The 54,803-nt window shown below is 39.4% G+C and overlaps 2 protein-coding genes across 5 annotated transcripts; one reads left to right on the top strand and one right to left on the bottom strand.

Moving 5' to 3' along the window:
* The first annotated feature begins 9,692 nt into the window (after positions 1 to 9,692).
* DDX6 (DEAD-box helicase 6) lies at positions 9,693 to 54,571 on the top strand. 4 transcript variants are annotated; one of them, XM_043991388.1, is made up of 14 exons: positions 9,693 to 9,912; positions 13,864 to 14,332; positions 19,006 to 19,069; positions 19,875 to 19,979; positions 29,723 to 29,852; positions 31,328 to 31,474; positions 32,288 to 32,382; positions 33,335 to 33,457; positions 35,598 to 35,726; positions 36,264 to 36,380; positions 38,004 to 38,067; positions 48,016 to 48,117; positions 48,882 to 49,064; positions 50,209 to 54,571. In XM_043991388.1, the coding sequence occupies exons 2-13, from the start codon at positions 14,133 to 14,135 to the stop codon at positions 49,055 to 49,057; spliced, it is 1,452 nt and encodes a 483-aa protein (XP_043847323.1). In that variant the 5' UTR covers positions 9,693 to 9,912; positions 13,864 to 14,132; the 3' UTR covers positions 49,058 to 49,064; positions 50,209 to 54,571. The 4 variants fall into 4 exon arrangements, with proteins under 4 accessions (XP_043847323.1, XP_043847321.1, XP_043847320.1 ...); XM_043991386.1 differs by lacking the exon at positions 9,693 to 9,912 and adding an exon at positions 10,096 to 10,275; XM_043991385.1 differs by lacking the exon at positions 9,693 to 9,912 and adding an exon at positions 10,739 to 10,817.
* Positions 10,419 to 11,648, bottom strand: LOC122747614 (basic salivary proline-rich protein 2-like). Its single transcript, XM_043993550.1, has one exon. The coding sequence runs from the start codon at positions 11,646 to 11,648 to the stop codon at positions 10,419 to 10,421; it is 1,230 nt and encodes a 409-aa protein (XP_043849485.1).
* Positions 54,572 to 54,803: the final 232 nt, after the last annotated feature.

Genomic DNA, 54,803 nt, shown 5'->3' on the forward strand with positions numbered 1-54,803 from the left:
CTGGCCAGCACCTTGTCAGGCCCATGGCCAAGCTGGACATAGGAGGCAAGCCTAGGAATGGTTTTGGGGCGACCTCTGTCTTACTCTCTGGTTCAGGTCCTAGCATGCAATCAAGTCACAAAATGGGAATGGGATAAAAGGACCCTAAATGTAGACAGACACCGCCTATCACAGAATTAGACTTGAACTCCCTCTGGTAGAGCAGGCCACACCCTGTCCTGCAAAAAGGTCCCACTTGACTCCTGATCTGATAAAGTCCCTTTTCGGTTTTTTTTGCTCTCAGTTTTAAATTTTTTGTTTAAGTCTGTTCCATCTAGGCTCAAGGATTCATGGCAGATACCCATTGTGCCATTGTGTCGACTCTGGATTCTCTGGGCCCCTCACAGCTCCGAGCACTCCAGGCCTTCTCCACTTCCCTCCCCTCCCCATCCCTTGCGATTTCTTCGACCCTGATCAGCATGAAGCAGTTTCAGAAGAATCTTTGTCCCCTTTCCTTATATATAGAGAAGTGGGGAATGTCATGGGGTGCAGAGCACCCCAGAATTTCTCTGGGGCACACCAAGGAATCTTCTCCTTGAGAAACTAAACCAGAGGACAGATAACGCCTAGAGAGATAAGCTGAACCAAATCGGACTGAGCTAGCTTCAGAATCCTACCCTTCATTCTGGTCTTGCTTACCCTGGGGAGATAAATTTGGGTGTGGCTGCGACCTTTATGTTCTGAAGAGGGATCCGTAACTACCCCTCACCCAATTCCTCTAGTCACTACCAGTGGGGGATGGTCCTCTCTCACTAAAGGAACTTTTCACGGGCAGATGGTCCACCCCCATCAGTCCTCTATAAAAGTACCTTCCAGTCTCCTGTTCGAGGAGATTTGGTACCTCTGAGCCATGTGCTTTATGCCAAATCTCCCCATGAAAAGTCCAAGGATTTCTTTCATGGTTTCCCTCTCCCCACCCTTCCTTTCCCTTGCTCCTAAATAAACTACCACCTTATTCTAACTATGTTTTGTGTGCAAGAGGGTGTAATTCTTTAAAGAGGAATTCCTAAGAACCCCAACTCCCAACAAACCTCATATCCCATTTCCCACCATAACATTTATATATTGTTTTAAAGTTTACAAAATGTTTTCCTTACAACCCTGTCAGGTGGATGGGATAGTAAAAGCATTCTCTCACAGTCCCTTTTAAGAGCTGAGAAACAAAAGGCTCAAAAGAAATCAAGAGATTTGCCAGTGGTCACAGGGCTAGTTTCAGAGTCAGGATTATCTCTCAAGGAGCGCTATGATTTCTTGTCTCTGAATTGTTTGAAATATGCTTCTTCAAAGTCAGTATCACATATCTGTCCAACAGTGTTTCCTGCCTTATAAATTCTAAGATGAGAGCAGCACTCTTTCCCTGGGTTTTCTTCTCTTCTGCTTTTCTATTTGGTTCCTCATTGGACAGATTTAAATCTAAAATAACAAGTTGCCTTCATTGTTTCCTATACCTTCTGAGAGATTAAATTACTAGCAAAACAAATAACTATGACATATATTGAGTTTTTGTAGGGAGAGGGGTCTGGAGTTGTGATTTCATTGGTGCAAGGTCCTTCTGGTAAGGAAACTCTTCACTAATAAAGATCTGCAGTTCTGGGATTCACAGTCTTAGAGAGATGATAGGGACAGTAAGAGATCAGGCCAATAAAATGTATTAAGCACTTACTATGTGTCAGACACAGTGAAGTGGCTGAGGATTCAGAGAATGTCCCCAAGGAGCTCACAATCTATGGGGGAAGACAACATGCAAATACCTATGTACAAAGGAACTATATAAAGGATAAATTGAAAATAACCAAGAGAGGAAAAGGCTCAAGTATTAAAGAGGATAAGGGAAGGCTTACCGTAGAAGACAGGATTTTAGCTGGGACATGAAGGAAAGCAGGTAAGCCAGGAGGCAGAGATGGAGAGAGAGCACTCCATGCATGGGGAATAACCAGTGATAATGAGCAGATATAAGACAGAGTCAGGTGGCTTGTTTGTGGTTCCACAGCTTAGTATGTGTTAGCACTTGAACCTAAGTCTTTCTGATCAGATGGCTGGTCCTCTATCTACTATCCCACATACTGCTTCTTGTTAAACATTTTAGAAAATGAATTTAAGCTTACTGAGCTGGAATCACTAAGGGAATGGCTATCTAATAGCTGGTGTTAAATTAAGAATGGTTGAGGGGCAGCTAGGTGGATAAAGCACCAACCCTGGATTCAGGAGGACCTGAGTTCAAATCTGGCCTCAGACACTTGACACTTACTAGCTGTGTGACCCTGGGAAAATCATTTAATCCTCATTGCCCCACAAAAAGAAAGAAAGAAAGAAAGAAAGAAAGAATGGTTGAGAAAATTGGGAATGTTTCCCCTTGAGAAGAGCCTTGTTTTAAGAACAAAGAAATTGATGACCTTCACCTAGAATTTGCTCTCTTGGGCAACATATTGAAGTCCAGTTAAATTTCTAGTGACCACCAAGGTATCTAGGCTTGCCCCTGGCAGGAAACTAGGACTGGGCACCTTTTCACAATATGCTAATTTATATTATATATATATATATATATATATATATATATATATATATATATATTATATATATTCCTACCTAGGAGAAAGAAACCTTTCAGGAATATGACTATCAGAAGTCTAGGGCCTGTGCTGCAACTGTGCCCAAAAAAGAGAATCTCTCTGTGAGGATGCATTCCCACAAGTACCAAGAAGCTCAGAACATGGGCACTAACATTACAGGTGTATTCTGTATTCCCCTTGTGTCTATGAATGCCCTGGATCTCTGCACTGAATACTCCTGTGGCCTTGGATAGTTATAATCAGTGATAATCACAGCTGTTACCCTCCTTGGGGAATATAGATAAACTCAGGCCCCCTGGGTGTCTCATGGAGCTGACCAAACTCTCCAGGGAGGCACAAAAAGTACTCCATGAGATTGGGGAAACTTAGACTTCCCAAGACATTGTGGTGGCTTCTATAAGCAGAAAAAGAGAAAAGTGAAAAAAGGATTCCACTCATTTGAGTTCTTCTTACTCCACTCTTTCCAATATACTAATCTTATTACTTAGTGGTAGGTATCTATTGTCTGGTTCTCTGTTATATGCTCTATATTCTGGTCTCTAAGGCCTCTTTTGCCTCTGCCTCTATAAACCCTATGCTGGGAGGCTACAAACAATTATTATTCTATGGGCTGCTGATCCCAAGTGGAAGAATACATGCAAGACAAATTTGTAGCAACAGATTCATCAGTTTAAAAAAAAAGTCAGATACCCAGAATCATTGATCTGTATTTCTGTCTCTTAAGTTATCACCAATGGCCTCTGAACTAAATTTGAGAGTAGCTAGCTTAAATGTGCTAGTTGTCACAGTGGACAGAGTACTGGACCTACAGTTGGGTAGATCTAAGACACCTACTAGCTATGTGACCCTGGGCAAGTTACTTAACCTCCATTTGCATCGGTTCCTCATCTGTAAAGTACAGACACACTGGAGAAGAAAATGGAAAACCACTCTAGTATTTTTGCCAAGAAAAACCCATGGACAAAGTCCATGGGATCACGTAGAGTCAGACATAATTGAATAAAAACAACAGCTTCAAGGAACAAGTTATCTCACATGAGAAAAGCACCAACTGCCCAGCAGAGGGCTGTTTCTTAGACTATAGCCATACTTCCAGGGCTCAAAAATTTAAAGTGGCTAAAGTATGAAGACCACACTCAGACTTTAAAAGTCTTGTTTAAATAGTGAAAAAAATGCAGTGTTTGGAGTCTGAATGACCTGGATTCCAATTCCAGCAAAGCTACTTCCTATTACTGGTGTGACTCAGGGCAAGGCATTTCACTTCTCATTCAGGGACTCAGTTTCCTCATCTACAAAATGAAAGTGGTGGTAAGATGATTTCTAAAGCCCTTTCCAGCTCTAAATAAATGATCTTGTTGACTGGGAGACCCTCTGAGGTCTTTTCAGCCCTAAACTGACATTTCTGGTTTAATTTCATGCTAGTAGAGATCCTGTGGGGCAGCTAGGTGACAGAGGGGATAGAGTGCAGGGCCTGGAGTCAGGAAGACTCATCTTCTGGAGTTCAAATCTGACCTCAGACACTTACTAGCTGAGCGACCCTGGACAAGTCACTTAACCCTGTTTGCCTCAGTTTCTTCATCTGTCAAATGAGCTGGAGAAGGAAATGGCAAACCACTCCAGTATCTTTGCCAAGAAAACCCTAAACAGGGTCATGAAGAGTCAGACGTGACTGAAAGAGATCCTGCTCCAGCCAAATTGGACTACTTTATGCTACTTTAGAAAAAGCTGGCTCTGAAACCACAACCCCCATATCTGGCCTCAGTTGCTTAACATCCTTGGGTCTGTTTCTCATCTGTAAAATGAGGGTGTGTGTGTGTATTAAGTGATTACTGAAGTCCATTCCAGTTCAAGATCAAAGATAACTATGATCATCATTCCCCAAACACTTATTTCATCTTCTTACTTCCATGCATTTGCTAATTCCTTGGGTTTGGAAATGCTCTTCCCTATATCTTAGCTATCATTTATGAATGGCCTCAAACATCTTTGCATTTTCCGTCAGAATCTAGATCTTGTACGTATCATGTGTACTGTGGTTCTTGTTGTTTCAGTAGTGTCCAACTCTCCATGACTCCATTTATTTTCTTGGCAAAGGTATTGAAGTGATTTGCCAGTTCCCTCTTCAGTTCATTTTTTTTTTTACAGATAAGGAAACTGAGGCAAACAAGGCTAAGTGACTTGCCCAGGGTCACACAGCTAGCAAGTATCTGAGACTAGATTTGAACTCAGGAAGATGAGTCTTCCTGTTTCCAAGCTCAGCGCTCTATCCACTGTGCCACCTAGCTGCCCTTATCATATGACTAATAAAGGTTTTAAGTTTTTGAGTTCTGGACCCTAGCTTCTGGGTTGCAACAAAACATTAGCAAAATACATGAAGAGGTTAAAAGAATTGGTACAGAGTAACCTAAGGAAGTAGAGGGGGAAGAATTAATATGTAGCAGGCTTCCAGTGATGATCAGAGCAGATGTAATGCTGAATCCTGATGAGGATTAAAGACAACTAACTGGGGAGCTGAGTAGGTATTACTTTGCCCTACAGACAGAGAAGCTGTTGTTGAAGGGAACAGAACCATTGCAAACTAGGTCCCAACAATTGGGAGGAATATTATGACATTCTTCCTTTGTCACTTTATTTTCCTACTTTTCATCATGAGTTGGCTGTGGAGAATAGCACATTTAACTGCAATATAAAATGTGCCTGGCAAAATCTCTCAGTTCTGAAAGAAGCCTGTTTACCTATTGACTTAATTGGAACATTTTCCTTTGAGTTTTTCCCCTCCACTCTTTTAAAAGCAGTTTCAAATAGCCTTACTCATGTCCTCCTACCTTTGCCTTTTTGATTTATTCTTGGTGTAACAAGGGTCCTCTAGAAACTGTGGAAGTGGGCCATACATAATGAACATTCATGCAAGTCAGGACATTTTCTTACAAATCATTGCATACAAGCATTACTAAAAAAGGGACACTATCCCAATACTTTGAAAATATATAGCAATGGAAAGACTGCTGGTTGTGGAGCTGAGGTCCTGTTTCCAACCCAAGGCTCTGCCACTTCATACCTATTTTGGGAAAACCATTTAACCTGTCTAGGCCTCACTTTCTTCAAGTATAACATGAGAGGGTTGGAGTAGATGACCTTATCGAATAGCCATACCTCTTTTTTTTTTTTTTAAGTGAGGCAATTGGGGCCAAGTGACCCACCCAGGGTCACACAGCAAGTAAGTGTTATGTGTCTGAGGCCAGATCTGAACTCAGGTACTCCTGACTCCAGAGCCGGTGCTCTATCCACTGCGCCACCTAGCTGCCCCCTGAACTATTTTTAAAAACATTCTTTTCTTTCTTTTTTTGTGTGTGGGGTAAAACTTTTTTTTTTTTTGGTGAGGCAATTGGGGTTAAGTGACTTGCCCAGGGTCACACAGCTACTAAGTGTTATGTGTCTGAGGTCGAATTTGAACTCAGGTCCTCCTGAATCCAGGGCTGGTACTCCATCCACTGCACTACCTAGCCATCCCGGAGTAAAGCATTCTTAATTAAGGAATTACTTTCCTTGAGGAAAAAAACTTACTTTTCTTAAGGAAAATTTCCATAGGTAAAGGAGAAGGGAAGGGATATTTGGAAATGAATGTGATGTAAAAAACAAAAGGAATCAATAAACAAACAAAAAAGACATAACCAAATTCATACACTCCATTATTTTTCTACTAGTTAGAAGCATATAGTCCATAAAAAACATTGAAAATATTTTGATTTCTTAAAAATCAAAACATTGTTTTAATGTATATTTAATACAGAGATGTAGGAAAGACTTGGGCTTGGACAGTTCAGGACAGAATCAAAATGTTCATTTTAATAGATATTAAAAGATTTTAAATATTTTTAAAGTGCCTTGTTTTATTTCCTTGTAGTTATTTTAGGCAAATAAATGAAGACAGGATATGAGTTTGGCAAACAGTACTTGTTGAGAAGATGTGATTCTGAATGAATTTCCAGGCAGCATATTTTAGTCATGCCTCATTCTTGTAGAAAAGGACTCTGCTGTGTTCTTAACAAAGATGATGAATACCTCACTTCTATTTGTGGATTTTTTTTTCCTTCTTTAAAAATCTCCCTCCTATAGACAGATTTATTCAGCAGCGAGTCAACAATTAGAGCCCCAAATGTTACCTAGTAACTTCATAGTTCAAAATCCAAAAAGGAATAAGATTTTGAAATATAGAATGAAAAAGGCCGATATTTCTAAGAGTTCCTTAGTTCAGTTTAACAAATATGTTAAGAGCCTATTATATTCAAGATATTGTGCTAACTCACTAGGAATATAAAGTGACCTACTCCCTAACCTAAAGTAGTTTATAATCTAATCTTGCTTCCTATCAATAAAAGGAAGACAAAATATCCTCCTACTAGATTGTAAACTCCAGGAGTACAGGGTCTATCTTGTCTCACCTTTATGTCTCCACATAGCTTCTACCACATTGATCTACACAAGAGTAGACATAAATACTTGTTAAGGTCACTAGCATTTATTAAGCACCAACTACTGCCAGGTACTGTGCTAAGAACTAGTTAAGTAGGGGCACAGCTAGGTGGCGCAGTGGATAGAGCATTGGCCCTGGATTCAGGAGGACCTGAGTTCAAATCCAGCCGCAGACACTTGACACTTATTAGCTGTGTGACCCTGAGCAAGTCACTTAACCCCAATGGCCTCATCCCCCCAAATTAAATTAATTAATCAATAAATTAATAATTATAATAAATAAATTAAGTAAAAAGAATTAAATAAATTAAATAAAAAAGAACTAGTTAAGTAAAATGAACACATTAATTTCAACTGTATGTGCTGTGTTATAACTCCATAGTCCCCCACTTCTGCAAAGAATGGGAGGTGAAGTCCTTCAAGGCTAAGCAGTGATCCAGGGTCAGTTTTGAATTTTTTTGTTCTTTCCATTTATATGTTTACAATTATAGTGAATATCATTTTCCTGGTTTTCTTTATTTTGTATTCATTTACATAAGTCTTCATATGCTTCCATATGTTCTTTATTTTCATGTTTCATCGTACAATTATATTCCATTTCATTATTTTTGCTCAACAAATTTTTTTTCTCCCCTTTCCTCTTTTATTTGTTGTTATGTGATGGTTCTCTGAAGGAAGGTAGAGGGATACATTAGGAAATGAAAGTAATATAAAATAAAAAAATTAGACCCTTAAACCCAGATACACTATCTTTGTAGGTAAACTTTTTTAGACCTGGAAGAAGACCACCTGAGAACCTAGAAAGGCCCACAGGCAGCTAACTTTTCACCCAGGAACAGATAAGAACCAAATGAGGCTTACAAATGGTTCACAGCTGAATTCTAATTTGGCTGGGCTGTCTAGATAAGAGGTTAGAGAACTCGGCTGCCTCTGAGATATTGAGGTACTATTAAAATCTGCCCTGGATTGATTGGTGAATGGCTAAACAAACTGTCGGATAAATGCAATAGAATTATCACTCTTTTGTAAGAGATAAGGAATAGGATGAATACAGAGAAGCACAGAAAGATTTACATGAACTGATACAAAGTGAAATAAGTAGAGCCAAGAAGACACATGATTACAATATAAATAAAAAGAATAACAACCACAAAAGAATTGAAAATGAATGCTGAAAACTTGTAAAGCAAGTTTGGCCCAAAGAAGAAAGATGAGAAAACATCTCATAAGTTTGCATAATAGAGGCCCCATGTTTTTGGAAGATTACATGTCAGATATTTTTCCCATTTATTGATCAATTTTGCTGAAATTTTTCTCTTTTAAAAAATCTTTGTTATAAGGGATTTCTATTTGGGAGGGAGAAGGGTAAGACAGGAAGGAAATCTGGATGAGGTAAAAACAAAATATATTAACAAATATATTAAAAATAAAATAATAAATCTGAATGGAAGAATTTAAGAATAAAAATCCTATAAAGACATTGTCAAAATACATTTTCAAACTTCCTAACCTACCCTCTCCTTTTTTTTAACTGAATTTTATTTTTTTTAGTGAGGCAATTGGGGTTAAGTGACTTGCCCAGGGTCACACAGCTAGCAAGGGTTAAGTGTCTGAGGCTGGATTTGAACTCAGGTACTCCTGACTCCAGGGCCAGTGTTCTATCCAATGCACCACCTAGCTGCCCCGCTACCCTCTCCTTCTGCTGAAACCTAACTTAAAACTTTGTTTTCTTGACTTTCTAGACCTTAATTTTCATCTTTGAAAACTGGAACAAAAATCTGTTCTCAATTTTTCCATGAAAATTAGGGTCACTGAGATTAATAAAAGGTAAGACTGAATTGAGATGTATATAAATCCCTTCCTTTGAGGTGTGACCATAATAGTCAATAAACATTTATTAAGTGCTTACTATGCAACAGACCCCGTGGTAAGCCCTGGGGATACAAAGAAAGGCAAAAGACTGTTCGTGCTCTCAAGGAGTTTACAATCCAAAGGAGAAACTTACAATCTAATTTAGTTAGAGAGCTGATGAAATACCATGTAGAATGAAAACATTATTGGACATGGCCAATATATGAATTTGTTTTGCTTGATTATATTTGTTAAAAAGATTTTTGTTTTTCTTTTTTTCCTACAACCCCCCACTCCCCAGTGCGGGTGGGGGGGGGGAGGTGGTTAGGGGGGAAATAGATTTTTGTTAATTGAGAATAATGAATTTTTTAAAGGAAAAAATAATAAAAAAAAACCGGACAGTTTCTAAATTCCCACCCAGGTGTAAAACTATGAACTTATGGATCATCCCATGAAGGTGGAGAGGGGAGAGGTGGTTGGGGGGAAAATAGATTTTTGTTAATTGCAAAAAACCAAATATATATATATTAAAGAACTGGACCTCTAAATTTCATCATATGAGTCATGGGAGGGGGTTCTCCTGCTAAAAACTTACCTCTTTATTTTCGGGTAGAGGTAACAGACTCCCCCCTCTCTCCATCCTTTCAGCACTTAGCAATGGCCAGAGGCGGGGTTACCTGCTCCTAGATTCAGTCCAGCCAAGAAGCATTGTTTTATTAAGTATCTATTACGGTGTGTGCGGGGCCTGGCCGAGAATCAGGAAGACCCTAGGTCGGATTCTGGGCACTGAGCAGGTTTGACCCGGGGGAAGTTCTTTTTCTGCCCGTCAGACGCACCCCCCCCCCTCCCCGCCGGTAAAATGAGGACGCTAAGTGCCAGCCTCAGTTTCCCCGTCTGTGAGATAAGGGGCCCTCTCTGACTCTCGGGGAGCTGTGAGGGTCAAAGGCCGAGGATTGTGTAAGGTGCTGGGCCAGTCTAGGTGAGCGTTTCTGGTTTGCTCTTCTTGAAGCAGGCGCTCTCTAGAAGGCAGCTTTTATTCCTGCCATCACTGTGGCAGCAGGCATTTAATGGGGGGGGGGGAGGGGTGCGAGCCCCGACGCCCCCCCCCTCGGTCGCAGTACGCTCGCCAGCCCCGCCGCCGCGGCTCCCCGTCCTGGCCGCAGGACGCGCCCCCTCGCCGGCTCGCCTCACAGGCCGCTCAGCCGCCCCGGGGTGCGCGGGTGGGGGATGGGGAGCGGGCACCATCGGGCTGGAAGCAAGGAGGGCAGCAGCTCGGCCGCCCAGGAGCGGGGGTGCCTCCCTCCGGCCACAAGCAGGCGGCCCCGCCACCGGGAAGCATCAGGTCGGTGGTCGCCCCGATTCTCAGCCCCGCGCCCCCAGCCCGCGCCCCCGCTTGGGGAGGGGGATCGAGCGGGCCCTCGCGCCCCCGCCCTGCCTGCCTATGCGCCCCTTTTGGGGGGCGCGTCCCGTCCCCCCTCACGCCCCTCAGCGAGGGGTCCCAAGCCCGCCGTGCCCGCCCGGCAGCCTCCCCGTCTCGGTCCCGGAGCCCCGGCTTTTGCAGTCGCTGCCGCCGGCCCGGCCCCCGGCCCCGCCGAGGTGGGGGGCGCCTGTCCCCCGGTTTCTCCTCAGCGAGGACTCGGGTCCCGGTCGATGGGGCGGCGGCGGGGGCGGCGGCGGCGGCGCAGGGGGCGGCCCCGGCCCCGGGCCGGGCCCGAGCTCTCGCCATCTTGAGGGGAGGAGGAGCCGCGGCTGCCGCCATGCGGGGAGGCAGGGAAAGAGGGAGGGCGGCAGCGAGCGAGCGAGCGAGGGAGGGGGCGCGGCGGCGGAGTTGGCTCGGCCCGGTCGGCGGCTTCGGCGGCGCCATGAGAGCGGGGAGCGGCGGAGGTAGGCCGGGCGCAGCCGGGGCGCCGGGCGGGCTGGCTGGCGGGTGCGCCGGGGCGGAGCGCGGCGCGGCGGCCCTAGGGGACGCCGCTCAGGGGGCCCTGGCGGCCCCGGGGCTGGACTGGGCCGGGCCGGGCCGGGCCGGGCCGGGGAGGGCAGGGCCGGGGGGCGGGCGGGCGGAGGGTTTCGGGGAGGAAGGAGCGGCCGCCATCTTGGGAGCTTCGAGTCAACAATAAAGGAGCCGGGGAGCCGGGTGGCGGCAGCCTCGGCGCCGTGACACAGGCCCCAGCCGCGGCCAGTGGGGTGAGGCGCCGGGCTCGGCCGCTGGCGAGGCGCCGGGACTGCGGGAAGCGAGCCGGGCCCGTCTGGGGGAGGGGGCGCTCTGGGGCGGAGGCCTGAGGCCTGACCCGGGCCTTGGGGGCTGCCTAGGAAGCGATGGGGGCTGTGAGGGACAGAATCCGGAGGCCGGGGCGGAAAGGGTCCTGGGACTGGGAGCCGAAGGAGGGCGAGGAGCGGGCCCGCTCCGGTGACAGCTTTAGAGGGACGGGGAGACGTGGGGGCCGCAGGGCTGGGGGACGTGGCGCCCCCCTTAGAGCGGCTGCCGGAAAGGGGGGGCAGACTGCGGCTCACCGTGGACAGTGCCCCCTCCAGCCTCCTCGTGCGTGGACAGCCGGGGGTGCTGGAGTGCCCCCCGTAGGTTGAGGGGGGAAGGGGCTTGCTCGGGCTGTGGGGGTGACTTTTTGGGGCCCCGAGGGGGAGGGGGAATCCCCATTGTTTCCCGCTGGCTGAGCTGGCGGGGCCGCTGCTGCTCCGCCAGTGTTGCGCAGATCCCATTGCAGGGCCCCAGCCTCTTTTGTTTTTAAGGCCAAAGGAAGCGGCTTTGGGATGGAAAATAACCGAGAAATTACCGACACACGGATTGGGGGGGGGTCCCCAAGGCGTTGTTCACTTTTCCTTTCGACTTGTCCCCCACTTATTTCAGTTGTCCATCCTTCCAGAGTTCCCCCCTCAGAATTAAAGCCCCCACCCCAACTCTTCTGAGGTTTAGGGAAACTGCGCTGCACTTGCAAACAAAAGCTCGTGGTGGTGAGGAGTTTTGGGGTGTGAAGCTGTCATTTGCAAGCTCTAATCTAGGAAACGCTGTAATTAACTCAGCCAGGGAAGCCTCCTTACTTGTCTGAGTTTCAATCTTATTTTTGAAAATGCAGGCATAAAACTTTGAGACGGAAATTGGGTTGCTGAGGAAAAGGGTGGGAGGAATATTATTTTCTCCTGTGAAACTGCCATGTAGGTTCTTTCTCTATTAAAAGTGGGGTAGTTCCAAGGTCCCAAATGAGTGGCACAGTTTGGCTATAGGAAGAAATGAGGTGCAAGCGTGAACTCAAGTGTCACATTATTGAAAGCAACAATAATACTATTTAACCGTATAGGTTGCCCTTTTCATCCTCTCACCACTTTTTAACATTAATTAATCCTCACAATCTCCTTGTGTGAAGGAGAGGTGGTAATGTCGATCATCATAGTAGAAAACTGTCAAAACAGGAAGCTGTTTATTGCAAAAATGGTATCAAAATTGAGTGACTTTCAACCACGGTCTGCTTAGGTGACCAGAGCCAGAAAGGGGGTTTAAAGTTTTCTTTCAGTTTATTTTAGCAAAATTCTGACTTTTTTATGAGCAAACCAGTGTTCATTAGAAACTACACAGCATTCCTTTTAGAAAGATGAATTTTAGAGTCAGGGAACATTTTTCTAATAAATTTCATTGTACCATATGAATTTCAGAAACTATCCTGAACATAGAAATCATCTTTGTTTTTTTATTACACATTCCTTTATTTGCAAGAAATGTAGTAGCAGAGTAAAGCAATGTGCCTTTGTATTTCTTGGTGGACCAAGTGTCATTTACTGTATTTTTTTAAAGTACAAATGATTTAGTCTTTTTGATAGTTAATTTTAGTCTTAGGAAGGTAGCATAGTATGGATTAACAATTTGATTTTTTTCTGACAAATTTTTAACATTTACATGCTCAGTATTTTGACAATTTGGTTGTTTTTGTAAAAGGGAAGTGTTTCTTGTGTGCTTTTTGTTTACTGTAATATATTCCTTGTAAGCTTGGATATGGCATTTCTAAGATGTAAAGCTTTCTTTGAATTAAAATTTAAATTATTTACATATCTTTAAGTTTTTTGGTCAGTTTCCAAGCAAAAGTCTACATTTTAAATTCTTGGAGACACTACAGATATTTCAGTTGACATTTGGCTTCCTCTAGTACTATTTAAAAGGCCAACACCCCCCACCTCCCTAAAAAAGAAATTCCTTTTCATAAAATAGGAATCTTAAGTGGCAGATAAAGTTCATATGGACATGAAAATGTTTTTTGCCAGATATTGTCAAATTGAAACCTGAAGCTTATTTAGCTTTTCAAGACCCAGTTTAGCTTGTTACCTGAAATAGAACACAAAACAAATGAATTGTCCAGCCATTTTGGTAGATGAGCTTCAGTCTTGTAAATCGTCAGAATGTATTTTGGAGTTGTAAAACAGTTTTTAGATAAAAGTAATGCTGATTCAATCACTGGTTTCATAATAATTACTAATAATAGCCAGCACTTACTTAGTGCTTCAGGGTTTGTAAGGTACTTCACTGATATTCTCACTTTAGCTTTTATTCTCTATTCCCATTTTACTGAAGAGGAAATTGAGACAGGTTAAGCGACATGCCCAAGGTCACACAGTAAGATTTGAATGCAGATCTTTCCGACTTCAGGTCTATTTCTCAATCCCAGTGAGTTTAATTTGTACTTGAGGCTTGAATTGGACATCTGTTTTGCCTGGATGTTACTTTGTTTTGGGGATAGTATGTTGTCTTCACAGCTGTTTTCTTTGCCCTGGACAAAGGTTAGATCTAAATATGTTTATACTGGCTTTAAAAATGGTAAAGACTGTGGAAATCTTGGTTTAGGGGGTCCCTTAAGAGTATTTGATTTCAAAGAGAAAGAATACTATTATTTGATTCCAAATACTGATTATTTTTTTCCTTTCATTTCAGATTGAAGTGATTAAATTCAAATATAATTAAACTTTGTTAGAGGGCTTTTTTAAAAAAAGTTGTTTCAGTGCATCAGAGCAAGTTACTACTGCTTTACCGTTCAGAGACTTACAGGTGCTTGCCTGCATTGCAATAAAGGACTCATATATTGAGCAAGACTTATATTTATCTCTTCATTTTGGAGAGTCTAATAAACTGTTATTACAGTTTCTCTACTGACTTTCAAAAGTTTTGAAGTCTAAAAGAGACACCTTTACAAATAACAAAGCATGAGCACGGCCAGAACAGAAAACCCTGTTATAATGGGTCTATCCAGTCAAAATGGGCAGCTGAGGGGCCCTGTGAAGCCCAGTGGTGGCCCTGGAGGAGGGGGCACACAAACACAGCAACAGATGAACCAGCTGAAAAATACCAATGCAATCAATAATGGCACTCAACAGCAAGCACAGAGCATGACCACCACTATTAAGTAAGTATTAATAGTAAAGTTGTAAAGGTCATAGATGCTCTTTTCTGTTGTTATTTTAATGTTGACTTGTTTTGTATATGTTGGGTTTTCTTTTTTATAATTAAATACGTCTAACTACAAATGGAAGACAAAGGAAAATTATGTTCACTCACAAATACTCTCCTCCCCTTCCCCCCAACACACAATTAACATGTACATTTTTACTCTGGTTAATCTAGGCTTAGTAAGTAATAAAACACAGTCACAGATACCAGAATTGTTTCATATATCAATATGTTTAAAACAACCAAAACATACAACTTCTGGCTTTTATAAATAGAACAAATTGGAACAGAAGGTTAGAAATAGGACAATGAGTTCCTTTACTAAATATCATTGAAACTACTGTGTTCTAGTCTTGGTTTTTCCAGTGTAACTTTTTGTTTAGCCCTGTAACTCTTCTTTATTTCAGTTTATGCATCAAAACTAATAATTGTTTTTGATTTTGAAGTCACAAATGCTTATTATAGTTGTCTTTAACTTCTAGACATCATCACCCATAGGAATATAAAGTTTTGTTACATAATTTCAATTCATGGAACTTCTTGCTTTTCAACATTTTTAAAGAACAATTTTTATTAATAGACTGTTTTTACATTGTCTAAATTTCCCCCTCAGCTATCCCTTATAACAAAGGTCCCTTTTTTTTTAAGCAAAAAGGAAAATAAATCGGTACCAACGATCTGACAAAATAAGTAGTGTTCTACAACCAAGGATTCCCCTTTATCTCACCCTTACTCTTCCCTTCCCCCCCCTTCTCCCCAAAAGAACGTAAAGGAGGTGTTTTCTCATATATTTTCTTTGGGGTAAAGCTCATTCTTTATAATTTTTCAACATTAATTTTTGATTGTTTTGTGACAATTGTTCTTTCCATTATAATAGTCATTGTGTGTATTTTCTTTGCTTCATTTTTGCATCAATTCATGTACACTTTTGCCCGTTTCTCTTCAACATCCCTTCTTGCACATACAAATAAGTAAGGACAAAAAAAGAAGCCATGAATAATTTAGAATTTTGAACTCTTTTTTTTTTTTTTTTAGTGAGGCAATTGGGGTTAAGTGACTTGCCCAGGGTCACACAGCTAGTAAGTGTTAAGTGTCTAAGGCCGGATTTGAACTCAGGTACTCCTGACTCCAGGGCCGGTGCTCTATCCACTGCGCCACCTAGCTGCCCCCGAATTTTGAACTCTTAAGAAAAAAGAGTGAATTTCAAACATTCCCAATTCTCTTTGTTGACAAGTTAGGTGGTACAGCAGACTGAGCCTAGGACTTGGAATCAGGAAGACCTGAGTTCAAATCCAGCCTCAGACACTCAACTGTATGACTTTTGGGCAAGTCATTATGCCTGCCTTAGTTTACTCATCTGCAAAATTGGGGTAATAATAGCCCCTACCTTCCAGGATTGTGAAAATAAATGAGATATTTGTAAACAGGCTTTTCAATTCTTAAAGAGCTGTATAAGTGCTGTCAAACTCCAAATTCTAGAGACTGGCTTTATAAAAAGACTCTTTTTTTGTTGTTGTTGTTGTGTGAGGCAATTGGGGTTAAGTGACTTGCCCAGGGTCACACAGCTACTAAGTGTTAAGTGTCTGAGATTGGATTTGAACTCAGGTCCTCCTGACTCCAGGGCCAGTGCTCTATCCACTGCACCACCTAGCTGCCCCAAAGAGACTCTCTTTTTTTTTTTTTTGGGCGGGGGCCATGGGGGTTAAGTGACTTGCCCAGGGTCACACAGCTAGTAAGTGTCAAGTGTCTGAGGTCGGATTTGAACTCAGGTACTCCTGAATCCAGGACTGGTACTTTATCCACTGTGCCAACTAGTTGCCCTCCCAAAGAGACTCTTTAAAAAAATTTAAAGGCAAAAATATAGGTGATGATTGCCACTTAAAGGACATACTTCAGTGGAAGTAGTAATTCAAATTATTTAAGATTCTACTCTGCTGTCTCTTCATCTAAGTGACCTTTCCTTTTTGGAGAGACAGCATGGTATAGTGGATAGAGTACTGGACTTGGTGTCAGAAAAGCATTAGTTTAAATCCCCACCTTTAACACTCATTAGCTTTGTGCAATGGACAGGTCACATCACTTTTCTGAGCCTCAGTTTCTTCATCTGTAAAATGGAAATAATATCTGTAGTAGCTTCGTCATGGGGTTATCATGAGTATGAAATGAGCTAATGTATTTTAAAGTACTTTAGTATCAATTTTTATTATCATTATTGTTTGAAGGCTGCAGCAATAGAATTCGAGCCCTGGCTCATCCTGCCAAGCTTGACAGGTGTCTAAGAACAGACCAGTGCTAGACTGTACCTATGAAGAGGTCCATCATTCTGAGCCTAGGCTCTAAGTGATTGCAATCTGCATGACCTACACCAGTCAAATCACAGTTTCTTAAAAGTGTTGAAATGGTGACTCCCTTTCTGATGAAGACTATGAAATAAAGATCAAGAGTCTTTAACCCAATGTTTGGTTTCTTCTGTTGCAATTGGATTCATCTGACAGAAGGTTTTTTCAGCTTAGACTTTGGTTTATATTCTATAAGGGTCCAGTTATTCCTATTGCTTCAGAAGCACTTTCAGAGGTATGGTGACTCTTTAGAAAGTTAACATTGGGGCAGCTAGGTGGCGCGGTGGATAAAGCACCGGCCCTGGATTCAGGAGGACCTGAGTTTAAATCTGGCCTCAGACACTTGACACTAGCTGTGTGACCCTGGGCAAGTCACTTAACTCTCATTGCCCTGCCCCCCCCCCCCAAAGAAAAAAAAACAAAAGAAAGAGTTAACATTACCAGGTCTTATATGATACAATCTATAGAAAATTGAAAGTTCCTTCCAAAGTCAGTTACTCGTGGAGAGTCATCTAGTCAAAAGGAAATTTTAGGTGAATTTGTATTCTTTTACTTTTCCAGAATTAGCAATATAAATTTATTTTCTCCCAATATGCTTCTTGGGGGTAGGATAGAATATCAAAAGCAGAGACTGGTAACTTTCAAATGCTTCTTTGCAAAACTGTATTAGAAATACCTATGTGTAGATATATACATACATATATATTTTAGGTATATAGGGTCTTTGAAGATATGTAATTAACAACAGCTCATGTGGGGCAGCTAGGTGGCGCAGTGGCTAGAGCACCGGCCCTGGATTCAGGACTACCTGAGTTCAAATCTGGCCTCAGACACTTAACACTTACTAGCTGTGTGACCCTGGGCAAGTCACTTAACCCCAATTGCCTCACTAAAAATTTAAAAAAAAAAAAAAAGAAATGATGAGCAGGCGGATTTCAGAGAAACCTGGAAGGACTTACATGAACTGATGCTGAATGAGATGAGCAGAACCAGGAGAACATTGTACATAGTATCAACAACATTGTGTGTTGATCTACTTCAATAGACTTGTCTCTTCTCAGCAATACAGTGGTCCAAGATAGTTCCAAAGGACACATGATGGAAAAAGACTCTCCGAATCTAGGGGAAAAAAAGAACTATAGAATCTAGATGCAGATTGAACCATACTATATCTATTTTTTTGTTTGTTTTTCTTGAGGTTTTTCCTTTTTGCTCTGATTCTTCTAACACAGCAAGACTAATACAGAAATATGTTTAATGTGATTGTACATATATAACCTATATCGGATTGCTTCCTGTCTTGGGGAGGGAGGAGGGAGGGAGAAAAAATTGAAACTAGAAATCTTATAAAAACAAATGTTGCAAACTATCTCTACATGTAACTGGAAAATAATAAAACACTTTTATGGAAATAAAAAAATTAACAACAGCTCATATTACTATAGCACTTTATAAAATGTTTCCCAACAATAGCCTTGTAAGGTAGGTGGTATAGTTAGTCATATGCCTGTCTTACATATGAGAAAATTCATTCTCCCTCTTACAATTTGCCATTTACTAGCTGTTAGCATTAAGTGAGTGGGACCTATAACTCAGGTCTACTGATCCCAAGTTCACTGTTCTTTTTTGCTATTCTGGCTAAACTTGGACCAAGTTTTCTAAAAGAAATCAAATTCTCTGAATGAAGTAAATAATTAATAGATTTGAGTATTACAGCTTCTGTAATTTTGCTCCTTCAAGAGTAAGTTGTTTCTATCTAAAATTTTTAAATTCCTTCAAGTTCCTTTCTTCCATGAAGTCTTTCCAGATGACTAGCACATATCTGTCCTTCTGAATTTTTTCTGTACTTACTGCCTGTGCTACCTTTTTGACACTTGATCATATATGAACTTACTTAAATGGTTTGTGTGTTTTGCTTTTCCCAGATTGCAAATTCCTTGTGAAGATGAATTGTTTTCTGTTTTTTTCTTTTTTATCATGACCACAATGCCTTACATGGTGCTATGTATATAGTAGATGATGTATAAGGATTTATTGAATTCAGTCATATGGTTTTGGTGTCCTACCACACTATTTAATTTGGGATCTTTTCTCAGAATCTGTGGGGTTATTGAGTGAGGTGAACATTTTGTGGACCACTTGAGATTAGTGTGAAAAAAATAGAGATTGAGATCTATGTGTTTTTGTTTTGTTATTGTTTAAAGTTTATGAAATAAATTGTTGTTCTGTAATATGCTGCTGAATAGTATTGTTACAAAGACATTTCTAGTTTAAATTCTTTTCTCTTTAGACCTGGTGATGACTGGAAAAAGACTTTAAAACTCCCTCCAAAGGATTTGAGAATCAAAACTTCGGTGAGTTTCTTTTAAAATACAAGTAGAAAAATGGTAAGAAACTCTAATAGTTAAGGTATTGCAAATTTATGTTAAAGTAAACCAACTGGGGCAGCTAGATGGCACAGTGGATAGAGCACCGGCCCTGGAGTCAGGAGTACCTGAGTTCAAATCTGGCCTCAGACACTTAACACTTACTAGCTGTGTGACCCTGGGCAAGTCACTTAACCCCAATTGCCTCACCAAACCAAACCAAACCAAACAAACAAAAAAATAAATAAATAAATAAAGTAAACCAACTGTGTAATTTTGGGGAGCACTTTGAGGTTTGGGGTGGAGATAGGGAGGACTTGATACAATCAAAATTGATTAGTAGGCTTGTAGATTTAGAGCTGCAAGAGATGTTAGACATCATTTAGTCCAGCTCCTCTCATTTTACAAATGATGTAATCATTGACATCCAGAAAAGATGAAATGACTTGCTTATAGTTATATCCTTTGATTATAAGAGCACTTTAATTTCTCTGAGTGAGATTTAACTTCTTTGGGAATCCTGTACTTGTTTGTTACTTAATAATAACACTGCTAACTGAAGTAATGGATTTTTGGTACTGGTTACAATGCCATCAGATGACACTTAAAATTTTTTTAGGAAAGGCTTATTATATAAACTTCAAGGACAACTGGGTTGATAAGCCAGTGTCGAGGTAGTCTGTTCGGATTTATGTTTGAAATGTAGAAGAGTAAGGGCTCTTAGTCTAGATTCACATAAAATAATAGTTATGACTGGTAGCTTGCATAAACTTGGCTTATTCTTCTTGGCTAGGATGTGACCTCCACAAAAGGAAATGAGTTTGAAGATTACTGTTTGAAACGGGAGTTACTGATGGGAATTTTTGAAATGGGCTGGGAAAAACCATCTCCTATTCAGGTATGTTTAAAAGCATGAATATCCTGCCTTTTTTTTTTTAACCTCCACTCCCTGTGTATGTTTATAGATAGGAGTTCTTAAACTTAGCTGTTAGAAGGACTTATGAAGAGTTTTTTAAAATTCTAGTGATAAAAGTTAGGGAAGATGGAGTTCGTTTCCTTCTATTAATTGTATACTAGACATTCAAATGACTTAAGATCACCTGTGCTTCCAAGTTTGAGCAGGCATTGAATACCTAGCAGTATTCCTAACCTTAGAAACTACAAGAGGATATATGATATGGTCACAGAATTGGATATAGAAAGGTGACTAGAGGTCACCTAGTCCATCCCATATCTAATCAATAATCTCAGCTCCAGTATCACAGCAAGTGGTTGTTCAGCCTCTGCTGGAAGATCTCCAGTGAGAGAAATTGCCATCTCCTGAGATACCCACTTTGGCACAGCCTTACAGTAAGCCTAAATCTTACTTATCCATAATTTCCACCCATTGCTTTTAGTTCTGCCTTCTAGGGAGAAGCAAAACAAGTCTAATCCCTCTTCCATGTGACAACACTTCAAATGCTTGAAGATAATAATCTTGCTCTACTAATTCTTCTATTCTCGTGTAAACTACCCAGGTTCCTTCAATTGACCATCATGTGGCATGATCTTGAGGCTCTTCAACCATCCTGCTAGTTTTTCTCTGGACACACTCTAGTTTATTTTTGCTAGTGTTGTGTCTACATCTGAATATTACACTCCAAATGTAATCTGACCAGGGCAATGTATAGCACAACTATTCTAGTCCTTGATACTATGTCTTACATATCTTCAATATCCCATTAGCTTTTTTGGCTCCCAAATCATAATGTTGAGTATTATTGAGCTTACAGTACAAAAAAGCCCCAGATTTTTTTCAGCCATGCCTCTACCCATTCGTATTTATGAAGTTAATTTCTTGAACCCAGGTATAAGACTTGACATTTATCTTTATTGAATTTCATCTTAATAGATTTGGGCCAATATTCCAGCCTGTCAAGATCTTTCTAGATATTGTTTCCTGTCTCTCTTAGATTTGCGTCACCTGTAAATGGGATAAGTATGCCATCTATGGCTTTATCCAAGTCATTGAAAATAAAAAGTTAACACAGGGCCAAGAACAGTTTGCTGGGGCTATTCCATTAGCGATTTCTTTGCAAATCGATATGTAACCGTTAATGATGACTTTGAATCCAGTCATTCAACCAGTTCTGAATCCATTTAACTGTACACTGGGATATTAGCCCATATCCTTCCATCTTGTCCACCAGGGATGACACAAGAGGCTTGGTCAAATACTTTGTTTAAATCTCGGTGAACTAGGTCTACAACATTCCTCTGAACTACCAAAATAATAACCCTTTAAAAAAAAAAAAAAGGAAAGGGCAGCTAGGTGGCACAGTGGATAGAGCACCAGCCCTGGAGTCAAGAGTACCTGAGTTCAAATCCGGCCTCAGACACTTAACACTTACTAGCTGTGTGACCCTGGGCAAGTCACTTAACCCCAATTGCCTCACTAAAAAAAAAAAAAAGGAGGTTAGTTTAGCATTACCTGTTCTGGATGAACCTATGCTTGTTTTACATCCCCTTTTTCCTTTTCTATATATACACTAACCATCCCCTTAATAGTGTGCTTTAGAATATTGCCAAGAACCTACATTAAGCTCACTGGTTTTTAGTTTTTAGACTATTATTTCCTTCCCTTTTTTGATAATAGGACAAGGTTTGCCCTTTTCCAGGTCTGTAGCACCTTTCCTATTCTGGACAATATTTTAAAGATTAGTAACTCACTAATTACATTTGCCAATTTTTTCATACCATGGTTTTGGAATCCTTCTAGGCCTTGACTGAAACTGCATGCCTATTTTGGGTTTCAATTTATTGGCCCCCTCTGTTTTCTCTTTTCCAAACATAATTTTTCTTGGTAAAGAAAACAAACCAAAGTAAGAGTTGAGGGATTTTCGCTTCTCTCTGTTGTCTATTATCACCCTATTTCCTTTCCCCAAGTGGTGGTCCTTTCACTTTTTTTTTCCCCAGTATACCTTTTTTTTTTTTTAAAGTGAGGCAATTGGGGTTAAGTGACTTGCCCAGGGTCACATGGCTAGTTCGTGTTAAGTGTCTGAGGCCCGGATTTGAACTCAGGTACTCCTGACTCCAGGGCCGGTGCTTTATCCACTGTGCCACCTAGCCGCCCCCCAGTATACCTTTTCTGAAAAAACTATTTTGTTTTTCTTAGCATTCCTAGCCAAGGTTATCTTATTTTGAGTGATTCCTTTTGGGGTTTTTGACAAAGAGACTGGAGTGGTCTCTAGCTCATTTTACAAATGAGGAAACAGAGGCAAATAGGGTTAAGTGACTTGCCCAGGCTCACACAGCTAGTGTCTGAGGTCAGATTTGAACTTGGGTCTTTCTGGCTTCAGGCCTGGTGCTCTATATTGTGATATTTAAAATGTAACTGTGATATCTAAAAATCTAATGTGTGGTTGCCTTAAATTAGAAACTCGTAGCCCCAGTCTTTGGAGCATTAAGCATTTATTAAAGTATAATAGGGGTTAGTAAAGAGAACATGTGGAGTTCAGAAGGAAAGACCCTAGCTCCCTGCACCTGCAGCTGCTCCTACTATGACCTCCAATGGAAAGGCCCCATACTCCCTGAGTGGAAGCTCCCTGCGGGCTGCCTGGGCACAGTCCTCACACACAGCTCCAAGCTAATTGGCTGGTAGCATTGATTGACATGACGTACAGGCATTTCTATGAATAGATGTAACTTCCAGATGCTAGTCACATGCTTTCTCCTCAGGGGGGCAGTGCCCTGGTTCTCACAATGTCTTTCTTTTTTTTTTTTTTAATGGGGCAATGGGGTTAAGTGACTTGCCCAGGGTCACACAGCCAGTAACTGTCAAGTGTCTGAGGCCGGATTTGAACTCAGGAACTCCTGAATCCAGGCCCAGTGCTTTATCCACTGCGCCACCTAGCCGCCCCTCACAATGTCTTTCTCAGCAGAGGGGTGGCACTCTGACTCTCAGACGATGCTTTGCCACCTGGCTGCCTTGTGTGATGTGTGTGTGTGGGGTGTTTACTTGTGTATATTTACAAAGAGATCACTGAGTTCCCTGTGCAGCCATATCAGTCTCTTTAGACATTTCCCCATCTTCTTTTTCCCCCGACTCTCCAGACTGCCCTACCTTTCCCCTGGTACTCTATCCACTGTATATATACCCCTTCTAGCTCCCTTTTGTATGTTCTCTTCTTCCATTAGCATGTAAGTTCCTCTGGGAGAGGGACTTTGTTTCTGTTTCTGTTTGTATTCCCAGTTCTTAGCATAGTGCTTGGCACATAACAAGTGTTTAATAAATGCTTTATCTTTTCATTTTATCACAACTGTTTTTCTTTGATTCTTCAGAATTTTATTCTTCAGAATTTTCACTTCTCCTGGGCTGATTTCCTTTGTAAAATATTAGTCCAATGGATGCTAACTTCCTTTCTCTGAACCTTTTGAAATATGTCTTCCCAAAATTCAGGATGTGTATCACCTTTTGCCCATCTTTTCTTTCCTCTGTTATACATTCAGTGATGGTGTAGGCACTTTTTTGTTGTGTTTTTTTTTGTGGGACAATGAAGGTTAAGTGACTTGCCCAAGATCACACAGCTAGTGTCAAGTGTCTGAGGCCGGATTTGAACTCAGATCCTCCTGAATCCAAGGCTGGTGCTTTATCCACTGCACCACCTAGCTGCCCTCGGTGTAGGCACTTCTTATCAAAGTTTTCCTCATTCCTCCTTCAGTAATCAAGTCCTCTTTGTTCCTTCAATGACCTACAGTTGTGGAAATGTACATATGATACAATTAGAAAATAACTCAATATATAATCAGATGCCAAAATGTATAAAAGAGACAGGAAATGGCAATTCAAAAAGGAGAGAGATCTCTGGGGGCTTGAGTTGATAAGAAAGACTTCTAGAGAAAGGTTGGTGGCAACACTTTAACTAGACCTTGAAGGATAGGTAGTTCTGGAAGAAAGCAGAACATTCTCAGTAGAGTGAACAAAGAAGTGAATGTGGGGTTTAAAAAATAGTTGAAGAATCAGCCTGACTAGCCTAGAATAGAGGCTATTATTGGGAATTAACAGAAGTCTGATCATGTCTCTCACAGACACTCAACTCTAGTGGCTTCCTGTTGCCTCAAGGAACAAATACAGAATTCTCTGTTTGGCCTTCAGAGTCCTTTGTCACCTAGTCCCCTCCATCCTACCCTTCCAGTCGTCTTCTTTTTTGGGAGGGGGAGGGGGGGCATGAAGGTTAAGTGACTTGCCCAGGGTCACACAGCTAAGTAAATGTCAAGTGTCTGAGGCTGGATTTGAAACCTTTCTAGTCTTATACTTTACTCTCTAAAATATACTCCTCCATCCATTGACTCTGGTCTCTTCACTTTTTCTCTGAACAAGACATTCCAGCCTTGCTTTGGGGCATTTTCTCTGGCCATCCCCCATGACTAGAATGCTTTCCCTCCTCTGCTCCAACTACTGACTTCCCTGGCTTACTTTCAGTACCAACTAAAATCTTAACCTCCTACAGGAAGCTTTTCCTAACATCTCTTAGTTCCAGTGTCTTCCCTCTGTTAATTATTTTCTCCTTATCTTGTATATAGCTTGCTTTGTATATATTTGGCTGCATGTTGTCTCCCCTATTAGACTATAAGTTCCTTGAGGGCAGGGACTATCTTTTGCCTCTTTTTGTATTCCCAGCACTTAGCACAGTTCCTGGCACATAGTAGGCGCTTAATAAAATGTTTATTGATTGTTGATGAATATCAACCCATTAATCACCACTTTTTGATTTGGGCATGTTTTTTGTCCACACTATGGATATGCTTAAGTGTGGGTGTCCCCCAAAGTTCAGTCCTAGGCTTTCCTGTGTTTCCTTTTTGTCCTCTCAAACTTGATGATCTTATCAGCTCCAATAGATTCAGTATCATTTCCAAATGGATTTGGGGGGGGGGCCCACAGGGCAATGAGGGTTAAGTGACTTGCCTAGGGTCACACAGCTAGTAAGGGTCAAGTGTCTGACCCTGGGATTGAACTCAGGTCCTCCTGAATCCAGGGCTGGTGCTTTATCCACTGTACCACCTAGCTACCCATCAGTATCATCTCTATACAGACTCTCCTGAGCTCTAAGCTGCATCATTGGACATTTTGAACTGAATACTTCAGGCATGTGAAACTAAACATGTCCAAAACTTTCTTCCCAAATCCACCCCTCTTCTGAAATTCCCAACTGCTAGGGCCGCTACATCCTTCCAATCGCCAAGGTTTATAACCTCAGTGTCATCTTTGATTCCTTATTCTCATTGACCCCACATATCCACTCAATTGTCAAATCTTGTTATTTCTTTTTCTACACTTCTTCTAGTATATCACCTTTGATCCAGTCACAGAGCCACTGCACTAATTTCAACTCTTAGTACTGTTCACCTGGACTGTTAGACTAGACTCCTATTTGATCTCTGCTTCAAGTCTTTCCTCATTCTAAATCATCCTCCACATAGCTGCCAAAAGGATTTTCCTTAAGTGTAGGATTGACCATGTCACATGCTCCTCCTGCTTAATAAACTACAGTGGCTCCTTATTTTTTTTAGGATCAGATATAAACTCTTCTGTTAGACATTTAAAACTCTTCACGCCTTCTTACACGTTACTCTCTTCCATGTACTCTGTGGTCTTGCCATACTGGCCTTGCTATTCTTTATACTATCTCCTGTCTCTGAGCCTTTGCACTGTCTTCCATGGTTGGAGTGTGTATTCATTTCTCAGATCAGTCTCTTGGAATCCTTTGCTTTCTTCAAGACTCTTCTTCAACACCACCTTCTGAAGGAGGCCTTTTCTTTGTCCCTCTGGTTACTAGTACCTTTCTCTCTATAAGTATCTTGCATATGCTTATGTATGATATATTAGTTTCTCTTAGAATGTAAGTCCCTCTAGGACAAGGAGTAGTTAGACATTTTCTTTGTATTCCCAGCATAGCACCTGGTAAATACTAAATGCTTAATAAATGCTTATTGATTAATTTAACTATCCTGTTAACCAGCATACTAGATAAGAAGTTTGTCAGATCTTTTAAGTCAAGGTGTTTTTAACATTTGTCTCATCTGTCAGTTGAGTGTTTACAAACTCTTTAATCTAGACCTCTATTTTAATGTTAAATATATTGCCCTATAATTTCTAGGAGCCACCCTCTTTTGTCTTTCTTGAAAATCAGGTTTTAGCCTGACAATCATTTGCTAATGTTCTATTACTTGTTCTGTTCTTCATGAGTTTTCCTAAGTTTTCTTTCTCCTTCCTTCCTTCCTTCCTTCCTTCCTTCCTTCCTTCCTTCCTTCCTTCCTTCCTTCCTTCCTTCCTTCCTTCCTTCCTTCCTTCCTTCCTTCCTTCCTTCCTTCCTTCCTTCCTTCTTTCCTTTCCTTTTCTTTCCTTTTCTTTCCTTTTCTTTCCTTTTCTTTCCTTTTCTTTCCTTTTCTTTTCTTTTCTTTTCTTTTCTTTTCTTTTCTTTTCTTTTCTTTTCTTTTCTTTTCTTTTCTTTTCTTTTCTTTTCTTTTCTTTTCTTTTCTTTTCTTTTCTTTTCTTTTCTTTTCTTTTCTTTTCTTTCTGGGGCAATGAGGGTTAAGTGACTTGCCCAGGGTCACGCAGCTAGTAAGTGTCAAGTGTCTGGGCCTGGATCTGAACTCAGGTCCTCCTGAATCCAGCACTGGTGCTCTATCCACTGCGCCATCTATCTGCCCCTCGTAAATTTCTCATAATAGTTCTGATATCTGTATGCTTTTTCAGTACCCTAAGAAGTAATTCTTCTGGTTTTAGATATTTGAACTTTATTTAAAAGCAACTACATGATTTTTTTAATTAACTGAAAAATAGTAATCCGTAATAAAGGGAGAAGAAAGCAAAATAGCATTTGGATAGTCCCACTTTCTATTCTGTCATCTGTTGATACAACTTAATGGTTTGTTAGCTGTTATGGATATTTTTCCCCTGTGTTAGATGCCAGGGGAAAGATAAAGATAAGTAAGACTTATCTAAAAGCCTCAGTCTTGCTATGTAGAGTGAGTGGGGAGAAACTGAAGTGGGGGCAGGGTCATGTAGCTGCAGTCTGCTCTGCCTGCTGTTTTCATTGGGTTCTTGCATGCTATTCTGTTGAAATTGCAGGGCAAGATGGAATAGACAGTACTGAGAACTATTAAGTCTATAACTGCTTGGGTAGATTAGATTCATAGAAGACAAAATCCCAAGGAGGAAAAAAAGATTGAGATTTTTTTTTCCTGATGCCAGCATATAGTCCAGCTCTTAAATGTCCCGAACCTAGACTATCCTTCCTTCCCCTTCCTTAGTGCTAGATACCTAAAGAACTCAAAGTTACGTGACTGAGCAAATTCACCAAATTTCCTTGGGTCTCATCCTTAAAATGAGGTACAAAGACATGATTGTGCATGCAGTCAATATTCCCCATGGATAGTTTTGATCCTGAAATTTATCTGCCTCGAACCCTTTAATGATTCTAAACTGACTTCCAATAGGAAGGTAATATGACAGTGGAAAAGTACTACATTTGGGAGTTAGAAAATCAGGGTTGGCAGCTAGGTGGCACAGTGGATAAAGCACCGGCCCTGGATTCAGGAGTACCTGAGTTCAAATCCGACCTCAGACACTTGACACTTACTAGCTGTGTGACCCTGGGCAAGTCACTTAACCCCCATTGCCCCGCAAAAACAAACAAAAAAACCTACCAAAAAAACCAAAAACAAAACAGAAAATCAGGGTTCATGTCCCATATGTGCTATTTACTAGTTATGTGACTAGTGTAGTCAAACTCATTTAACCTCTCTGAGCCTCAGTTTTCTCATCAGTAAAAAGGGGATAATAATACTTACACTAACTTTGTTATAATTACCAAATCATTTCTGTAGCTTTATTAAACCATAACACTTTCCCCACAACAGCCCCTTGAGTTAAGTAATACAAGTAGTAGTATTACTATTTTATATACAAGGAAACTGTAGGGATGAGGGTAGGGTATTGTCAGTGTCTTACTGCAAAGAAATGTCAATACCTGTTAGGAAATAGGCAATGGGGATTGGTGTAGGGAAAAGGATTCTCAGAGGCCTGCTCTAACAGGATCCCTTCACTATTTTCCACTCCCCCACCCCCCACTCTTTCCTCTTAAGGTAAAAAGTTATTTTTCCTTCCTTGGATCTGCTTAGACCTTTGAGCTTACTTAAATTGGATTTTTGGATTTGGGGGGTGGGGTGGGGCAGTGAGGGTTAAGTGACTTGCCCAAGGTCACACAGCTGGCAAGCCTCAAGTGTCTGAGGCCAGATTTGAACTCAGGTCCTCCTGAATCCAGGGCTGGTGCTTTAGCCACTGTGCTACCTAGCTGCCCCTAATTGCTGTATCTTGGCATGGAAGCGATTTATCTGACATTCTTTTAAAGACTGTCAGTGGAATACAATTTAGAAAGGTTTTGAGTATGACCTGGTGATGGACTAATCTATCACCCATGACCAGCCTAATTCAGTTTAGTTAGGGCTATCATTAGATCATTTGCCAGAAGGTGGTAAACTGGCACCTGGTGAAACCTGCCATGAAGCACAACAATAGATTATTGGAGTATTGAAGACCATGGATGCAAAATCTAGCTACTTCTAGCTTTTACTATAGCCAAATTGACTTAGTTGTCCCAGTGAACATGCTCATGCATTACCACCCTTAAACCCTTCTTATATAATTCCCTTTTCTGGAGCTTTTTCAACCTTCTTTTCTACTTCCTAAGTTCTATACAGTTCACTTCCTGTCTCTTCTAAACATGTTAGCAGACAGTACTCTCCTTCCTCAACTCCTGTAGTACCAGTTACTATCTTTAGCATTCATTTGGCATTTAGCACATGCAACATTGTATTTGTTTTATCTTTTAATGTATAAGACCTATTTCTTCAACTGGATTGTAAGTTTCATAACTATAGAAAGCCAAAATTTTATCATTTTGTATCCTCAGTAGGTAATACAGTACATGTTTTGTTTTTTTTTTGTTTGTTTTTTGGCGGGGCAATGGTGGTTAAGTGACTTGCCCAGGGTCACACAGCTAGTAATTGTCAAGTGTCTGAGGCCGGATTTGAACTCAGGTACTCCTGAATCCAGGGCCGGTGCTTATTCACTGCGCCACCTAGCTGCCCCATAATACAGTACATGTAATAGGTTCTCACTAAATTCCTATTGATACTGATCTGTTTTGTCTCTTGTAATGGATTTTAAGCTACTACAGTGTCTTTGTTTGTTTGTTTGTTTTTGTGGGGCAGTGGGAGTTAAATGACTTGCCCAGGGTCACACAGCTAGTAAGTGTCAAGTGTCTGAGGCCAGATTTGAACTCAGGTCCTCCTGAATCCAGGGTGGCTGCTTTATCCACTGCGCCACCTAGCTGCCCCCAAGCTACTACAGTGTCATGTCGTTTTATGGTAACTGGAAAATATCTGTCAGTGATGATACTTTAAGTGTATTCTACTGATGTATCCAGTCTTCACATATTTATGTATTTGTGTGAAATGTCAGACACTTGAAAGTGAACTACCTGCATGACAAAAACAAATTAATACGCTTTTGGTAGACTAGAGTGTAGGCTTAAATGCTGTTTTAACATTAATTTTTTGTTTTAACATAATTCTGCATTGTCTTGTCTGTTTTTTTAGGAGGAGAGCATTCCCATTGCTTTATCTGGTAGGGATATCTTAGCTAGGGCTAAAAATGGAACTGGCAAGAGTGGTGCCTACCTCATTCCCTTACTTGAACGGCTAGACCTGAAGAAGGACAATATACAAGGTCAGTTGGAGAAAGAATTTCATACGGGAACATCAGAGAGCCCTCCTATAGAAATTATGGAGGTTTTTTCCATACTATCTAGGTAATGTGAAAAGCAATTGTTATTTTTCTAGAAATTGGTTAAATTTTTTTTAATTAACTGCTTTTTCAGGTAAGACACTGGTAAATAAGGCAAAGTAATCTGATAAGATGAGTAAATAAAGCATTTTAGAAAATTTACCTTAATCTTGTTATTCTAATTGGCTTCCTTAGAATTACTTATCCAACTTTGCAAATAGTCATTTATTCACACCAAGCAAGGTTATCCTGCAAGTCTATAAAATGCAAGAATTTGGTTATTTAAGTATTTTGAAGGTGCTAATAATCATAGTACCTTTATGGTCAAGGGGAGGCACTAGTCTAGAAGAGAGGAGTAAGAGAGTGACTCCTTCCCAAGCCCTTCTCCACCATGGAAAGCTACATAAAGAGAAGGTAAGAGAAAATTTGGGAGAAACCTTGCTCAAGGAGTTTTCTAAGTATTCTTTTTTTTTTGTTTTTTTTTTTTTGTTTTGGTGAGGCAATTGGGGTTAAGTGACTTGCCCAGGGTCACACAGCTAGTAAGTGTTAAGTGTCTGAGGCCGGATTTGAACTCAGGTACTCCTGACTCCAGGGCCAGTGCTTTATCCACTGCGCCATCTAGCTGCCCCTTCTAAGTATTCTTAATCTAGAGTTAGCAAAATTCTGTAAATAAAAGAATTTAATTTTTCCTTCCTTATCTATAGTTCTACCTCTCCTTCAAGTAGTTTAGAAACTCCACAGCTTTGATTCCTTGAGCAAGGTTAGATACCATAAAGGGGCCACATGATATGAGAAAAAAGTACTGAACTAATACTCAGAAGACCTGGGTTCTGGTTCTGATTCAGCCACTCAGTTTTATTACCTTAAGTCACTTAATCTCAGTTTCCATATCTATAAATTCGGGGTAGTCATACTTGCTTCTGCCTGCCTTAAGGAGCTGATATGAAGATCAAATAATATAATAAAGCACTTAGACTGTAAAGTACTGTATGTTATATAATGATGATAACAGCGATGTCAGCTGGACAGAGAAGAAATGGAAGATATTAATTCCTGAGCTATGTAGTACCAGTTCAGGAAGTTCATGATAAATATGTGATAGTCATGCTTAGGAAAAACTGAGGCCTGAATGCGTGCCCCTTTCTTTGGGTGGGATGGGAGTACAAATTTTGAGGAACAGTACATTTATATTATAAAGACTCATTGTTTTATGGTTATATTTCCATTAACATGTAGAAGATACTTATAGTTTCTGAGAAGTACCTGCTAAGATTTAATTCAGTCTTTTGTTAGGTTTCTAAGAATTCAAGCTCTGAAGGACAATTTTCTTATAGCTCCTTTAATCCTTTTGATTAAGTTAACATAGAAGGTAATGTACTTTTTTTTGTCTATTCTTTCTTTTTCTTGATCTCTGCCAGCAATGGTGATTGTTCCTACTAGAGAATTAGCCCTACAGGTCAGTCAAATCTGCATCCAGGTCAGCAAACACATGGGAGGGGCCAAAGTGATGGCAACCACAGGAGGAACCAACTTGCGTGATGACATAATGAGACTTGATGATACAGGTAGGAAATTCTTTTTTTTTTTTTGGGTGAGGCAATTGGGGTTAAGTGACTTGCCCAGGGTCACACAGCTAGTGTCAAGTGTCTGAGGTAGGATTTGAACTCAGGTCTTCCAGACTTCAGGGCCAGCATTCTATCTACTGTGCCACCTAGCTGCCTCCGGTAGGAAATTATAATAAAATAAGATGGTACTATTTTTTTCAGTGTCGGTGAAAACTTCTCTCCCTTTTAGATATTCTTTTGCTTTCTGTCTTTCAAAAAAGATTCTTATGGGGCAAACTGAAGGTATTGATCATGTTTTATGTATGACATTGTCTAGCATCATTGTAATTATAGATTCCTCAATGCACAAATTTCCTGGAAACAAAGTTTCTATTAGCAAAATTTGTTTGGGCTTAGAGAGTATTAGAGAAAATCCTGAAAAGTTCCTCAGTGCTGAATTGGAAGCAATGGTACTGCTTCTTCAGGTGTAAGCATTTTGAGGATAGGCCCAAGGTCTGGTTAAGGGCAAGGTTCCAGTGCCTTGGTCACTCAGGATCAGGGGAAACATTGCATGGCTTATAGCCATATGTGGCCTCTACCACCATAAAAAAGTCTGTCTGAAGGCATTTTCTATCTTCATCCTCCCTCTGAAGGAAGGCAGAAAGTTTTCTATATTCTTTGCAAAAGTTAGGAAAGGAGAAGTTGTTTAAGTAAGCTGAGAGGAATCAACCCCCAGAAGGTGATCTCGCTGTTAATAGAAGAATTATTTTACTCTGTGTTTGCTCAAGACAGAGTTCACATAAGTGATACATGTGTTTTTAAAATTTTGTGCAGTACATGTGGTGATTGCTACCCCCGGAAGAATTCTGGATCTCATCAAGAAAGGAGTAGCAAAGGTTGATCATGTCCAGATGATAGTATTGGATGAGGTAATTTCTCTCATTTGTTTTTGGTTTTTTTGTTTGTTTGTTTTTGGTAAGGCAGTTGGGGTTAAGTGACTTGCCCAGGGTCACACAGCTAGTAGGTGTTAAGTGTCTGAGACCAGATTTGAACTCAGGTACTCCAGAATCCAGGGCTAGTGCTTTATCCACTGCGCCATCTAGATGCCCCAATTTCTCTCATTTGGGAAAAATACTATTACAACAACAACAACAATAATAGCTATATAAATATAGCTCTTTAAGGTTTATAAAAACATCTCATTTGATTCATTCACTGCTAATGATTTAGGGAATAATAGTTATGCATATTTCTCTGAGCTGTCATACGCTCCTCACCTGGTCTTAAATCAGCCTTATTTGCTTGTAAAACTTATTTGCCCTTAGAGAGCAGCAGTTGATAAAAGTTAAGGGTTGTTTATTTTTCATCAGGAATGCCAGTTAGTTTAGTATTGTTATTTTCTTAGCTATTCAATAAGGTTGGGAGGAATCCTTACTTTAGGAGGTGACGTTTTTCATTAATATGACCAAACAATTCTTGTCTATCATTTTTACCACCTCTTCTAATAAAGAGTAAATTGTGAGTAAATTCAACAAACATGGTTATCTTTCTTTTTTTTTTGGTGAGGCAGTTGGGGTTAAGTGACTTGCCCAGGGTCACACAGCTAGTAATTGTTAAGTGCCTGAGGCCATATTTGAACTCAGGTATTCCTGAATCCAGGGTCAGTGCTCTATCCACTGCGCCACCTAGCTGCTCCGGTTATCCTATTGTATTTGATGCTATTGGATATTAGGAATAATAGTATATAGAGCTTATACTCTAGAAGTAGGAGAATTGTAAAGATGTTCCATAGATTCCTGGATGTTGCTTCATATTAACCAAGTCTGGAGATTGCTGCGAGGGGTTTTGTTTTTTAAAAATTTTGCTCCATTTCTATTACAGGCAGATAAATTGCTATCACAAGATTTTGTGCAGATAATGGAAGACATTATTCTCACGCTACCTAAAAACAGGCAGATTTTACTATATTCAGCCACTTTCCCTCTTAGTGTTCAGAAGTTCATGGTGAGTATAAGTTGGTTTAATTGGAGCATTGCTGTACTGAATATCCCCATTTGCCTATGGAGAGGCTTTTTTTCTTTCTCCCTATCAGTGAGATGTATCTTTTCCCTTATTTTTTGTGCCTTATATTCATTTGTTTTCACATCTGAGGCTGTGCCTATTTTGGTTGAGTCTGTTCAGTGAATAAGATGGCTTGCTTCAACATTAGGCAGCTAAAACAAATAATTCACAAAAATTTTTAGTTTTTATTTTGTCCTTTGACATCTTATAGACATAGCTTCAAATGTTGGGTTTGATTTCACAACAAATGGCACAAGACACATATAATAAATCCCATATGTAAGGTAACTGGAAAGAAGATAAGAATAGTTTCTACATCTTTAAAATGTTTGTTCCTTTTTGGCACGTACACTTGGGCTGAAGAATTGTCTTCCCCTTGGAGTTTCTGCCAGGCATTCATTCATTCATATTTTTTTTATCATAAAAGTATTTTATTATTTTCCAGTTATATGTAAAAATAGTTTTCAACATTTGTTTTCATAAGGTTTTTAGTTCCAAATTTTTTTTCCTCCTTCCAAAGACAGAAAGCAATCTGATATAGGTTATATATGTACAATCACATTAAACATATTTCTGCATTAGTCATGTTGTGATAGAAGAATCAAAAGGGGAAAGACCTCAAAAAAGAAAAAACAAAAGTAGAAACAGTATGGTTCAATCTGTATTCATAATCCACAGTTCTTTTTTTCTGGATATGGAGAACATTTTTCATCATGAGTTCTTTGGAATTTGCACTGCTGAGAAGACCTAAGTCTATCACAGTTAATCAACACACAATGTTGCTGTTACTGTGTAAATGTTCTCCTGGTTCTGCTCATTTCACTCAGCATCAGTCCACTTAAGTCTTTCCAGGTTTTTCTGAAATCCGCCTGCTCCATTACATTCATATACCATAGCTTGTTCAGCCATTCCCCAACTGATGGGTGTTTAGGGCTAAAATTCTAGCTAAACTGTCTAAAATATCTAATGAATGGTCGCCAATAAATTATAAGCTTTAGCAAGAGTTAGACTTTTAAGCATTTATTAAGGAGAATAAGAATTTGGTAAAGGGAGAGAAAAAGGCCTAGATTCCTATCTATTAAAGCAAGAGCACATTTCTAGCTCCGCTCTCCACCAGAGTCCAGAGGCCAGAGCGCCCCAGACAGAGCGCCAGTCTCTTCCTTCTTCCTCCCACTACCCAACGTCACTTCCTGATGCCAAAGAAAAGACTCCTGGTCTTGCCCTCAAAGACCTTTGCTTCATGGGTGGAACTCTTCTACAGTAAGTCTCCAGCAGGTGGTGTCATTCCAATCGTTACATGGGCATTCCTTCAGTTTCCAGTTCTTTGCCACCACGAAGAGAGCTGCTATGAATATTTTTGTACATGTGGGCCCTTTTCCCTTTTTTATGATCTCTTTGGGATACAGACCTAGTAGTGGTATTACTGGGTCACAGTCCCATACCCCTTTAGGCAGAGTTCCAAAATGCTCTCTAGGATGGTTGAGTCAGTTCACAACTCTACCAACAATGCATTAGTGTTCCAATTTTTCCACAGCGTTTCCAACATTTATTATTTTCCTTTTTTGTCATATTAGCCAATCTGATAGGTATAAGGTGTTTTAATTTGCATTTCTCTAATAGTGATTTAGAGCATTTTTTCATATGGCAGTAGATATCTGCCAGGTATTTATTAGTCCTTTATTTAGAATTTATTATTGTTGTTCAGTGATCTCAGTTGTATCCAACTAATTGTGACCCCATTTGGGCTTTTCTTGGCAGACACTGGAGTGGTTTGCCACTTCCTTCTTCAGCTCATTTTACAAATGAGGAAAGTGAGGCAAATAGGGTTAAGTAAATGACTTGCTCAGGGTGACACAACTAGTAAGTGTCTAAGGCTGGATTTCTCTGTTAGCTAGCTGCCCCTCAGGATTGCCTTTTACTTTTTGAATAGGAACATTTTTGATTTGTTGGCAGTGAATTATCCTTGTTATAATGGTGATCACTGATGAAATTTTTTTTAATTCTAGTAATATATGCTTTTATGTTCATTGTTTATGCTTTAGTTTTATTCATTCCACTGTGAGAGTCTTCTCTATTTTCTTAGAATTCCCATTTGCAAAAACCCTATGAGATTAACCTGATGGAGGAGCTAACTCTGAAGGGAGTAACCCAGTACTACGCATATGTAACTGAGCGCCAGAAAGTACACTGCCTCAACACACTTTTCTCAAGGGTAAGGAATAAGCTTCTATTGCTAAACATCAGACTTCACTAAATTCCAACCACAAAATGTAGATGATTTGTATCAACAGGCAACCATTTTCACACCTTCACTGTATCAAGTTCCCTAGCTTTTCTGGCTTCTTTTGTAAAGGTGCAGTTTCAGTTACTTATCTGAACTTGATACAATGTTGTTTAATGAATCTAAGCACTTTTTAACTTGATTCTAAAACAAAATGGCCTTATTTCACCTCAGACCCAGTAGTTTCATTTGTGGCAGTTGTGAAAGTTAATCTGATACTGAGATAAAATTGTGAAAGGAAATGTGAATTTTTCTTTGATTTAAATTCTTTTCTGCCCACTATAAAGTGAAGAAAAAAACACCCACACACCTGTTTAGAATTATTGCTCTCTTGTGCATTTTGTAAAGGCAAGTTTCAGATAATGTGCAATGGAAAGGTTTCCTGTTTGCCAGTCAAAAAACTCAAAGCTCTAGAAGATTGAATGAAGATCTTTGCCCTTCTTACCAATGTCCTTTTCCTGTGCTTAGCTCCAGATAAACCAGTCAATAATTTTCTGCAACTCCTCTCAACGTGTTGAACTGTTAGCTAAGAAGATTTCCCAACTGGGCTATTCTTGCTTCTACATCCATGCTAAAATGAGGCAGGTGAGTGTGAAGCTATATGACACTGAATCTCACAGTACTTATTTTACTTTTAGAAACATTTATAGTTATTTCTTAAATAGTTGAGTGATTTTATTTTAACTCTAATTGTTATATTTTGGGGGGACATTTAGGGTTTTTCCCCCCTCTAGTCAGTTTGTAATATGTTTTCCTATTTTTTTTTCTTTCTGAACCTATTACAAAAAGGATCCAATTTGGACTTGCCCAAGTTCTTCCCTATAACAGAATAGTTGAGTCTAAAACTTTTAAATTTCAATTCTTTTTCTTACTACAACATTCTGAAAGTTCACATAGTGAAATTTTAATCCTAGTTTGTGCAGTTCCTTTGTGCAAACTGGTAGCAAGTACTCAAAAAGAGATCTAACCCCCCTTTGGTGTTCGGAAAATACCCAGATCACCAGTCACATTTCAGTTGGCCATGAGTCAGGCATTAGAAACTCTCACTGGAAATGTATATCATAATTTGGAAGCATATATTTCAGAATGGGAAGGAAGGTGGGCCAGAAATAGTCCATAAGCATAACATTACCTTTAAATATAGCTTTGTCCTACAAGAACTAAGAAGTGATGTGAAAATACACTTTACCTTGAGGAAAACAGCTATCTTGAGATGCTTTCCATTCAGTTTGGTAGGGAACATAAAGGCCATTTGCTCCTCGTGGTAGAGACGAGGAGACTGATGCCTAGAGAGATGAAGTCATTTACCTAATACCACCCACCTGGTAAATGGCAGAGCTCAAATTTGAACCCAGTCCTCTGACTCTAAATCTAGCGTTCTTTCTACTGTACCACACTTTCTCACATTTATAAACCTATTTTAATTTACGGACTGCAACTGAGAACTTAAACATTTAAAACTGCAAATGCAGAATGTGAGATTTTAATTGTAATATTCTTTCATGTACACCTTGTTCATATTAAGGGATTATAGCAATTCTGAGTAGCCAACAGTGATGGTATGGTAGGTGTTTGATAAATACTTAACTGAATTGAAAGCAGCATTTTTGGAATACTGGATAAAAACTGGCCTAGGAGCAGGAAGACCTGAGTTCAAGTCCTGTCTCTGACACATACTGGCTCTGTGGATTGATCAAGTCACTCTGCTCACTGCTGTGGGCCTCTCTGTAGGTTGGGGAGGTGACAGCCTGCATTAGTTAGAGGGAGTTTCCTTATTTCGGAATTCCTCATACCAATGAAATAACAGATCACGTCCCTATCCTCTTATCCTCAAGTCCCTGTCCTGTTAGATTAAATGGCTAAGGTTATAAAACTACATTTAAAATTTTAGCCTTTAGATAAAAAGAGTAACTAATTTAGAAAAGAATACATATTTGGTCATGATATGTCTGATTCAAAATTTTTTTAGGATTTGAACAAAATTTTATAAGTAAGGAACCTAAGGTAAAATTTTATATGAAAATCAAAGTTTTTAGAGTTGAAAACAAAAAATCTCAAGTTTAGTTAAAAAGTTATTTCTGGGATAAAATACTCTGAATTTACTTGGTCTTTTATTATTTCTGTCTTTTGCTTTAGTATCTGTAATGTTGCTTATGATTCTCTTGTATGCAGAAGAGCTAAACAAATTGACTCTATTTATGTTTCCAGGAACACAGAAATCGTGTATTCCATGATTTCCGAAATGGCTTATGCCGTAATCTTGTTTGCACTGGTAAGAATTTTGTACCTCCCTTACTCTTTATTTTCCCTATTCTGCTTTGATTTGTTTTCACTATGCTTGTCCCTTCCCTCTCACCATCACCACTAGAAAAATAAGTAATGTTGAGATCAATACCATTAACTCTTTTAAAATTGTTCTTTATCTGAAATTGCAGGAAAATTGTTCTGGCGTGCAGACCATAACCTTGTTTGTAAAACTTTTGTGGTTGTTTTTTGGGAGGGTTTTGTTTTGGTTTTGTTTGGTTTTTTGCGGGGCTATGGGGGGTAAGTGACTTGCCCAGGGTCACACAGCTAGTAAGTGTCAAGTGTCTGAGGTCAGATTTGAACTCAGGTCCTCCTGAATCCAGGGCCGGTGTTTTATCCACTGCGCCACCTAGCTGCCCCCTTGTATTTGTTTTTGTCTGTCCTAAGTTGAATTAGCATAAGGGAAGATACCAACACAAATTGAATTGTATTAGGGATCCACTTGTATTTCTGAAATTTTTTTGTTGATTTTTTTTTTCTTATAAAAATAGATCAGTCTGTATTTTGTTTCTTGAATTTTGTACAAAAATCTTAGAGGGGAATATAGTCTTTTTTTTTTTTTTTTTTTAGTGAGGCAATTGGGGTTAAGTGACTTGCCCAGGGTCACACAGCTAGTAAGTGTTAAGTGTCTGAGGCCGGATTTGAACTCAGGTACTCCTGACTCCAAGGCCAGTGCTCTATCCACTGCGCCATCTAGCTGCCCCTGGAATATAGTCTTTCTATATTGGTATAAGATTAGTGACCAGAACCAGTTTTAAAGTGTAAAGAATCTAGGTTTTCAAAAATGTTGGTCTGTATATCAGTATGGTGCAATGGAAAGAGCACTGATTCTGGAGACAGAGGACCTGGATTCAAATCCTACCTCTGATCCTTTTTAGGTTTTGAACATCTTAAAATATGAGCATCCAGAAGTTGGTCTTGATCTGAAGCTCAAAAGAAAGAGTAGGTGTGAATATGTATGTATATCTGATACCTGAACCTATAGGAGCTGATACTAAATGGTCCAGCAAAGGAGACTGAGAAAGAACTGTCACAAAGGAAGAGGGGAAAACTAGAAGAAAACATTGTGAAGTAAACCAGGGAGCAGAGACTATCCTGGAGGTTTTGCTGAATTGCTTTATTTCTTTCTTTTTTTTATTCTTTGTTACAAGGGATGATGACTCACTAGATAGGGGAGGGATATCTTCAGATACGTGATGGTGATATCAAAACAAGATATCAATTTTTAAAAATTTAAGCCTGTAGGAACTGCAGAGAAAAGAATGAGCAAAGGGATATTTGTACAAAAAAAAGATTGTAGCTCTTTTTTGTAGCAGCAAAAAGTTGGAAACTAAGGTTTGCCCGTAAGTTCAGGAATGGTTTAACAAATTATCATATAGAATGTAATGGAGTATTGTCCTACAAGAAATGATGAAAAGTCCAAACCTGAGAAGTCCTTTATGAACTAATGCTAAGTCAAGTGAGCAGAACCCAGAGAATTAAACAAGAATTACATCGTAATGAAAAATAACTAAGAAAGAATTAAGACCTTTGATCCACTCCAGTTCTAAAGAACTGGTGATGAAACATGCTCTGTACCTCCTGACAGTGAAGTGGTAAACTTAAAGTACAGAGTGAGACATATTTCTAGGCAGCCATTGTGAAGATAGGTTCTGTTTGACTGCGCGTGTTTGATTAGAGTTCTTTTTTCTTTCAGTTGAGGTAGGGGCGAGAGATGACATCTAGCAAGATGTACCAAAATGCAGTGTAAGAAAAGAGGGTCATCGAAACATTTTAAATTCACAGAAGAGAACAAAAGGAAAGTCAGTAGAAAAAAAAGACAAGCAGGACAGCTTTGAAAATCACGTGTTGATATAGATTTGAAAATGAGAGGATAATATGATGCAGATTCATGGCTGCCTATTTTACTTTGTTTATGGAATTGCTTATTTGGTGTTAGGTTCAAAATAAAAATATAATTTTAAAGGATAAAGAAAAGTATAGGGACAGTAATTCTTTTTGTGGGGGAGCAGGACATGGGTTTAAGTGACTTGCCCAGGGTCACACAAGCTAGTAAGTGTCAAGTGTCTGAGGCCGGATTTGGACTCAGGTCCTTCTGACTCCAGGGCCAGTGTTTTATCCACTGCGCCACCTAGCTGCCCCAGGACAGTAACTCTTAATAGTTTGAAGTAATTACACTTGAAGGAATTTGAAGGATGGAGGGAAATCTGGGAAAATTTATGTGTAGGCATAAAGGAAGAATCAGTGGTTAGCGAAGATTAGAGAAGGGATGATCAAAGGGGGAAGCTCCTGGAAGAAATAAAGAATGGGATCAAGAGCACAAGTAGAGGACCTAAGCCTTCTTGAGAAGGAAAGGGTCCCAGGTTCCTGGTCCTCTTTCTGGGAGACAGTAGCAAAAAGGGAGAGAATGTGGGTATGCTGTTGAGAAGATCTGAGGTGTAGAATAGGGGACAAGAGGGAGTTCATGACAGATGGCCTCTTTTCTAATTTGTGAGATGATAAACTGCAGTAAGGAGAGTAACATAATAAATGTGAAAGAAAAAGATATGATTTGTAAAAAACACCATGGGGAATGCGATAAGCAGTCAACCAGTGAAGAGTAAAAAAGATTAGCATGAAGCATTTAGGGCCCAGTTGAATTGGTTCCAGTACAAATCTAATCAGCACAGACATATGACTTAGTCTAGTGCAGGGGTTCTTAACCTGGGGTCTGTGACTTACTTTTTAATTTTTTTTTTTTTAGTGAGGCAATTGGGGTTAAGTGACTTGCCCAGGGTCACACAGCTAGTGTTAAGTGTCTGAGGCCAGATTTGAACTCAGGTACTCACTCGCCACCTAGCTGCCCCATGAACTTTCTTTTAAAAAGCTATAAAAATCTTTCAACATAATTAATTTCACTTGTAATCCTATGTGTTTTAGTTTATATATCTAAAAATACTTAGTAGGAACACGTAGGCTTCACCATTGTCTCAGAGGAGAATATGTTTTTAATTTGGGGGGGGGAGTGAGGGTTAAGTGACTTGCCCAGGGTCACACAGCTAGTAAGTGTTAAGTGTCTGAGTTCGGATTTGAACTCAGGTCCTCCTGAATCCAGGGCTGGTGCTCTATCCACTGCGCCACCTAGCTGCCCCCTGAGAATGTATTTTTTTAAAAAGCAAAGCGAAGAACCCATGGTCTTAATTTTAAAAGGAGGAAAGTGAAGCCAAAGCCAAGAAAGTGACTGAAGTCATTATAAGGATAAAGATAGATTTTGGAGTGAGAAGAGTAGGAGATTACAGTCTGAAAATAATTTCAAAGTTCTGGATCATGGAGTTTAAAGCTATGGGTGTTGAAAAAAAATCAGTGGTAGGACTGTCTCTGTGTATGGTTTAAGGTGGGGTGAATGTACATATCATGGGGATTGATGAAGTGGGAATCCAGGGTATTTAATGAGGCAGCAACATGTATATTTAAGTCTGCAAGTATGAGGGCAGAGAGTAAAGAGGAATACCTATGAACCGTATACTGGAACTTGAGAAAAGGGGGACAGTGACCTGGGGCCCAGTAGAAAGCAGTAACTCAGATGGAGAAGTGCTGAGTGATGACAGCAGTGAAAGAGCATGGAAGTAGCAGTGAGAAAAGGAAGTTATGGTGTAGTGTTTCACGGGACATGAGAAAGTGATCCAGTATTGGAGAAAGTGACCAGGGAGGGACGGATCTTCTGTAGGAACTAGGTTTCCATGAGTGCGAGAAAATGATGGGAAAAGAAGTCACATAAGAGGCAGCTTGTTGTTTATCACAGAAAAGGTATGCCAGAGGACATAATGGGGTAGGAATTTAACAGGGGTGTAGGATTGGGATGAATGGAAGGAGGAAGGAGTGTTTACCTAGCAACCTAAAACTTGGAAGCACAAGAATTCATAGAGTGGAGGAAGAGAAGAAAAAGAGGAACATGCATTAAGCACCTACTCTGTGTCACTCATCGTGCCAAGCACTCCATAAAACCTCATTTCATTTTCACAAAAACCATGTGAGTGAGTAGGTGCTATTTTTATTTCCATCTCACATTTGAGGAAACTGAGGCAGACAGATTAAGTGACTTGCTCAGCATCACATAGCTAGTAAGAATGAGAGGCTGACTTGAACACGTGTCTTCTATCTCCAAGCCCCGTGCTGCTAGTTTCTTCCATGAGGAGAGAGAGTTTGATAATCATGGGGAGAATGGCTCATCTGATTAATTGAAGTAACTAGAGGTCCACAGTTTTAGCCATTTCCCAGTTGATGAGTATCTGCTTTATTTATAGTTCTTTGCCACCCAAAAAAGTTGTGCTATATTTTCATGAAAATGAAGCCTTCCTTTCTGTCATTGATATCCTTGGGGTATATGTTTTGCAGTGGCATCTCTTGGTCAAAGGATATAAACATTTTAGTGATTCTTGACATACTTCCGAATTGCTGTCCAGAATAGTTGGACCATTGCACAGCCCTATGAGCTGCACAGTAGCGTGTCTTTCCACAAGACCTCCAACATTCCTATCTTTTTCAATATCCTCGATGTTAAGTGAAACCTCAGTTGTTCTGATTTACATTTCTCTTTTTAGTCATTTGAAACATTCTTTTATATGTTTAATAATTTGTAGTTCTTGTGAGAACTGTTTATTCATATCCTTTGACCACTTATCTTTTGGGCAATGACTTTTTGTCTTACATATTTTTGTTAGTTGTCTACATGTTGGATATCAGATCCTTATCAGAGATTTGATATAGCCTAGTTAGGAAACTAAACATAAATACATGAAAAGCTGAATAATACTCTAAGGAGGTAGTTAAGAATCAGATGAATGAATGGTATATAAAATTCCTGGTGTTCTTCTATAAGTAAGTAAGAATCTGTGAGTTGTGGTCTGGAAAGGTTTCACAGAGGAAAATGGAATTTGAACTTAGGGCCTTGACAGGTGAGTAGGGATTTGGATGTATGTAGAGGAGAAGAAAGAATATTTCAGGCAAAGGGAACAAAGCATGAGCAAAGGATTTAAAGATTGTACTTCAAAGGAAAGTGTGTTTGGAAGGAGTGGTGATTAGACTGGTTTTGCCAGAGCAAAAAGTTTGCATGGGAGAATTGTAAGCTATAAGGTAGGGAAAGTAAGTTGGGGGCCAAGCTTCAGAGGACTTTGAATGCCTAGCTATGAAGTTTTATCTAATAGGCAGTAAAAAGTCATGAGAGACTTTTTAGTAGGAGAGGAACATAATTTTAGGAAGATTGGTCTGATGGTGTTATACATGGTGTTTGGAAGAAAGTGTAAGAAGAGTGATATGGCAATCGGTTAGGAAGTACTGCGTTTGTCCATATGTGATGTAATAACAACCTGATTTAAAGGAATGGACACTTTATGAACACAGTTACAAAACATTTTTCACACAAGGACAGATCTAAACAATTGAAGAAAGATTAATTACTCATGGGTAGGCTGAGCCAATGTAAATAAAAAGAATTCTGCCTAATTTGCTTATTACCAATCAAACTACCAAAGACTTGTATATACAGCTAGAAAAAAATAAAAACAAAATCCATCTGGAAGAACGAAAGGTTGAGATTTATTAAGAGAATCATTGGGGGAAAATATGAAAAAAAGGCAGCCTAGCAGGACCAGATTTCAAACTGTATTATAAAGTGATAATTACCTAAACACTTTGGTACTGACTGGCTAAGAAAGAGTGGTGGATCAGTGAAATATATTAGGTACATAATGCATAGTAGTAATAACCATAGTAATCTATTGTTTGAAAAATCCAAAGATCCAAGCTTTTGGGGTAAGAACTCACTGTTTGACAGGAATTGCTGGGGAAACTAGAAGGACATAGACCAAGACCTCAAACCACATATATACCAAGATAAGGTCAAATGGATAAATGATTTAAACATAAAGGGTGATATATTAAGTAAATTAGGGGAGCATGGAAAAAAATTACCTGTCAAATAAGGGAACAGATGGAGAGGATTACAGGAAGTAAAATGGATAATTTCAGTTACATGAAGTTAAAAAGCTTTTGCACAAACAAAACTAATGCAACCAAAATTAGAAGGAAAACAGGAAACTGGAGTGGCATCAGGTTTCTCTGATAAAGCCCCTCATTCTCAAAATATAGGAAACTGACCCCAATTTATAAAAAATATGAGCCTTTCCCAGTGGATAAATGGTCAAAAGATATGACAGCCAGTTTTCAGAAGAAGAAATCAAAGCTATCGTTAAATCACATGAAAAGTTCTCTAAATTACTACTGATTAGAGAATATAAATCAAAACAATTCTGAAGTACCACCTCTCACTTATCAGATTGATTAATATGTCAGAAAAGGAAAATGACAAATGTTGGGGGGGGCATCAAAAAATAGGTACACTAATGTACCATTGATCAAGTTGTGAAGTAGTCCACAACCATTCTCTAGAACATTTTGGAACTATGTACAAAAAGACTACAAAACTGTGCATACCCTTTGACCCAGCAATTCCACTGCTAGATCTTTATCTCATAGAAATTAAAGAAAAGAGGAAAAATATTTATAGTAGTTCTTTATTGTATCAAAGAATTGGAAATCGAGGGCATGTCCATTAATTAGGGAATGACTTAACAAGTTGTGGAATGTGATTATGATAGAATACTCTTGTGATCTAAGAAATGATGAGTAAGCAGGATGGTTTCAGAAAAACCTGGGAAGACTTATATATATATATGAACTAATACAGAGTGAAGTGAGCAGAATCATAGTAACAGCAATATTTTAAAGATAATCAACTGTGAAAGACTTAGCTACTCTGATCAACACAGTGGTCTCAGATAATTCCAAAGGACCCATGATGAAAAATGCTATCCACCTTCAGAGAGAGAACTGATGAACTTTGAGTGGATTGAAGCATGTCTCTCTTCCCCCCCCCCCAATATGTAATGGATCCGATTTACTAGTGTTTCTTTTTTTAAAATAATAAACATTTCTATTTAAAGTCTTGAGTTCCAAATTCTGCCCCTCCCTTCCTCCATCCCTGAGGTGCTAAGCAATCAGAAATAGGTTATACATGTGCAGTTATGTAAAATATTACCATATTAGTCATTTTGCATGAGAAAATTGAATAAAAGAAAAAAATAGAAGTGAAAAATAGCATGCTTTAGTCTGGGTTCATTCTATCAGTTCTTTCTTTGGAGGTGCTTTACACTTTATCATTAGTCCTTTGGGATTGTCTTGCATCATTGTATTGCTCAGAATAGTTAAGTCATTCACAGATCTTCATCAAACAATAATGCTGTCCTTGTCCACAATGTTTTCCTGGTTCTACTTACTTCACTATACATCAATTTTTTTTTTTTGTGAGGCAATTGGGGTTAAGTGACTTGCCCAGGGTCACACAGCTAGTAAGTGTTATGTGTTGGAGGCCAGATTTGAACTCAAGTCCTCCTGACTCCAGGTCCGGTGCTTTATCCACTGCACCACCTAGCTGCCCCCTTTATACATCAATTCTTAAAGTTTTCTAGGCCTTTCTGAAATCGTCCTGTTTGTCCTTTCTTATAGCATAATAATATTCCATCACAATCATATACCACAGTTTATTTAGCCATTCCCAATTTATGAGCAGTCTTTTGATTTCTAATTCTTAGCCACCACAAAAAGAACTGCTAGAGGGGCAGCTAGATGGCACAGTGGATAGAGCACCGGCCCTGGAGTTAGGAGGACCTGAGTTCAAATCTGGCCTCAGACACTTGACACTTACTAACTGTGTGACCCTAGGCAAGTCACTTAACCCCAATTGCCTCACCAAAAAACCAAAAACAATTAAGAACTGCTAGAAATATTTTTGTACAAATAGATCTTTTTCTCTTTTTGCTGATGTCTTTCGGATTTAAACTTAACAGTGGTATTGCAGGATCAAAGGGTATGCACAGTTTGATAGCCCTTTGGACATAGTTCGAAATTGCTCTCCAGAATGGTTGGGTCTGTTCACAACTCCAGTAGTGGATTAGCACCCCAGTTTTCCCACATGCCCTCTCTAACATCCATTATTTTCCTTTTTTGTTATATTTGCCCCTCTGATAGGTTTGAGGTGGTACTCAGTTGTTTTAATTTGCATTTCTCTGATCAGTAATGATTTAGAGCATTTTTTCATATATTATAGATAGCTTTGATTTCTTTGTCTGAAAACAGCTTGTTCATATCCTTTGACCATTTATCAATTGGGAAATAACATGTATTTTTATAAATTTGACTCAGTTCTCTATATATTTGAGAAATGAGACTATTATCAGAGATGCTTGTTTCAAAAATTCTTTCCCAATCTTCTGCTTTCCTTATAATCTTGGTTGCATTAGTTTTGTTTGTGCAAAAGTTTTTAATTTTATATAGTTAATTTCAAAATTATCTATTTTATATTTTGTATTGATCTCTATATCTTCTTTCATCCTAAATTCTTCCTCTATTCATAAATCTGACAGAAACTGTTCCATGCTCTTTTAATTTGTTTATGGTATCACCCTTTATGTGTCAATCATGTCCCATTTAATATATGATGTGAGATGCTGGTCTAGTTTCTGCCATACTGTTTTCCAGTTTTCTCAGCAGTTTTTGTCAAATAATTAGTTTTTGTTCCAAAAGCTTGGATCTTCGGGTTTATCATATACTAGATTACTATGGTAATTTACTATAATGTAATTTGTACTTATTCTATTCCACTGACCCACCTCTCTATTTCTTAGCCAGTACCAGATGGAAGAAGCATACTTTTAAATTTTTTTCTCAAGTTTTTTTGTGTGTATTCTTTTGTAACATGACTGATATGGAATTATGTTTTGTGGGACTTCACATGTATATTCAGTATGTTGCTTGCCTTCTCAAAGGGGCATGGGAGGGGCAGGAGGGAAAGAGAAAATTTGGAATTCATAATTTTCAAAAATGAATGTTAAAATTTTACATGTCATTGGGAAATATTTAATGAAATAAAATATATTGAAAAAGAGAAGGAATGGACAAGTAACAGATATGGGAAAGGGAAAATTAGTAGGACTTGGTGACTAATATATTTCAGAAGAAGAGGCAGAAGTCAGAGGTAATGCAAGTTTTAAATCCTTTGTACTGGGAGAATGCTGATGTCATTCCTATGGGAAATACAGTGGGGTCAAATTTTAGATGTGTTAAGACCACAGTAGGATGAATATGCTTGTGGAAATAGCCAGTAGACCGTGCAAGTATGGGCCTGGAACTTTAGAGAGAGTTGGAGGGATATGGGTCCAAATTTTGGAGTCATCCTTATAGTAATGACAGATGAAACCGTAGATTTCAATGGGATCTTTGAGGGAGAGAGTGTTTTGAGAGAAAAGCAGTGAACCAAAATTTGAACCTTAGGAACATTCAGATTTAGGGATCAACAAAAAAGAAGAGAAGCCAGCAAACAAGAAATAGAAGCTATGAAGAAGAGGGAAAACGGTAATACGGTATCAAGGAAACAAGGTAGGAGGGAATTTTAAGAAGGTGGAAGTGGTCGTCAGCATCTGCTGCCCCAGAGTAGAGTATAAGAATGGCTGAGGGAAGAAAGTAAATGTAATTAGTGAATGTAATTAGGCATCATTATAAGTAGCCTTGGAGTAGTATCATCACAGTTATAAACTTAATCAGTTTCATTTCTGAACTCACAATTCACCAATCCTTATATTGCTCATATTTTTAGAGTTGTCTAAATTCATTATTTTTCTGCCTCTTTTCAAAGGTCTGAGAAGTGAAATAGTGTATAAGCAGTAGGTTATTCCTGTTAGGTTCATGCTAGCCTTGAGATGTTATTTCTGTTCAGATGTATTTGAGTAAATTTAAAGGCGATGTCACATAAAAGATGTTAGAGTGATGGTACAAAGAGAAATACTTGAATTAGAAAGCTTAAAGAAATTGTCTGTGTTTTCAGATCTGTTTACCCGAGGTATTGATATCCAAGCTGTGAATGTGGTGATAAACTTCGACTTTCCAAAGCTGGCAGAGACCTATCTCCATCGTATTGGCAGATCAGGTAAGGGAATGGAAGAAGGATGTTCTTCAGTGAAGTTGGGTTTGCTTAATGTATGATATGAATTTCTGGTTCTTTTGAACATTTAAGGTGACCCAAAGAGTGGGAGGGAAAAGTGTTAAAGTTTTCTAACTTTGAAAAATAATTAGTTGGATATAACTTAATCTTGTTTGGTATAAAATGCCAGGAATTGAATCAGTTACCCATTTTTCTGGATTGTACTGTCTTACAATTACTTAGCCATATGCTTACTTGAGATAAAAATTTAACCGTGAGAAATAGGAACACTAAGCAGATAATAATGTCTCTGGTTGTACTGTTTAAAGTTGTGTGTTTTGGCCACTTTCAATTGAATATCCATCTTGTCATATGAAATACTTATAATAGAATTTTTTTTCTTTTTTTTTTCTCTCTTTTTTTTTTTTTTTTGCGTGGGGCAATGGGGGCTAAGTGACTTGCCCAGGGTCGAACAGCTACTTAAGTGTCAAGTGTCTGAGGTCGGATTTGAACTCAGGTCCTCCTGAATCCAGGGCCGGTGCTTTATCCACTGCGCCACCTAGCTGCCCCCTATAATAGAATTTACTTTGAGATATGAAACATGAAATTTTAAAATGATATGCCTAAGGAGAGTGAACAAGAAGTAGTTTCATATACTCAAAATGGTGTCAAATTGAAATATTCATTCTTGATCTTGGCACTTAGAGACCTGCTACTGTAATCTAATCCCTTTATGCTAATTTTGGATTTCTTCTTTTTTCTCTTGATAGGTCGCTTTGGTCACCTTGGTTTGGCCATCAATTTGATCACATATGATGATCGATTCAATCTAAAAAGTATTGAGGAGCAACTGGGAACTGAAATTAAACCCATCCCAAGCAACATTGACAAGAGCCTGTATGTGGCAGAATACCACAGTGAGCCTGTAGAAGATGAGAAACCTTAACAAGCATGTGCGTACTTGACTTTATTTCTGAATCAGAAGAGTAGTAGAAATAGAAGACAACATTCTCCTTTCATTTTTCTTCCCCTGGAAACCTCTTCTGTCCCATTCATAATATGTAACGAAACAAAGAGATGAAACTCCAGTAGTAAACCTCCCCAGTGGTAGAGGTTCAGCAAGTAGATACTTGTATCTCTAGTGAGACTCTGATCTCATTAGGGATCAGTGAACTCAGGTCTTTCCTGCAGCCTGCTCACTGCAGTAACAGTTTGTATCAAAATGAAGTTGTGCATTGGGCAAGACCAGTATTTTAAAATAATACCAGACAGATGTAATCGTATGAAATAGCTTTGGAGTTTGTCATGACAGAACTAAATTTGTTGGTTATTTTTTTAATACACATTTGTGAGAAGGTACATACTATGCAAGTATGTATTCCCTAATAATGAAGGAAAAATAGAGTGCTGCTTGGTAGTTCTCTGTGAAAGGCATATGGAAATGGCATTCTGCCATTTCCTTTTTGACTTCATCACTGCAGCTAGCTTTTACACTCTAGCTGCTAGTGTTTGCATTGACATATCAGATAAGATCAGTTATTACTGTATCACAAGAAAATTAGTGAGTAATTAGGAACTTAGTGTGACTGCCTGCTGCCTCTTTCATGTTCTCTCATTTTTACTTAGAGGAATTGAGTTTTATTGCTGATACTGATTTTAAATAGTTAACAATTTGAAAAAAATTTCCTCCTAAATTAGCTGTCAAAATTTTAAAACTTTATTCATCCTTCCTACTGTGGAATTGCAAGCAGGCTCGATTCAGATGTATAAGATATCTTTCTCTTGGTTTAATTGTTATAGATTACCCTTGATATCTAGAAAGATCTTTGAAAAATGTTGCCCGAAAGGATGAGTACAATCATGCTCGTTCTCATTTCTGTTTGTGATGCCTAGCAGAAATTTCTCCTTATCCTTAAAAAAGGAAGTTTCCCTAAGGGGATAAAAATTCATTGGGAGCTGCTAGAGAAAACATATTGCTTCCATCATAAATAGCTAGAGAGAAGTTGGGGTGTTCCATTTAAAAGGATAGATTTTTATAATCCTAGTAAATTAGGACTTCTTTCGGGCATTAATTTCCTGTTTCTCCCCTTTCCTTAGGCTTTGACAAACTACAGAAGCCCATTTGGATCTGTGACACATTGTTTCTTTGGGAATGCTCTTCTCTTTGTGGGTTTTTCGTCTTCTTTTCGTTTTGGAACTATGAAGACTTAAAAAGAGCTCAGACTTTTTTTTCTTTTTAATCTGGCGGAGAGGAGAAAAAAGCTGAAAAGAAGGAATATACCTTTTTTTTGTTCCACTTGTTTGCACTGTGTGCTGACTGAACATTAGTTGCACTAACTGCTGGTTTTAAAAAATTTCTTCTGGGAGGCAGGGGAAGGAGGAAAAAAAAGGAAGAGGAGGGGAGAAACCCTGAAAAGAGAAGAATCTTGATAAACACAAGCTTGTCTACTATTTCAAAATTCTCCAACAGTTGACTAGGAGTGCATTTCAACTTCTCCCTGGTTCTCATCCGTTTTTAAGCCTAAAGAGCTTGTTACTTATTTGTGCGAAGTGCCTTATGCTATGAGACCATTCAGAATATCATCTTTCAGACACAGCCCAAGGAATCAACAATGGCAGTTCTTTCTTTTTTTTTTTTTTCCTCTCCCCATCCCTTTTTGGTTTCAGGTCAGTCTCCTTCCCTTCCCCTCCTCATTCACCCAAATACTCAAGCCCAGGGCTGGGAAATGAAACCTATTGGTAATGTTAAAACACTTGTTTTTTGTTTGGTTTTTCATCGGAGGAGTTGATATGCAACAGCAGTTCACCCGCACTGTAAATACATGTATTTAAAAAAAACCCAAGTAAAAAATTCTGGGCTGAGTAGGTGCAACATCATCGCTCCCGAAGGAAAGAGCAGTCTATCATTGCAGGAGCCATATGACAAGCCTTTGTGCTCTTCAGCAGAACACTAAAGACTGGTTTACATAAGCCTCCATTAGTAGTTATGGCACTTGATGTGTAGACATGTCAGAGCCTTGACCCTCTTTCCTCTGTGGCAAAGCGTGTCCCATAGAAAATTGGATGTGTATACTTGTATAAACTTTGTAAATACGTTTTTTTTCTGGGTTCATATATAACTTTTTTTTTATGAAGGTTGCTGGGATTAAGGGGATTAGACTGATTATGGGAGCAGCTAAAGATGAGAGGGGCTCAGTTTTTCGCAACACTAAACTCTACAAAGTGCTCCGGCCTCTTATTGTAGAAAGCAGGCCTCCATGGGGGAATCCCAGAGTTGAGAAAGGGAGCCTAGGGTACGTGATGAGAGGGCTATTCACTGATACTTGCTGCCACACTGCTCTACCAAGTACTGTGGAGGATTCTACAGAGAGCGCAAGGAAGCTTCAAAAATGGATAGCTCAAGATGTTTTTGAGATGCTTTCTGACATGCCTCCCTCCCCCTCTTTAAAAAAAAAAAAAAACAAAAAACTCCATAAACTACATGCTCTGAAAAGGGGGGGAAAGACAAATCTACCTTGCAGTGTAACTGATTCTAGCAGGTGGTAGTATATATAAAGCACAGATTTGAGTTTCAGAATATTAGAAGATACCAGTTTATTTAAACTGACAGTTCTGGAGCTTTTTTTTCTGTGGTTCATTTCTTGTAGTGTAAGCATTTATTGCCCCAAAACACTTGGATACACGGATTTTGTGCAGGGATGGGCAAACCCTGAGACCTGTTAACTTCAAAGCTACAGAAAGCTGCTTGCCATCCTCTATGTTTTGGCATGAGTTGCTGTCTGTCATTCTGCATTGTATATTGCTGGCAAACGCTTTATGGTCAATAGTGTTGCTTTAAATTGTGCCCCTCCCAACATGCTTGATGTTTGGCCTGATCTCCAGGCAAAAGGAGTGAGATGAATCAAAACCAGTAAACTTTTTTGTTGTTTTTTTTTGTTGTTGTTATTGTTGGGGTTTTTTTTTTTCTTTTCTTTTTTTTTAATTCCCTTTTTAGCCCAGTGTACTATAGTCGGTCAGGAGGCATCTTCAAAGTATCACCTCACACCTCCCCCACACCTAAGGCAGTTTTTCTGGATCCATTATTTTTCCAAAACCATATCAGATCCTATGTACTCTTCTATGTTTGTTACCTGGACAAAAGAATTGACCTTATGTTATGGTTTGGTTTTTTGATTTTTTTTTTTTTACCCTGCCCTTACTTGCTTTATTCTAAACAAAATTGTTTATAGACCAATCAGAAACCTGACCCATGCCTCCTGATCAGACTTAACGATGATTCTTTTCCAACTGTAGCAAGAGCTGCATTGCACAGTACAAACTCAGACAATAATTAGAGCTGTATGAGCCACATGCTGTCTTATCCAACCAATGTTAGGTACTAAATGTAAACGGTAATTTAGGAAATAACTTTTGGGGGGGGGGTTTATAGGTAACAGATTTTGACCAAATTTGAAATTCTTGCCCTTGTACTGAAGCAGCTCATTTTTTTTTTCTCCTGGCGAGACAAGAGGGATCATTTAATACAACAGAGATGGAGAAGCAAATGTAAATACAATTTTGTATCTCACAACAGAGTTTGTGTGTGAGTGAACAAGCAGGACAGTCCCACTCTGCCAGCCATGGACTGCTCTGCCTGGTCCAGGATGGGTAAGCGTGATGCCATGCTCCATTGGATCCCTCTTGAAGCACAGACTTAAAATTGAAAGTATTACTAAAGCTCAGCCTCTGATGAGGAGTGGCACTTAAAATGTCTGGAGTGCCATTATTGGACAGCTTTCTGTTAAGGCTGTTGTCCAATTCTGGTTCTTGACTCTTGAATAGGAATGCAAATGGAAAGATGCTCTAAAGAGCTAGGTATAAACCTGGTCTTTTGTTTTTGTTTTTATTTTAATCCCCTTGCAATAAGGACCATTGTAACTTTTGGGGGATGTTCTCAGATTCCAATTTTGGGGTGTTTTGTTTTGGGGGTTTTAATTAATGTCAGCATTTTCCATTAGTTCATTTGGCTTAGAACAAGTCCTTATTTTTAATAGTCAAACCACAGGTCCAGCATGTGGTTTGGCCTGTGGTGGTGCAGTTGGTGTAACAGAAAATATAACACTTAAACACTCTGCTGCCTCTTAGCCCATATTTTCCCCTTACTCCCTCCCAAATCCCCATTGGAAAAAAAAAAGCAATCTTCTACTTCCCTTTCGAAATGGAATAAATTTTGTCTAAATTGATCTTCCTGGGGAGGGAGAAAAAAGGGTCAGAGAAACCTAGATTTGTTTCTCAATTACCTCCAATTTGGTCCCAAGTTCAAAATAGGTTGGCCCCAATGGGTTAGTGGGTGGGTTGGTCATCAATATTTGTGTTCAGAATGAGATGGGAGCATCTTTCCTTTGTTGTGTGCTTTGTGCATGTCACCATCAAGCTTGGGTAAGAACCAGACTGCTCAGCACAAAGCTCTTGGTATAACTGTTGGTATCAAAACATCTCATTCTGGTCACTTTTTTTGTTCATTTGTTTTTGTTTTAATAGGGGTGGGAGGGAGGGTGTCTACACTAAGGATTTAGAAACACTTCAGAAGCTTGTAAGCCTCATCATCAACTCTTCTTAACCACACTGTTGACCTCACAGATGAGTAGCAGCACAAAGGTGAAATGACTAAATTTTCCTTTCGATTTGAGCCTTGTTAGTTTAATTTGCCACTATTCATTATCCTAAATTTCCCTTCTCTTTAACTGCTGTATATCAACTTTCTGGCAGTCTGGCCAGCAGTGAATTCAACCAGCAACCAAACCACCAGCTCCAAAGAGCAGTATTGGTTCGTGGAAGCTAAAGCAACTTACTTTAGTAAACTAGAACTAAAGGCTCATCTGTTAGATTGTGTGTGAATGAAGAAGTAATGATTCATGAGGCTAGAAAGAACAAGTATGGCATCCAGAGTCTGCCTTATCTGTAACTGGCAGATTCTAATAGAAGTGTATCTAAATTCACCTGTGGACAATATGGGGTGGGAAAAGGGTGGGGGGGAGGGGTAGGGTTATTAAGATACAGGCTACTGTATTTTAACCAATGATTGTGGGGGAGGGTTATCTGGAGAAAACAAAGTCACTATTCCCTTTATTAAAACAAAACTGGAACATTTTTTTTTCTAAAAAAATTAAAAGCTATTACTTTTTTTGTTCACTTCAAATGGGAAACTTAAATCCAGTGTCCCTAGCCACAAGGGACCGGTTCCACTGAGAAGTAAACAGTGGGGACTCAAATTTGAAAACATTTGGGCGAGGGGAGAATTGGCTTTCTGTTAATTGGCTAATAGTCCAGTGGGGCTGTGTTTTTGTTGGGATGTGTGATGTATTGTATGTACATGAATGTAGAGCCAAGAGTCTCTACTCAGTTCATAAAGTTCAGAAAAGATGGTTGGCAAAATCTTGATTTTGTTCATTTATCTCAATAAAAGCCCACTGGAACTCCAGCCCTGTGTGTGGTATTCATTCATGGCAGTGTATCAAGCTTTGATGCTTACCAAGACAGAGACCCTGTTTTTATTTGAAATTACCACACATAGTCAGAAATCATTCTTGTAACTTCCTAATGAATGCAGTACTTAGTTACCATGTCTTCATTTCTCTGAAGGAAAAAAAATGTGTTTCTCCCTTTGGCTTCCTTCCTATTTAGTTTTATTCTGCCTAAGTCAATCTTTACAA

The sequence above is a fragment of the Dromiciops gliroides genome, chromosome 3 (genome assembly GCF_019393635.1).
Source record: "Dromiciops gliroides isolate mDroGli1 chromosome 3, mDroGli1.pri, whole genome shotgun sequence".
In the NCBI taxonomy this organism is placed as follows: Eukaryota; Metazoa; Chordata; class Mammalia; order Microbiotheria; family Microbiotheriidae; genus Dromiciops; species Dromiciops gliroides.

Excerpts from the sequence above, each read along its gene's own strand:
- DDX6 (XM_043991388.1), top strand. The coding sequence starts at position 14,133 with ATGAGCACGGCCAGAACAGAAAACCCTGTTATAATGGGTCTATCCAGT. Across the intron at positions 35,727-36,263 it reads TCAACACACTTTTCTCAAGG|CTCCAGATAAACCAGTCAAT; the intron begins GTAAGGAATAAG and ends TCCTGTGCTTAG. Across the intron at positions 38,068-48,015 it reads CCGTAATCTTGTTTGCACTG|ATCTGTTTACCCGAGGTATT; the intron begins GTAAGAATTTTG and ends CTGTGTTTTCAG.
- LOC122747614 (XM_043993550.1), bottom strand. The coding sequence starts at position 11,648 with ATGGGATCTGCGCAACACTGGCGGAGCAGCAGCGGCCCCGCCAGCTCA.